This window comes from Sceloporus occidentalis, unplaced genomic scaffold, assembly GCF_023333645.1.
Source record: "Sceloporus occidentalis isolate IW3139 unplaced genomic scaffold, rSceOcc1.0.p SCAF_10, whole genome shotgun sequence".
NCBI lineage: Eukaryota > Metazoa > Chordata > Lepidosauria > Squamata > Phrynosomatidae > Sceloporus > Sceloporus occidentalis.
The window spans coordinates 35,373,560-35,434,507 of NW_028316990.1; the positions used below are offsets into that span (position 1 = coordinate 35,373,560).

At 42.8% G+C, this 60,948-nt stretch overlaps 4 protein-coding genes across 7 annotated transcripts in view; 1 reads left to right on the forward strand and 3 right to left on the reverse strand.

Moving 5' to 3' along the window:
- Nucleotides 1-5,269, forward strand: part of LOC149306461 (cytochrome P450 3A9-like) — a 10,665-nt gene extending 5,396 nt beyond the window's left edge. The window contains exons 9-12 of the mRNA XM_089539946.1: nucleotides 584-744; nucleotides 1,157-1,383; nucleotides 3,166-3,328; nucleotides 3,549-5,269. Of these exons, the coding sequence (XP_089396072.1) occupies nucleotides 584-744; nucleotides 1,157-1,383; nucleotides 3,166-3,328; nucleotides 3,549-3,635 (638 nt within the window). The 3' untranslated portion in view covers nucleotides 3,636-5,269. The remainder of the gene's footprint in view (nucleotides 1-583; nucleotides 745-1,156; nucleotides 1,384-3,165; nucleotides 3,329-3,548) is intronic.
- A 2,504-nt stretch (nucleotides 5,270-7,773) lies between these two features.
- LOC149306462 (cytochrome P450 3A21-like) lies at nucleotides 7,774-23,281 on the reverse strand. The gene is made up of 13 exons (XM_089539676.1): nucleotides 23,067-23,281; nucleotides 20,428-20,521; nucleotides 19,941-19,993; nucleotides 19,471-19,570; nucleotides 18,632-18,745; nucleotides 15,874-15,962; nucleotides 14,496-14,644; nucleotides 14,008-14,135; nucleotides 13,273-13,360; nucleotides 12,589-12,749; nucleotides 12,051-12,277; nucleotides 10,355-10,517; nucleotides 7,774-9,105 (listed from the first exon to the last, which is right to left on the reverse strand). Exons 1-13 carry the CDS (start codon nucleotides 23,135-23,137, stop codon nucleotides 9,016-9,018), a joined length of 1,527 nt encoding a protein of 508 aa, XP_089395802.1. The 5' UTR covers nucleotides 23,138-23,281; the 3' UTR covers nucleotides 7,774-9,015.
- Nucleotides 23,282-25,549: 2,268 nt separating this feature from the next.
- Nucleotides 25,550-39,588, reverse strand: LOC149306463 (cytochrome P450 3A9-like). Of its 3 annotated transcripts, none has more exons than XM_089539821.1 (13): nucleotides 39,453-39,588; nucleotides 39,142-39,235; nucleotides 38,938-38,990; nucleotides 37,918-38,017; nucleotides 37,640-37,753; nucleotides 36,822-36,910; nucleotides 35,569-35,717; nucleotides 34,434-34,561; nucleotides 34,034-34,112; nucleotides 33,196-33,356; nucleotides 32,737-32,963; nucleotides 32,304-32,466; nucleotides 25,550-26,016 (listed from the first exon to the last, which is right to left on the reverse strand). In XM_089539821.1, the coding sequence occupies exons 1-13, from the start codon at nucleotides 39,521-39,523 to the stop codon at nucleotides 26,002-26,004; spliced, it is 1,443 nt and encodes a 480-aa protein (XP_089395947.1). In that variant the 5' UTR covers nucleotides 39,524-39,588; the 3' UTR covers nucleotides 25,550-26,001. The 3 variants fall into 3 exon arrangements, with proteins under 3 accessions (XP_089395947.1, XP_089395946.1, XP_089395945.1); XM_089539820.1 differs by lacking the exon at nucleotides 25,550-26,016 and adding an exon at nucleotides 30,708-31,152; XM_089539819.1 differs by lacking the exon at nucleotides 25,550-26,016 and adding an exon at nucleotides 31,161-31,788 and having other exon boundaries at nucleotides 39,453-39,586.
- Nucleotides 39,589-41,317: 1,729 nt separating this feature from the next.
- Nucleotides 41,318-51,556, reverse strand: LOC149306464 (cytochrome P450 3A24-like). 2 transcript variants are annotated; one of them, XM_089539561.1, is made up of 13 exons: nucleotides 51,066-51,549; nucleotides 49,977-50,070; nucleotides 49,776-49,828; nucleotides 48,868-48,967; nucleotides 48,624-48,737; nucleotides 47,268-47,356; nucleotides 46,470-46,618; nucleotides 46,215-46,342; nucleotides 45,907-45,985; nucleotides 45,316-45,476; nucleotides 44,328-44,554; nucleotides 43,313-43,475; nucleotides 41,318-42,850 (listed from the first exon to the last, which is right to left on the reverse strand). In XM_089539561.1, exons 1-13 carry the CDS (start codon nucleotides 51,494-51,496, stop codon nucleotides 42,758-42,760), a joined length of 1,881 nt encoding a protein of 626 aa, XP_089395687.1. In that variant the 5' UTR covers nucleotides 51,497-51,549; the 3' UTR covers nucleotides 41,318-42,757. The 2 variants fall into 2 exon arrangements, 1 of the variants encoding a protein (XP_089395687.1); XR_016282435.1 differs by lacking the exon at nucleotides 41,318-42,850 and having other exon boundaries at nucleotides 43,395-43,475; nucleotides 44,240-44,554; nucleotides 51,066-51,556.
- Between the last annotated feature and the right edge of the window lie 9,392 nt (nucleotides 51,557-60,948).

Here is a 60,948-nt window from a genome sequence, read left to right on the forward strand (position 1 = left end):
AAAAGGAGCAGAAAAAGTTTGATGACAGGGAGTTAATGGAGATTGTCTCCCAGACTGGAACAGTTGGGGTGACTGGTGTAAGAGAAAAGGTGAAGGCTGTGTGGGATTATAACGTTATTCTTGGTGGAACAGTCTAGCAAGGCTACTACATGTAAATTCTACTTTTAAGATAGATTGTGTCATTCTGCATAAGTCTTGGTTTCCATACATCTGACCATCTCAGTTGTCCTTCCCTGGACATGTTCAAGCTTGTCAATCTAGTTTGTGTACCGTGACATTTATTGTGTATCTCTATGCCAACCAGCTGTGACAGAGGCCAGTGTCTAACCTCCAGTGTAGACACAACCTCTAGAGCCAGTTGAGTCTGTTTCTGTACTTGCAGAGATCATAATGGTGTCATCTTGTCCATTATGTTTGGTTAGACAAAGCTTGGGCCAACCCTGACTTGTTCCAACAGTTCCTCCCCTGCTGTTGTATGGTCTTTTAAAAATGCCGATAGCAACAGTCTCCTCTAGTCTGGAATTTGTGGAGAACCTTGCATTTAGAAAGTGGTTTTCAGCTTCTCTTGTCTTTCCTTGTATAGTTTTGAGTGACGAAGAGATTCTGGCCCAAGCCGTTATCTTTATCTTTGCGGGATACGAGGCCACCAGCAATGCCTTTCTCTACATACTTTATGAGTTAGCCATACACCCCGATGTCCAGAAGAAACTGCAGGATGAAATTGATGCTGCTCTGCCAAATAAGGTACGTCGGAGCAATCCAGCAGGGATAGGGAATATGTGGTCCTCCAGATGTTGCTATACTGCAACTCCCATCAACCGTAGCCAGTCAAGCCTGGGGCAGGGGATATTGGAGGTAGACATCCTTCATCGCTGAAATAGAACCATTTGGCAGTAAATTTTCTTTACCCTTACTATGGTTTTGCTGTGTGACCTTTCCTAATCTCCTTTCTTATTTAGTTATAAACACATTCATATTAATTATTTACATATCGGTGTGACATTTATATGCTGCCTTTTGGCCATTGGGCTCAACTGAGACTCAAGTCTAGATACTAGGCTCCCTGGCTGGATATTCCCAATGTTTCCATGCCAAGAAATCATGTCTGCTTATCTCTAATGAAGCCGAACGTCTCACAATTCTCTCTCTCCTGAAGGCCCCCCTTGCTTACGATGCCATCATGCAAATGGAATACCTTGATATGACGGTCAGTGAAATCCTCCGGATGTATCCAATTGGTGGACGCATTGAAAGGGTCTGCAAGAAGGATGTAGAGATAAATGGAATCACCTTTCCAAAAGGGATGGCAATTACGATTCCTGCCCACGTCTTGCATTTTGACCCAGACCTATGGGAGGAACCTGAAGAGTTTAGACCTGAAAGGTACTGAATGGGATTGTTTCATCTTTCTTTATCGATATCCATTTTCCTCTGGGAAGATATAGTTTGTGGTCCTTTCTGGTGGGATAGCAGTGAGAATGACATCCACATACCAGGAGAAAAATCTTTGCTCAGACATGAAGCTAATCCTGGGTAATCTGGAAGTTAGAAAAATGACTTTTCGGGACAGTTATCATGTTAGCATTCCCAACAAGGTCATGTTTCCCAGCTCCAGGTCAGTCATTCAGTCTAATTCACCTTACTCAGTTGTGATAAGGGTTAACCTGTAGGAGAAAGAGAGTTCTATACAGTATCCTACATTTATTGGAAGAAGAAACAGATGATGAGGGCGATAGTGATGATAATAATAATGATAAACTATGCAATCTCATAGCTAGCTATTTTTTTGTTTTCCACAGAGAGCATGTGAGTTTTGAGTTGCAGATGAGTGGAGAATACTGGGTAAACCCACATAGAATAAAATTTATGCCATTCTACCCCTAACCTGGCGCCTTGGACTATAATTCCCATCAGCCTAAGCCAAGTGGGCCGATGGCCAAGGATAACGGGGTTGTTATCTATGAAGACCTAGCAGCTTGAGAGAGGCTTTTCTTATGACACAAACAACCTCCTGAGACCTGGGTTGCTTCCCTCCACCACGTCCTTAAATGTGATCATAATCCCACCTGATTTAGCTATCTAACAGTTCTGGAGAAATTATAAATGAGCCCGTCCCACACGTTTCCATGCTAAAACATTCAGTACCCTCAGGCTTTAAAAACTGGCCATCCCCGCTTTTAAGAAATCACACACACACAGCTACCTCTTCCCAGGTTGCTTTCCTCATGTCAGCTTTGGCAAGATAACAGCTGGGGAGGCGTGATGCCAGCCTCAGACGGTGCCAGAGGGTTTCCTTCCACACCGCCAGAAGGCAGCTTGCATTAATGAGTGCGCTCCTGTCACAGCAAAGACAGTTTGGACCATTCAGACAAGGTTCTTCTGCTGCTCTCCCACCAAATGTGTTGCAATGAGTCTGGGCTGTGTTTTTATACTTGCTGCTGAAAAGGGAAAGTGAGCATCGTCATAAAATTGGAAGGAATCCCAAGGGCCAACGAGTCCAAGCTCCTGTCATGCAAGAATACACAATGAAAGCATTACTGACAGACACCCATCCAATCTCTGTTTAAAGACCTCAAAAGATGGAGAGTCCACCACCATCTGAGGTAGTCCCTCCGCAGTCAAACAGAGGCCCAGCTTGGTACTTTTTCTCCCTGGTGAGTTGCCATTGAAGCAGTTGCAGTCCCTGGCTGGCATCTTATTAGTGGCATATGCAACCATAATCCCAATCTATGTCTGCATATATCATTTTTCTTATTGGTTATTGCAGAAGTTGGTATTCTCTTCCAACTCCCTCAATGTCCAAAGCCCCTCATGGTTCAGCTGGTGCAGCCTGATGACCATTCCTTGGTTGATGGAGAGGAGGGATAACCTCCTTTTGCTTTCTAGTGAGAATTCAGGACTGGTTTGGTTTTGGACCCATCTGTTTTTCTTTAGGCAGTCTATGGTAGCCCCAGAACTCTCCTCCAGAACCATATTTCAAATGGGTTCATTCTCTTCCTGACAGCTTTCTTCCCTGTCCATCTTTCACATTTGTACATATGAACTGGAAATCCTATGGCATGGACAATCCTGATTTTGGCATTTGATGATTTGTTACTCAGTTATTCTGACTGTACAGAGAGTTGCCATTAACAAATCCTCTTCTGCATCCCTTTCCATCAACAGGTTCAGTAAAGAGAACAAAGAGAGCATAAATCCCTATATTTATCTGCCATTTGGAGCTGGTCCGAGGAACTGCATCGGGATGAGATTTGCACTCCTGACCCTGAAGGCTGGTATTGTGAGCCTCTTGCAGAATTTTACCTTCAGGCCTTGCAAGGAAACACAGGTGAGGCATCAGGAATGATAGCTGATGAACAGAGGCCATTCCTAGGTAGGAGTGACAACGATATAAAGAAAGCTTGTCTGGCATATTCTCAACACTCTAATAACCCGAGATTTGCAATATGTCTAGCTCCTAGAGCTAACAGTCGGGGGGGCTTGTAGTTCTGGTTTCAGTGAGATGGTGGCTCTTTGTTATAATCTCTTTCACCCCTCTTGTGTTGCAGATCCCACTGGAGTTGTCCACAACGGGACTGATGGTACCCAAAAAGCCCATCATCTTGAAAGCAGTCTCCAGAGCCAGCTCTGCATAACAGCAGAGGTTTTTGAGTAAGGTTTCTGAGTTCCTTAGGGAACGTTATATCACCCGTGCCGGGAGATTTGCTGCCACCGTGAACTGTTCTTTTGTATATAATTGTCGTGGCTATATTTGCACAAAGTCCCATGATGGCATGAACATCTCCAGGTTGTTGTTCTTTTTATTTTCAAAAGAAGAAAAGGAAGAAGGGAATCGTGAATGCGTGCCTGTACTCCCCCATTTTTCCATGATAAATATGTAAACAGATGCCACGGTTGAAAGTCCACAGGCAATAGTGTGTTGGCATTATCACACAGGTACACTGAGGCTGGCATTCTGTTAGTGATGTACACAAGGATGAGTTCTACCTAGGGTTAGGTATGTCTATTTTGGGTCATTACATAAGTTGGTATCCTCTTCCTCCCACGAGAAGAACCCTAGCTCCTCAATGGACTTACCATTGCACTATGGTAGTCATCCCTTCATGATCATTCAATGTTCCTCTAACCCAGTGATTCCCAAACTCTGGTCCTCCAGGTGTTTTGGACTTCACTTCCAAGAAGCCTCAGCCATCTCTGCCAAAGGTCTGGGATTCTGGGAGCTGAAGTTGAAAACATCTGGAAGGCCAGAGTTTGGGAACCATTGCGCCGGATGCAGAATGATGGGAACCATTGTGCCAGATGCAGAATGATGGGAACCATTGCACCAGATGCAGAATGATGGGAACCATTGTGCCAGATGCAGAATGATGGGAACCATTGCGCCAGATGCAGAATGATTGCATCATTTCCCAATGCTTTTAATGGACCCTGGTGGATTATGCTGTCGGTCTTCATCTATGGCCAGATGCAGCCATAGGGTTTGGGAAAAGTTTAAAAAGTAATGTACAAATAATATACAAAAGCAGAACTGGAGAAGTGTTGCTTTGTGGGAGGAAGCATAGAAAAATGCTGGAAGTGGTGCACTGTGTGTTCATCTTCACAATCAGGGCAAAGAATAAGGGGAGTGCCATGATAGTGCCATTATATAATTGTGCAATTGCCCAAGTACAACTTCCCTTTTTAGTAAGTAAGTAAGTAAGTAAGTAAATACCAGAGCAAACAGGGTGGTATAAATAGTGTTGATGCATTTCAAGTGTGAGAAAGCATACATGGTTACCATTGCCACCGAAGCACTAATTCAGACATGATGCAAAACAGCGCATTCTCCTTTGTTGATATTTCTAAATTCAGGAGAACCTGTTTTTTTCCAGCAGCAGAATGATGACCCAAAACTACTGACTAGTGTGAATGGTACCAAGCATTCCTCTTGCCAAGTACCTTAATTTCTCATGGCATCCAAGCTTAAATGCAGACCCTTCGCCAAACATTTGGGGGTGGGGAAGCAGGTCTAGGAATGAATGAAGGTGTGTATTTGTGCATAATCATTTATGAGTAAGAAACTGACAGTAGTGTTGTCTGTTTAAAGTGCTTTGATTGTACAAAATATTAATAAAATGTCATTGTGAGATCCTTTTGAAAAAAGATGCCTGTCTCATATTTTTCAGTTGCCTTGGGGTCTTTGCTTTCACTGGCCAGAACATCAAGGATGTTCATTCAGGATGATTTTTGGGTTACTGTGAAGTTATTAAGCAAGACAACTATAGTTACAAAGAGCCTACTATTTAAATTAAAACAACAACAACAACATGCAATAATATCTAATGGAAAATGCATGCATAAATGCCCTGCACCCCTTTCAAGGCAATGGTCTTGCCCCTGAGATTTTCCTCTTCAACCTGCCTTTCTCCCAACAATGAGACTCAACTAACCATATGTTTTAAAACAACAACAACATTGTTTTAAGAAACAGTTCAATTTATAAAGTTAAACACATTAAAGCGTTAAAGGTCATTAAAAGGCAATATGCAAACCTTAAAAACTGCACCGCACAGCATTAAAAGCCTACCCCAGCCATAGCATTGAGCCATGGCACTTACAGTGGTGCCAACCTGCATTATTTCTGCATCCTTAGTAACGCATGTGTAACTAAGAGAGGTGGGAAATGGGGCAATATTTGTGAGAACCTTAATGAGCGATGCATCTCTCAGTCCTCGATTAAAAACCTGTCTATTTCATGTCTTGCATTTTGATTCAAGTTAATTAATTGTTCAAGTATAGGCCAATTAATTTTGAACTTGACTCTGAATAGTCAGTTTACAATCTTTCTTGTCTTTTCTTTTTAAAAAAGCATGCCATAATGCAAAAGATGGTACCATTTGGGGCATCTTTCCTTCTTTTACCCCATCCAGGTTTGAACGCCAAAGCTGCTATAGAGACTGTAAAACAGAAAGAAATAATAAGCACCTGCTAAACCTAGAAGAGGGGGGAAAGCACATTTTTTCCATCCTTAAAAGGATGGAGCAGAGAGAGAGAGAGAGAAAGAAAGAGAGGGAGAGGCTCTTTGGCATTCAGTAAGCAAAACATGCACTTCTAAATGGGATATTTAAAATGAATGATTGTTAATCTAGCCATAATACGTTCAGAACGCCCCATCCGCGGTACGCGAAGTCTTCAGAAATGAAGTCATTAGTGTAACTGCATATGGTGCTCATTCTTTGCAAGATAGGGAAATATGAATAATTCCCTGCCAAAGGGACAATTACAGCCTGCCATTTCCGCTGCACAAGGCCATATGCATCAAGGGGTAACAAGATAACATTAATAAGGATTCTGCAGAGAAAATTAGATCAATAATGGTTTGGCAGCATAACATCTAATTTGAAAATGATATCCACAATGGCACGGCGCTACACAATGGAAATATGCCTCCTGCGCATTGCTGGCGCCTTTCTCGAACGCTCACCTTCATTCCACCTTCTTTTATTTTGGCTCCAAAATGAACCCTGGCAACAGATTCTTTCTCTGAGATGGGTTTGGTTGGATTTATATCAGAGACGTGTGAAATGGTTGCACTAAAAAGGTCTTATAATGTTGCCATTAATAGAGCCTCCATATTCCATGGCAGTATACATCTGTATACCTAATATGGGGGAATGGGGGATATCTGTTGCTTTCCTGGCCTCTTTGTATGGGTCTCCTAGGCCGCATTCCCACTTACAAATAAATCCCTTTGTGATCCAAATCGATGGATCAATTTGACATCGGTTCACACTACATTTGCCCCAACTGCATTTTCTTGCTGCAAAATAAAATAAAACAAAGCACTTGTGGTTCACACTGACGAATGAATCGATTCAAAATGGACCTGCTCCAGCCAGCCAAAGGACAAATTTAAATCGATTCCGATCCGCATCCGGTTCACACTTGCGTGGGATTGATTTATCCAAAAAGACACGGGAAAAATCACTGACAAAAAGATGCGGGTTAAATGGGTTTAGTCCATGGCCCCCCTCTCCGAATTGCTTCAGCGATTCAGTTCAAGTGCGGACCAGTATTTAAAAGGTAGTGGGAATGAAGCCCTAGAAAGTGGCGAGACTCAGTTGGAAGTAGAATGCTAGACTAGATCAGCCTTCCAGAAACTGGCATGTCTCTCCTCCTTTTGGTGGACTGTAGCTACCATCATCCTCAGCTACCAGACAATGTATAGAACTAGACAACATTTTAGAAAATTGTGGAGAAATGATGCATGCATACACTGCAGCTGGTGTAGAGGAGCCAGCATAGTGTTGTGGTTTGAGTGTTGGGAGACCAGGGTCCAAATCCTCACTGTCCATGGAAACCCACCGGGTGACCCTGGGCAAGTCCCACACTTTCAACCTTTGAGGAAGGAATGACAAACCCCTCCGAACAAAGCTTGTCAAGAAAACCCTGGGGATAGGTTTGCCTTGGGGTCACACATCAACAACGACAAAGTGTAGCTTGGAAATGTTACATCTTTGTATTACAGCTCCGGGAAACCCTGAGACAATGTGGGCACTTCAAGTAGATGGCGATAGGTTTGCCACCCAAATAATGTTCCATAAAAATATGGTTTTGTTCTTCATTCTGGCTACTATAATCTCCATGGTTTTGCAATGGACTGTGGAATTGTTCAGTAGGGAAACAAGGTATGGAAAAGTAGAAAGGATAAGCAGTTGCAGCAGCACAAGACCCTGGCTTGGGTGCACTACTGGTTTGGAGAATGAGGCAAGCGAAATGACCACACAGTCCTGATCTTGAGAAAGGTTGTTTTATTGAAGCAAGTAAAATAAAAGAAAGACAAGGCATACATACACACTCTAGCTTCAAACACATTAAAAAGGAGAGAAACAAACCATACATACACATTCACTGGCAATGCAAGGCTGTGAAGCAAAAGCCTTTTGTTTGGCAGCATCTTATATAGCTTTTCTCCTTCTGCAAAAGCTTCTAGAAAAACATCACATCATTCAACCTAAAGGGGTCTGGACCAAGGAAAGGGGGAAATCATTCCCATGCCAATTACAGAGTTGTTCACCAGTTACAAAATGCTGATATGAGATGGAGCGTCTTCTCTTTTGGGATTGGGATATGATTCCTCCATCTCCCTGTACCATCCAGCTGCAGGGAGAACTTTCCTAGACTCAAGGTAAACCAGGTCTACAACGTCAAAGGCAGCCTGAACCATACTTTTGCTAAAGCCATAGATAGGCTCAAGGCCTAGCAATGGTGAAGAGATTTTTTTTTTTTTGGTGCAGTGGTTTGAATGTTGGACTAGGACTCTGGGAGACCAGGGTTCAAATCCCCGCTTAGCTACAGAAACCCACTGAGTGACTTTGGGAACCTCATGCTCTTTCTCAGCTTGAGAAGGAGCCAATGGCAAACCTCCTCTGCAGAAATCTTGCCAAGAAAACCACTGCATAGGATTGCTATAAGTAAGGCTTGACTTGAAGGGACAGAACAACAACAAGGATCTGACTTTTAACATATTACGGTTAGAGGCAGCATAGTGTAGTGGTTTGAGTGCTGGGCTAGAACTTATTATTACAAGGGATATCTCTTTATTTCAGGGCCAGAAATTTTGTTTCCTATTGGACTGGCCTATGCCATTTACTAAGTGGGTTGTCCTCTACTTGATGGTTGGAAGGTTTCCCCATTTATCCAGGCAAGGCAAGATGCCCAAAGAAGACAACAAAAACAACAACAGATAGACAAATAAAAAACAAATATACCTTTTAAAAATCCCTGTATTTACACATTTACCATAGAGAAACGGGGGAATGCAGGCACCCCTTCACTACTTCCTTTCTTCTTTCTTCTTTTTCTTCTTTTGAAAACACAACAACAACCCAAAGATGCCCATGCTATTACATGGCAGGGGATACGGGACTCTGTGCATCACAATTATATACAAAAGATATATATGGCAATATATTTCCCAGAAGAGATGAAATAATGTTCCGCAAAGGACTCAGAAACCTTACCCCAAAGCCTCAACTACTCTGCGGAGCTGGCTCTGGGGATTACTTTCAGGATGATGGGCTTTTTGGGTGCCATCAGTCCTGTTAAAGCCATTTCCATTGGGATCTGAAACATAAGAAGGTTGAAAGAGATTCACGTTGGTTGGATGCTAGCTTATGGCCTATCACTTGGTTCCAAACATTTTCTAACCCAAACCTATCCATCTCTAGAAGTGAATCTCGTTGATTCATGTGGTCTTACTCCATGGAAACTCTTCCAAGACTTTAGTTCTAGTTCATCAATTTGGATGTCATTGAGTCCCATTGAGGGAGAAAAGTGGGATATAAAGCCTTGAAAATAAATACATAAATAAATATGAATCAAAGAGGCCTTTTCCGTCATTTGCCAGTTTTACAAACTGATTGATGAAATCAATTAACAGAGTTCCAGCCCCAATTATTATCAAGAGAATGCTATTAGCAATGTGTCTATTAATCTAGTAATAATTAATCCATGATATTTTCCAGAGAGTGACATAAGCAAACTCAAAACAAAACAAAACAACCCACAAATATCAGAAAATGTCATCACCAAAAGAGACCACTAAACTACCCACCAACTGGCTGTCCCTAAAAACTTTGGGCACTGGATACTGCAGATGGAAAGAATATTAAAGATATTCAAATAATAGAGGGAAAAATGGGTTTCCCAAGTGTCAGAAAATGCTGAGGAAAATAATAATATGCATTTTGGAATCTAAGCAGCACAGGATTTATTCTGCATGAAAAGTGTACAGGATTTTGCACAGAAAATGGCATTTTATGCTCAGAAAGCAAGTTTCCCAGCAGAATTTTCCAGTCATATTTTCTGCACTAAAATGCAATTTTCTGGGCCACAAAAATATATGATTTCGCCACGGAATAAATCCCAAACTGCAAATTCAAGAGGGATGTTGGCTGTTTGTGTAGTTTTTGTATTATTTTTTTTTAAATGGCCAGAATCCTGCTGGGGACTTGCGTCTGTATAAATGGATTTGCATCTGCAGGAATTAGAACTGAGTAGTTCCGTAATGTCCATATCCAGTAAGGGGCTGATGTTATATTACTATGTGGGGGAGCCAACAAAGTGACCCGTACACATTGGGACAATAGGGCCGATGCTAAACAGGACCAATGTGCATCAGTCCCATTGTGCACCAAAACACTGACCAGGGCATGGCAATTGGGAACGTCTTGCTTGTGTCTTGTTACGCATCTCCACAATTCACTAACGGGATTTCTCAGTGTCTCTGCTACATAGCTAAGTATATACATATACTTAGCTATGTAGATAGGACTGATATCTGCACAAGCAGATATCAATCCTAATTCCTCACCTGTGTTTCCTTGCAAGGCCTGAAGGTAAAATTCTGCAAGAGGCTCGCTATACCAGCCTTCAGGATAAGGAGAGCAAATCTCATCCCGATGCAGTTCCTCGGACCAGCTCCGAATGGCAGGTATGTATAGGGGTTTATGCTCTCTTTGTTCTCTTTACTGAACCTGTTGGTAGAAAAGGACGAGGGAGAGGATTTGTCAGTGGCAACTGTCTGCCCAGTTGGAATAACTCAGTACCAGATCATTGAAGGCCAAAGTCAGGATTGTCCATGCCATAGGATTTCCAGTTCATATGTACAGTTCCAAAAGCATGGACAGTGAAGAAAGGTGACAAGAGAAGGAACCCATTTGAAATAAGGTTCTGGAGGAGAGTTCTGGGTTACCATGGACTGCCCAAAGAACAATAAATAAGTGCGAAAGCAAATCAATCCTGAACTCCCATTAGAAAGCAAAAGGATTAAACTGAGGTTATCATACTTGGGCCACATTGTGAGACAACATGACACATCAGAAAAGACAACAATGCTCTGTAAAATGGAGGCATGTCAGAAAATAAAAAGACTGTATGAAGGACTGACTTATCTCTGAGCTTGCAAGACCTTTGGAGGATTATTAATAAAAGGGAGTCTTACCAGTCTCTCCTTTATAGGATTTAAGGATATAGCCATGTTAGTCTATAGAATCAAAGATGCTCCATGATCTCTCTACATACTCTCCTTTATAGAGTCACCACATGTTGAAACCAACTTGATGTCAATTAATAACAACCAACCCAAAGAACTACTTGGTCTGATCAGGGCCAGCCCCTATCTTTAGGCTGAGCGAGATGATAGTCTCAAGCCAAAGATGCTGGCGTTGGCAGCAAGATATCAGAGGAAAGCAAGACATTAGAGAAGAGACTGGTGTGTTGCACACTCTACATCTGTGCCTCTTTGGGTAGCCTACAGCATTCGGATGCCATCTAAAATACTGTCCCATCACCAGCATCAAATGTATTTCCAGCAGCAAGCGTAAAAACACAGCCCAAACTCATTGCAACACATTTGGTGGGAAGGCAGAAGAAGAACCTTGTTTGAATGGCCCTAAGCTGTCTTTGCTGTGACAGGAGCGCACTCATTAATGCAAGCTGCCTTCTGGCGGTGCGGAAGGAAACCCTCTGGCACTGTCTGAGGCTGGCATCACACCTCCCCAGCTGTTATCTTGCCAAAGTTGACATGAGGAAAACAACCTGGGAAGAGGTAGGTATCTGTGTGTCATTTCTCAGAAGCAGGATGACCAGTTTTTAAAGCCTGAGGGCACTGTATGTTTTAGCATGGAAACGTGTGGGACTGGCTCTTTCATCATTTCCCCAGAGTTGTTAGACAGCTAAATCAGGTGAGATTATGATCGCCTTTAAGGACATGGTGGAGGGGAGCAAGCCAGGTCTCAAGAGGCTCTCTGTGTCATAAGACAAAGCTTTCTAGGTGTTGGTAGATAACAACCCCCATTATCCTTGGCCACGGACCTCACTGGTTCAGGATGATGGGAGAAATAGTCCAAGGTGCCAGGAGAGGAATGGTGTAAGATTTATTCTAAATGGGTTTGCCCAATATTCTCTACACAACTACAACTCAAAAATCCATGGGGGAAAAACAGGAAGATGTGAGCACACAAAGAAAAATGGATATCAAAGAAAGATGAAACAATTCCATTCATTACCTTTCAGGTCTAAATTCTTCAGGGTTGTCCCATACTTCTGGGTCAAAATGCAAGACGTGTGGAGGGATCATAACCGAAACCCCTTTCGGAATGTGGATTCCATTTATCTCTATATCCTTCATGCAAAGCCTTTCAATGCGTCCGCCAATTGGATACATCCGGAGGATTTCGCTGACTGCCATATCGAGGTATTCGATTTGCATGAGGGCATCGTAAGCAAGGGGAGCCTTCGGGAGAGAGATGGAAACTATAGGAATATCCAGCCAGAGATCCTAGTATCTGGAATGGGACGTCTGATTCACTGGCGGGGATATGTGGTTAACCAAGGCCACATAGCAAAACTATGGTTATAATGAGGTGAAAGGAAATTTACCACTAAATGGTTCTATTGCAGGGATGGGGATTAGATTGGAAATCCAAGACATTGATAGACTGCAAACCCTAGCACCCCTGGCTGGTTAGGGCTGATGGAAGTTGTAGTCCACCAGCATCTGGAGGGCCACAAATTCCTCATCTCTGTTGGAGAGCTGCAGCATACCTTGTTTGGCAGAACAGCATCAATCTCATCCTGCAGTTTCTGCTGAACATCGGGGTGCGTGGCAAGCTCATAAAGCAGGAAGCAGAGCATGTTGCTGATGGACTCATATCCCCCAAAGATGAAGGCAATCGCTTGGGCGAGGATCTCTTCGTCGGTCAAAGCTGTACCAGGAAAGCCAAGCCAAGATGAAAGCCATGTTCTAAATGTAAAGTTCTACTACAATTCCATACTAGAGAAGACCGTTATCAGAGGACTGTCTTCGGGAATTGGGGATGCTTAGCTTGGACAAGAGAAGACTGAGAAGTGACATGATAGCCATCTTTAAAATATCTCAAGAGATGTCATTTGGAAGATGGAACAAGCTTGCTTTTTGCCGCTCCAGAGACTAGACCACAAACCAGTGGACTCAAATTACAAGAAAGGAAATTCCACTTAAACATTAGGGACAATGGCTCATTTTAAATCACATTGTTTTAAATTGAATTATTAGTCCATGTGTCTGACTCATGTAGGGAGGAAGGGTCTGTCACATACACACCCTTTCCGTGCACCAATTTTTGCCATCCATCTCCATACACATCTCTCTCTTATTATTTCGCCTTTTCCCACATAACAGTCTTGGTTATAGTCTAAGCCCCAGATCAGATTTTATCCAGGTAAATGAGAATGATCCCAAGCAATTACCTTTGTTAGTGTGATCCCCGTCTTTGCTTTTGGTTTTTGCCTCTGGTTTCTGGGTTTCCATCATCACTCCCAAGAAATCCACCCGGCCCTAGGGATATTAAGAAGCAATTGGAGAGCTGAGGATTTCCTACTGCTTGGGAAAAGTGTAGAACTTGGGAAAGATACTTTAGGATTAAAATGCCCAGAATCCCCAAAGCAAGATGAACATTGGCCATTACGACTGGGGGATTCTGGGAGGTGTAGTCCAAAAAGTAACTTTCCTAAACTATGGGAAACAGGAACCTTGAAACAGTATTTATTTGAAAATATCACTGCAGTGTCCTATGCTTCTCTACTTGAAATTATAGTGGACCCTACCAAACCATGGAGGTTTGATTCTGGGGTCCCTGGAGATGGGGGAAAAACATGGCAGCTCAAGCCATTATTAGTCAATGGGTGGCAGTGTGCACCCGTCCGCATCAGCGCATCTGCATTAATGCACTGTCATTGACTAATATGGGAAGGAGTGACTTACATGGGCCCCAATCTCTGGAAGGCTTGATCCTAACAAAGGCATTACTCCCCTTTGGATTTGAGGAGTTCTCTGCTTTTGCTCATGGTCCAACTTAGCCACCTTGTTTTTTAAGTTTCTGGTCTATGCTTTTTTATTTTATTTCATGTGTTAACTTGAAATATATGTCGAAGCTACCCCTATTATTATTATTATTATTATTATTATTATTATTATTATTTTACCTTTTCATGGCCTTGTTCCCGCTTCGCCTTCATTTTTAATATTGCTTTCGAAAGATATTCTACAGCACCGGTGTCAAACATGCTAAAATTCAGCTTGTTCAGAACAGGAGTTAGGCATGGAAAGATAGCTAACGGAAGGGAAAATAAAGCAGCATTAGATGTCTGGAGTACTATCACAGCCACTGGGTCCATGTCCTTTTAGCTATGTCCACAGAGGGAAGCAGTTGCAAAAGACAGAGAAACCTACAGCTTTGGTTTCTCCGGCCTTTGAATATCAACCTTGTCTGCATGGGCCACCCTCCACCCTCAATTCTGGAATTGAAACCCTCCACCACAAAACTGGGATCACTTGTTTGTTAAGGGGCCCTTCTATGCCACTCAGTAGGCATAACTGTCTGCATAGCTCACCAAATCCCCTTAGGGAAGACTGGAAACTAAGCAGTATGGAATTGCAGAGTATTGGTTCTAAAATAGCAGCGTCAACTTACTTATTGTAACCAACAGTGGAGAATTAAAGTTAATTGACACAAGCTTCTTTGCCTCCCTGACAAAGGGATCCTGGGGGTTGTTCATGGAATCCGTGGTCACCCCAAAGGAGCTGCTGGTGGCGACATCCAAGCTGTAGGGTCCGATGACTCTAAACAGAGGCAGAAAATGGGGAAACCATTAGAAAAGGGTCTGGGATGCAACACAACTCTTGTTGCTTCATACGCTGCAAAACGCACCTGCTGTTTTCCTTGCCAAACTGGGGAAGTTGGAGGGTATGCAATTGCTAGCCATTTAGCTTCTGTATATGGACTGGCAGCAAAATGTGTTCAACTGGTCTAAGCCTTTAAGAATTTATTTATTTATTTATTTATTTATTTATTATCCTGCCTTTCTCCCAAGGTGACGGGACCCAAGGCGGCTAACAACATATATATAAAACACATTAAAGCAACAATTAAAATGGTACAATTAAAATGGTAAAAAATATAAAAATTACAAATACAGTGTACCCTTGCCTTACATGGGGGATCCAATCCGGATCCCCCCACGCAAGGCAAATAACGCGTATCCTCAAGCCCCATTGAATATAATGGTGCTTGGGTGCGGCGGTGTGTGAGTGCCACAGGCATGCACACCATTGTTTCTATTGCAGCGTGGCTTCAGCGTAAGCTGAAAGCCACGTATTGTGCGCCCACATATGGCACGGGCCCACTGTATAAAAATTAAAACATACTAAATTAATAATAATAATAATCTAAAACCAATCTACATGCCATCGTAAAGCCTAACTTGTAGGCCATCTGATTGCTTTAACTTTTCTTCAGGGAAGGAAACAAACCAGCGGAGCCTCCTTTTATCATTTGTTGCTGATGCTCAGAGCCTTCAGTCACCTTCAGTTTTCAGCCACTTAACTGGCTCATGGTAAAGGGAACTAGTTTGGTGCCACCTATACTGAAAAAAATATACTATTTGCCAACTGTTCAGCAAACACATTTCAAGGTGGCAGGTGTAGGCAGTGTTGCAGAGTGACACCCACAGCCGTTGTTACTGCTCAGCAGTAGGAGCCAATGGTAATCTATCATTTATAGAGCCAAGACTGGAAAAACCCAGGCAAGAAATGGCCTACGAAGAGGGTCTAGGATACCACATTTTAGCCACCAGAGGGGAATCCTAAACAAACCAGCGGAGCCTCCTTTTATCATTTGTTGCTGATGCTCAGAGCCTTCAGTCACCATCGTCCTAAATTTTCCTTTCTGCTCACAGTCTTCCCAGTGCGCCTATTCATCATCTCAGATAGTGAGTTTCCCCAGAAAACGGTCCCTATTCCTAGTAATGTAGCACAAGTCCAATAGCTGGTTGTCTGAGAGTATTACTCACTCTTTAATCTCCACCGGCTCTCCTTTTTCTGCTTTTTCCAAAAGAAATTTGGTGAGGTTCTTTGCATAGTGCTGGATGATGGGAAGCATCTGTAAAAAGGCAAAACAAATACAGGATGATGGTATTCATTTGATTCCTGCTTCGTCTTTCGCTCAATGCAAAATAAAAGAACCAAACGCCTTGGTCCCTCCAATGTCCTTTCCACCAGCCACAGCTCTTCCATTTGTTACCCTTGCCAGTTTCCCCTGGTGCTGCCCTATCTTGCAAGATCATTGTAGGAATGCAACACCAAAGTAGTGGATGAGTAGGTGCAGAGGATGGGCCTCGAATCCCAAGTTGTGTTGGGCTATTGCCAAATCCGGTTGACTGTTGGTATTGCTAAATATCACTCAACAATTACAATTATTGTCAGTAACATGAAGATTAGGAGTATTTCTAGTCATAATTATTGCAGTTTATATATAGCAAAGGTATTTAAAGTGAGAGTTGTCATAGTGACAGGTGGCTTCAAGTCATTTGTTGGTAAAATGCAGCTTCTTTTTTTGCTTTTCAGAAATATTCATGGGCAGATATAAACAGTGCCTCTTCTCCATCCCTGTATTAAAATCCACCTCCAGAACGTCACTTTTCCAGGGCCTTTCCCCGCTATCTTCCAGTTCTTATTTACATCTGTCAACATGTTAAATGCTTCTAGCTGCATTTTCCTGCACCTTCCTCTCCTCCTTCCTTAGGAGGCAATCATCATTAGGATCATGATCTGAAATGAGCCTCAAAGTCCAATGGAAAGAAATTCCCTTTGCTCTGCAATCTGAAGTCTAAAGGCAAGGTGGAACTTATCATTAGACCAAGTGCACTGTCTGCCCCAGGTGGCAAATGCTGGGGGGCAGAGAGGGATGCTAAGATGTTGGGGTGAATGGATTTAGGTTCCAAACGCAGCCTACCCAAAGCTACTTGGTACCTTCTATGGCCAGGGGAGTCAGTCAGGTCAGGTTCTCTCCATGGGATTGTGGCGCTGGGGAGGGTCATTTTTTGTCCCTTGCCTCAAGCAGACAAATGTGTAAGACAGCGGTTCTCAACCTGTCGGTCACCCCTTGGGACCCTTGCCATGCTTGGATCGGGTGATCCAGACATGGCAGGGGGGAGAAAGATCCCTGTGGGTCCCCTCCGGACCCTTGCCATTCTTGGACCACCTGATCCAGGCATGGCAGGGGGGAAAAAGACCTCCATGGTGGGTTATAGTTACAGTTATGAAGTAGCAACGAAAATAAATATGGTTGGAGAGTCACCACAATGTGAGGAACTGTATTAAAGGGCCGTGGCATTAGGAAGGTTGAGAACCACCGGTCTAAGACAAGCCCTCCCTATAAGAGAATACTAAGGGTTTACGTTGGCAGGAATCCATTTGCTATGGAATCACTGCCAAAAAGCTGAATCCTGACTATTTTCTCATTTAGTGAAAGATTAACCCAGTGTACCACTGCTTCGCTGCCCTTACCCATGTTTGCCAAGATAAAGAAGCAGATCCTCCAACTGTCCCTATTATGGCAGGCAAAGTATTGATTAATCCTCTGCCGTCCCATTTTTCCAGCTGCATTTAAAATGTCTCAGTTTCTCTTTTTTCCTCCCATTTTCCTCCTTCATGTTCAACTCAGTTCAGTTGTTGCAAACTGAAGTCAAAGTGTAAAAGCAGTTTAATGTTATGAATGGTTTAAGTTCATGGTAATGTTCACTATGTATGTTTTCTTTAGCTGCGTTGTTCTTTTTTTAAATTGTAAGCAGCCTTAAATCCTAATTTTGGGACAAAGGCAGCTATCATCATCATCATCATCATCATCATCATCATCATCATCAATCATTATTTCAGCAGGGGGAGAGGAGAAGAGAAGAGAAGAGAAGAGAAGAGAGGATGGATGCAGTCTTTCCAATAGTCTCAAGCAAAAACATCATGCTGTCTAATATAGTACAATACAATATAGTACAACATGGTACAGCTGTTCAATATAGTAAAGCTATATTGTTGAATACCAAGGTCAGGATTGCCCATGCCAACTTGAGATGCCCAAATGACACCTGGATAAGACTCCTAATCCTTTAATAGTTGTTTAGATGAGAATTGCAGCAGCTGTGGTGTGACTCACAACCCGGTAACAGGCAACACCTGCTGAAAATCCCTCTTCTGCAAAACCTTTCAACATGCAAGAGCCCTCTCTTGTTTTTGCTCTAGGACCACTCGATTGCCATCCTATTCCCCATTCCTATGCATGAGCATGAAAGCTGGACGATGAAGGAAGGCGACGGGAAGAAAACCAACTCATTTGAAATATGGTGCTGGGGAAGAGTTTTATAGATACCCTGAACTGCCAAAATAATCTATTAGTCAGTCTTGGAGCAAATGCAAAACCAACAAGCTAAAATGACCAAATTCTGGCTATTGGGGCTATTGTATTGAGATGACACAACATATTAGAAAAGTTGACTGTATTCGCTAAAGCAGGAGGAAGATGTAAAAGAGGAAGGCTGCATTGCAAGTGGACAAACTCACTCAAGGAAGCCAGAGTCTGCAAGAGGTGAGTAAAGCTTTTGATAACAGGGGGACTTGGATGTCCCTTGTTCCTAGCATCGCCAGTATCTCCATAGACTGCAGTTAACAAAATGTGTACAGGATTGTCCTGTTAAAGGCTGAACCAATCTCGCCCAAACAACTGGCCAAACCGACTGGCTCCTGGTGTCTCATTGCAAGCCATCCCCTCGTTCTTACCTCCTTTAGCTTTCCACTGGTGAAGGCTGGGGTTAGCACATTGCGAATCCTCTTCCACTGCTCCCCTTTAGCAAAGAAAACGCCTTTTTCCATCTTGCCAGTTGGGGCAAAGTTCTGAGGGGGATATATTTTTTTTTTGGGGGGGGGGGAAGAAACAATGTGATAACAGTGTAATCACAATATGAGAATAAATGTACTGTATTTGGAAAGGACAAGAATACGGTTCCAGCATTCAAAGATCAGTGTTGCCTGTATCAATGATGTATTGTCCAGGCCTATGTTTGTCATCCAAGTTTTAAATTTCTCTCTGTATACAGATACATCTTTTAAGAAACTCCCAAGTCCTTGCTATAGTACTCTTTTTGCGCTGCAGGAGATGCAGGGCCTGGAAGTAACTAGTTAAAATGAGCAAGTTGCTTGAAATTAGTCTCTTTCCTCCAAATAGAAATGTGGTTTAATGGACAGTGGGTTCGCTGCTCTTACAGTGTACCAAAGTCTTTTTTTGCAAAGACTTTCATTGCAGTACTTTTTTGCTGGGAATACAGGACTAAAACATGGCATGTGATTTCATGGGAATGTATTTGTGGTCTTGTGTAGATTATTATTACTATCCTCATCCTCACTACTGCAAGGGGTGCCCTTTGGAGTACTCTCAGAAATGTTCTACCCGAAAAATCCATTGCTTTTCTTCTCTTTAATTCCGGAAAGATGGGTACGTTATTGTGTTACCGTCCTCTAAGAGATAGAGGATTGGCTTAGATCATGAGTGTCCAGAGAGAAAAACAGAATGATTTTCCTAACACTTTAAGAAAGAGATACAATCAGAGGTGGGAACTTACCCTCCGATTGGTAAAGACCGAGAAGCACTCCTTCACTAATACGGCTTTAATGATATCTGGATCTGTGACACCCAAGAGAGGCACTCGGCCATCATAAAACCTAGGAGAAATAGTTTATTCTGGGAGTTGTGTTTGAAACGCCTTTAAAATGGTATTTGATTCATTGGGAAGGGGGGAAATTTTAGCCATTGGGGTGCAATGGGCTTGAATTTGATTAAATTCATCTAACAATCAATTCAATTCAACATGCAAGGAAATAATATTTTTAAGTTTTGTACGTTGATGCAATTTTATATTGTGTCTAGCTAGATTATAATTGTCTTTTACATTTTTATTGTAAAGTTTTTACATTGTTTTATTTGTGTGCCATCTTGGGTTCCTTTCTGGGAGAAAGTCAGCATGGAAATAAATAAGTAAATAAATAAGTAAACGAAGTAAGGAAGTAAATAAAGAGCTAAATATATGCTCACCCCCAGATTTTTCCATATTCTTTAAAGCAGGCTTTGTCAAATTCAAATATTCCCTGTAACGAAATGTTTTAATACTGAATCAAAAATGCAGCACAGCAATCTATTATGATCAGTTGCTACAAAATCCAACAAAAAGCAAACTAGGTCCTAAAAAATTTCAGGCAGAACATGAAACCAGACATCTCCATGACATTCAAACGTGGTGAAAGAGTTGTGGTTGGTTTACACTGTGGGTTGAGAACAAGGCATTATCTGGAACCAAGGTGTAATCCTAGATCGTAGACTAGTTTTCAACAAACCATAGCTGTTTGCATTCAAGCATCACAAGTAACTGTGTTTAGTTTCCAACACAAAGTTCGATCATCTTTGTGTATCACATATGAAAGTGAAGCAAAAGAGAGGAAAGGCCCATGAACTGAGGTTCTGGCAGCCCTAGAAGTCATCCACATTCCTGCATGAATAAACATGAATGGTTTTGTGAGCTTACGATGCGATAGGCCCGGGTAGTCCCAAGGAAAGGGTATGGCGTAGGTCCTGGGATGCCCAACTTTTTGAAGACACCATAAGGCCAGATCCCATATCTATAAAGCAAAACAACACCTTTTATACAACTTCTGGAATATCTGACTGGTAGAGTATAACGATGGTCATGGTGCATGTAGGAAGAAAGACTATTACATGGTCAGGCTTTGGTACAACCTGTAGATCTGTCCTAAGGCAGACAAGTCCTACAGAATTAGATGGGTCCATTCCTGTCCGAACATCATTTGGAAACTGTGGCATCAAATGACAAAGTGCATGCGTGAAAGAGCCACCTCAGATGAAACACTGCTTAGGTTTCCCACATTGGTTCTGTCAGAGATGCTTCTTCCATCTCAACAGGGTTAGGTGATACACTGTCAAACATCTCTGTCTGAATGGTACCCTGAGGAGCAAAGATCTTCTAGGACCACCTAAGACTAGTTTGATTCCATTCTTCTTAGCTCAGGAGGTACCTCGCCACTAATACTTTTATCCTATTTCCAATGTTACTTCTTGTTGCTGTGTGCCTTCACGTTGTTTCTGACTTATGGCGACCCTAAGGCAAACCTATCATGGGAATTTCTTGGCAATATTTGTTCAGAGGAGACTGGCCATTACTTTCCTCTGAGGCTGAGAGCATACGATTTGCCCAAGTTCACCCAGCAGGTTTTATGGCGAAGCTGGGAATCGAACCCTGGTCTCCTTGAGTCAAAGTCCAACACTTAAACCATTATGTTGGCCCCCATTTCCACCCCTTTACCACTATTTTTATATGTATAAGGGTACAGCTCATGTGTGTTCCTTTGAATCCAATTGATGTCATTTTGGTAGCTTGTTCTTTCTTTGGCCTAGTGACTAAAAGCAATTGAGAGTCAGCTGCTATAAGTAAACAGTAACTTTTATTGATGAAACAACCGCCATAAGGTATCTTATATAAGTTCAACTCAAGTTCAGAACTTTTACATAACAACGTATCCCATGACAAACGATTGTTAACTCTTCATCATAACACAACATTTCTGTGTCTCCTTCTCAGCGATCTGAATCTGAACTCTCTTTCTCATGCTAGGTCTCAGTCACACTCAGAATGGAATCTCACCGAAGGCTAAGTGCCAACATTTTATCTCTGTTTTCCCCTTCTCGCCAGGCCTCTCTCATCACACACCATTGGGTTGGGTTTCTCCCTTTGTTTGCTGAGCTTTCCACTTAGCAACCCGCGATCAGGCTGCAACTCCACCCAAAATAGCCAGAACAACCTTGTCACACCTCCCTCCTTAGAGGTCATTGCTCTATTGAGGCCAAAATGGGTCTCAGTAAAGAGCAATGAGATCCAAGGACATCGCACATACTACCATACTTTTTTCCTGGTACTCTCTCTTCGGTTTCCTCATAGGCCCGGTATAGACTTGCACTTTGCATTGGTCTTGGCCCGAAATTAGGGTTTTGTAGGGCTGAGTCTTTAGGACTGGAGCATGGCTTTGGTGTGGCTTCCAGCTTCTTAGGACACATGCATCATTTAAACAGCATACCTCCAAAGTGACCTGAAGCAGCTTTATTTTGGCCTGCCTTTTTGGGCTCATAGACTCCAAAATATGTGAAGGACTCGGGTAATGCTATATGGGTTGCTGATCACTCTGTCCTCCTGCAAGGTTCTCTGCAGACCATCTTGCATCAGAAACAAAGGCATAGATGAGTAAGCCAACACTTCCTACCTACCCGCTGCTCTGTTTCCAGCCAACTTCCCTATCCATCCATTTTGGAGTTGTCTGAAACCCAATCCATGTTTTGGTTACTCCAAACTTAAAGCCACCAAGTTGTTCTTGAATCCCATTGTGGATTCCCAGGAAGCCCTTCAAGTCTTTGCTACACTGCAAGATAGCACTTAGTACTTAAGTCTATGATCTGAGGTATAAATCTCAGCCTCAGCTCTAGCTTTGTTTGTGCTCAAAGAGACTCTTCTTCTCACTGTGTCACTCTCACACACCATCTGAGCCACATGCCACTTTCCATGGTCTCCTATGCAGAACAGGTAAATATCACCTCCTCTGCAACCCTAAACCTCTGCTATGGTGTGTCTGAATGCAGTGGGAGAAGGGCCCAACTGGGTATCACCTCTCTTCCAAAGTGTTACCTGGTTCAGGATGCACCCAGACAAGCCTCTTAATGTTGCCACTGCCAACATGATTTAGATACAGACTGTGTATCGGTGAAGGAAATATTCTTTGGCTTACTCTAAGAACAAGCACCCACACGGCACATAATTTGGTGATGCGTATGATCTCAGCCCAGAAAAGTACAATTCTAAGTACATCTTTGCACTTAATGCACTTCTCTTTCACTTTTAAACATTATAAATACCAACTAGAACTGCATCAGAGGCTATGGTTTGTAACTTCAAAGTGATAGGGATGCTCCCCTTTGATGCAGAGTAATGCACTGTTTTGACTATGCATTGCACTTTGTTTTTGTGACTTGTCATGTTTTTCCAGTCCCTCGCATGCTCTTTTTTCCCCCTGTCTTGATGTGTCTATTAAATAAACAAAATACTTTATTTTTTAAAAAAGACTGCAAAAGAGCTTGAACGAAACATGAAATATTACTTACAGCACCAAGAGACCTATGGATATGATTAGAAGAGCCCAAGTCTCAATGGAGAAGTAAGTAAGGAAGTCCATCCTAAGCAATTCTCTGTCTCTGGATGTCTCTCAACTGGCGTCTCCCTTTTTAAAAAGAGGGTTGTTAGCACTCTGGAAGGCAACAGGGAGAGGAAATGTCAGGAGAAACGCAGCCGTCCTCGCTGCTGAAAATAATCTCTGCTTCAACTCATTTAGTTCAACGAGGAAGCAAGATTTGTCGGAATATTTATTACATGCCAGAGGAGGTGGAGCAAAGGCCCTACATGGGATGGAAATTGGCAGGCCAGTCAATGTTTACACAATTTCAGGAACTAAAAAGGGCTTTGAAAAGCAGCAATGAAGAACCAGCGGTTCTTTTAACTGTTTCTCCGCATTTTACCCAACCATGCAGGTCTAACCTTATATAAGTCTCTTATGGGCCCAAACAGACACACCAAAATAAAGCTGCTTTGGGTCACTTTGGAGGTATGCTGTTTAAACGACACATGCATCTTAAGAGGACGGAAGTTGTGCTAAAGCTGCACTCTAATCCTTAGTACTGGAGCATGGCTTTGGTGTGGCTTTGGGGCTTTTAGGGTGCATGCATCGTTTAAACAGCATAGCTCCAAAGTGACCCGAAGCAGCTTTATTTTGGCCTGTCTGTTTGGGCCCTTATGACAGAGGATTAATTGGGACTATCCCTACCAAATCTGGACAGTTGAGCTGAGCGATCCCCCTCCGTATTTCAAAGATCTTTAAACAGAGGCTGGATGACTATCTGTTGTGGATGCTTTGATTGTGAGTTCTGCATGGCAAAATGGGTTTGGACTGGATAGCCCTTATGGTCTTTTCCAACTCTATGAGTCTGTACAAACCTCAGGATTCTGTTGGTTGCAGCCATGGCAGTTAAGGGGGAATCATAGTGCTATAATTCTGTAGTGTAGTATGAATGGAGCCCTGCTCTGAGAAACTCCTTGAAGCAGTGTGAAGTCGAAGGCTTTCATGGCCGGCATCCATAGCTTTTTGTGGGTTTTTCGGGCTATGTGGCCATGTTCTAGAAGAGCAGCTCCCTGGAGCAGCTTTTTGACTGCAAGGAAGGCTACATCTCCTCTGGCCTTGAATAAATCAGCTCATAACAGTAACTATACTCATCCCTCCACATTTGCGGCTTTGATATTTGCGGATTTTATTATTCACGGATTTGATTAATATGTTCTCTCTAGGAATATCTAGTTCCTCCAGTGCAACTCTACAGTCAACTTTAACTAAGAAGTTTATCGCATGGGGCATAAACCGTTCCCCAGCGCGTTCTAACGGGGACGAGCGTGGGCGCGCATGGAGCGCGATGGGCACCGGATGGGGCCCAAAACGCGACTTTATCGCACGGGGGAATGCCGCCGCCGCCACCGCGCATTCCCATTGCGTCCCAATTCTGTTCCAGAGGGCGCCATTTCTGGGGACGCTTTGAAACAGTCCCCAGAAATGGCGCCCTCTGGAACAGAATTGGGACGCAATGGGAACGCGCGGTGGCAGCGTTCCCCCATGCGATAAAGTCGCGTTTTGGGCCCCATCCGGTGCCCATCGTGCTCCATGCGCGCCCACGCTCGTCCCCGTTAGAACGCGCTGGGGAACGGTTTATGCCCCATGCGATAAACTTATAAATGTTGCACTGAAAGACTTAGGGATTCCTAGAGAGAATACTCCACTAGGCCTTTGTAGCTCCTCCAGCACAGTTCTATGGTCAGTGTCTGTCGGATGTTGACCACAGAGTTGCGCCAGAGGACCTAGAGATTCCTAGTTTGAAGAATTCTATTACTCATGTTTAGGACTGTCATTTCTCACCCAGAATTGACGACAATATCTTTGTCCAGGGTCTGTGGAACTTTGTCTTGTTCCTCTTCCTCTCGCTCTGCGCTCTGCCCTCTGCCCACCTTGTTTCTTGCCTTCTTTGGGCATCAGGCATATACTTTCACTCCAAAATAAGAAGAAGCATGTGATATATTGATGTGGCATTGGGCATCTCCTTTAGGCACATCCCATCAGACCATGTTGCACAATAGCCATGCTATTGGCTGTGTTTGACCAATGGTCCTGACCTGATGCTTTAGTAACAGCTCCCCTCCCCTCCTGAGAATCCAAATGTTGCGCAACGGTGCAGTTTACCTTTATGCAATCATAGGTTGGTTTATGGTTGCCAGACTTAATCATTATCTTGCCTTTCTTCTGGTACAAAATCCATGGTGGGTTGTTGCTACTCTGTTCCTTCACCTTGTTCCTGATAACAACCCTGTCATGGGGTTTTCTTGGAAAGGTTTATTCAAAGGAGGTTTGACATTGCCTTTGGTTGAGGGAATGCCAGTTGCACTCTACATCATCCATGGATTTCCATGACCAAGCAAGGATTCGAACCCTGGTCTGTTGTCCTGAGAGAGGTACTGTATTGTCCTCCAAAACATTGTGTAATGACATGCCTTTGGATGCCTTGTTCTTCTGTATTGGCCAGGAAGATCTTGTTTCTTTAAGCCAAAGAAGGATGTCTCCACGAAGGATTTCTGCAAAAGGACCTTATATGTTCATTTAAAAGACAGCTTTATTACCAAGCGCTATTTTATCCGACACCTGTTACCGCTATTGCATTCATATAAAAGATTACATTGTAATAAAGAAAAGGTTCCCTCCAAAAGGGTTTATCTGATAAAAAGCCATGCCACGGCAAGATAAGGTTCAGCAGCAATAACCTGAGCTGGCGGTTTGCTGTGTTGAAACAGAGCAGTTTCTGCTTACAATGAAGGTAGACTTTGATCTGGATTCAGGGAGAGCGCGACAGACGGTTTTCTCTTTGTGCCCATTTGTATGCAATTGGAACCTGTGGGAGTTGTGCAGCTCAACATCAAGACAACCCAGAAGAATCCATGTTCAAATATTCAGGTGTGCTGATTCTAGGATTAAATACAGTGATTTCAGAAGGATCCTCAGAAAAAGACACTGAACTATCCAGTCATTTATACGGACAGACAGCCTTCTTGGTGGCTTCTCCTGGGCTTTGCAAGTCTATTCCACAAGAAGTCCAGTTAGCTCCCCTTTTCTCCTTTTTCTCTCAGTAGCAATGGCCTTTCTACTAGGCTGGGCCATAGACTTTTAATCGCATGGCAGAACAAGGTTTGAAAATGGTGTGCTATGTTTTTATCTTGAAATTTGCAAAGCCAAATCCCCTCTGAACAAATCCTACCAAGAAAACTGCATAATAGAGTTGCCTTAGGGTCACCAAAAATGACTTGAAAGCATGCAACAACAGTTAGTAGCATGTTGTAGAGCACAGTGTGCTGTAGTGCTTTGAGCATTGGACTAGGACCTTGGGAGACCAGGGCTCAAATCCTTGCTTGGCCATGCAAATCTACTGGGTGACCTTAGGTGAGTCACAGTCTCTCAGCCTCAGAGGACGGCAATGGCAAACTCCCTCTTAGGAAACTTGCCAAGAAAACTCTATGGTAGGTTTGCCTTAGGGTTGCCATAAGTTAGAAACAACATGAAGGCAAACAACAATAACAACAATACAGTTGTGTATCCAGCACTCAAACCACTATGCCACACTGGCTCTCAAATCTTCCCAGCTGGAATCTTAGGCATTCTGGGAGGGATAGTCTAAAAATGACACTTCCAAGCCCTGTTTTAGAGGAGAGGAAACCATTTCACAAAGACATTTGCACCTTCTGTAAAGGTATATAGATCTGCCTTGAGGCCAGAAAGAGATCTACTGTGGTCTGATGGGGTTTTAAGTACCATGGAAAACCATCTCCGTTTCCTTGCCAAACCAAATGAGAATACCCTCTCCATAAACCCGCCTGCTGATTCAGCTGGTCCAAGTTAAAGGTCTGTGCAGCATTGTCAATGAAGCTGAGCAGAGAAACAATTGCAATGTTGGCAGGCCTCCATAAGAGCTCAGGAGGCATTTGGATTGCAATTTGCGTGATGCATTGGCTAAATAAATGCTTCTAGCCGGGGGTGACCTTCAAGAGTTTATCTGCACCAGACCTTTTTATCTCCCAACCCTGCTCCTGTTGCAGTAAGTGCTCAGCAAAGCTGGTGCTCTTTGTACTGCATCGCAGGTGGAATTGGCCATTAGGGCTTCTGTTAAGGGTTTGCTTGTGGCACAGAGAGGCATTTTGAAGATAAGCAACATACTGGGCTGAACATATGTAAGAAAGCATCTGCCCTGTTCACCCTCTGAAGGAGGAGACTCTCCAAATATTGGCTGGCACATACCTTCCAACTTTCCCCATTTGGCAGGACTGTCCCTATTACTCTTCTCCTTTCCTGCTTTCTCAGCTGCTTTTAAAATGTTCCCATTTCTTTCTCCTCCTTTCACTTTCCCCCCTTGTCCTCAGCTTACTTCACCCACTGCAAAATGAATTCAAAATGCAAAAGTATTCTTCATTAATAAAACACATTTTCCATACAGAAAGGCTGCAGTTCAGTATGGCTCAGCATAGCATAGTCGTTCTGGGTGCAAACTCATCTTCTTTGAATCCCTGGACTCTGACTCTCCATCCCTGCCAGCACAGTCATCCTATGCTGCAACGTAGGTGGCAGGTATCATTGGAGAAGCGTCTGACTGAGGCCCGTTACAGACGGGCCTTTAAGTACGGACTCAGTCCGTACTAGGGTTAAAAAGGGGCATCACTTCCGGACGCCCCTAACCCTAATACGGACTGAGTCCGTACAAAATGGCGGCGCCCCTTCCACATGGGGGCCGCCATGACAATGTCACGACCGCGCTGCCTCTATACAGGATGGCACGGATGTGACGTTGTCGCTCCGTGCCAGGGCGCTTAGTGCACCCTTTCCACGGAGCAAGAAGGAGCTCCGTTTCGGAGCTCCTTCCTGGTTTGCGTCGCTGGGCGCAGCCTTTAGATGGCTGCGTCCAGCAACGCAAGGGAGAAAGTGGCCAAGTGGCCCCTTTCTCCTCCTCCCCGCCGCCGTGGGGTTCCTTGGGGCTTGAAGTCCCAAGGACACCCCCTTCCAGGCTGTGGGGAAGCGGCCTTTTGCCGCTTCCCCGCAGCCTGGAAAGCGGCGGATCGGGGCCTCGGAGACTGCTGGTCTGGCAGCTGAGGCCCCGATACAGCGGGGAAAGCAGCGCCTACAGGCCGCCTCAAGGGGGCAGTCTGTAACGCGCATATGTTCCTGTATCCAGGCACAAAATGGTTACATCTGTGCTGAGATCCACCAGCGTCCTCCAGAGAGCTCAACGCTCCTGGGTTCATTTTGCATCTGGCTATTTCAATCCTGCCCATGCCCTGCAAGGCCTGGTTATATGGGGAGAGTGCTTCAGATGCTGTACAATAACCTGGGTAAAGGTAATTAGCAATGCAGATAGAGAAAGCATCCAGAAAAGGGCAGCAGAAAAGGACCTACACAAGCATAAGGGAAAATGGTGCACCTGTTCCTAACAGGATACCAGCTAAAATGTATTTCCCGTGCACGAAACCGCATTTTCTGCAAGGGAAATATCATCACCTTTATCCTGTTTTCTCATACCTCGGTCCAAGTTTTGTAAAAGGGGGGTTCTTCTCAAATTGAATTCCCGGAAGATTAAATTTAATTTCCTGCAAGCCTCTTTATACCCTCCTGCCATGTATTTACGTGGCGCAGTGCCAGTTGCCCTATGGCTCTCCTTTTTTACTAGTCAGACATCAAAACCAGGCCAATGTTTCGGCTGCTAAACCCATTTTAGGTGTCACTTTTCTCACACACAGTTAATTAAATTCCATGCCTTGTTTATGGACGTACATAATAAGAATAAAAAGAGATTCCACACGGCGTTGCAGACAGAGGATGCAGAACAACGATAATGCATTATTTAGGCATCATCACCATCATACTCCTTCTCCTGTATTTGGGAAAGGTATTTGTTAGTTTCAAGGCAAGAAGAGCTATTCTGTTTGCAATGTTCCTCTTGGGTCTGGATTTTTATGCATCTGGTCAATATTCAGGGTCACATTGTAGGATGCAAGTCGAGGACATGTTCACAGTTCTTCCCACACTCTTACTCTCTTGACTTCCATGGCACTTTAGCATCCTCTTCCAATCTGTCCTCTCAGATGATCATTTGTCATGCTGCTAAATCCAACAAAAGGCACACCACAAAGTTGGGAAATCACTGCACATGGGAAGCAATGCATATTTAGATCTGGGCCATGAACTGCATGCCATTCCAATGCATGGAAATCATGGAATATGGTCTTTCGGTCAAGTTTCACAAATTACCAAAAAGCACCATATGTACCCATGTCCTGAGAAGAAGGAAAATATTTCCAGGAGCGGTGGAAGCAATCTAGACAAAATATGTATTATTGGCCATCAAGTGGCCCCCATCGAATTGAAACCCTATGAATGAGAGACCTCCAAGAACCTCAGTCATTAACTATTCTGCTCAGGTCTTGCAAACTCATGGCCGTGGGTCCCTTGGTGGAATCGATCCACGTTTAGTGTGGCCTCCCTCTTTTTTCTTAATGCTTTCTACTTTAACTGTGAAATTCTGCGGATGACGGAGGGCGATGGTACAATAGATTCCAGGAAGAACTCTTTTGACACCTACTTAAAGCAGATGTTATTAGCAGCAAACCAGATTGATCGGTTTGTAATTGGATGTAGAATAAATAGTCCCATCCTGAAGCGGAGGCAATTAGAACCAAATCGTTGGACCTTTTAATTGCTGCAAGTCAATCAGAAACCCAATGGACTGTATTCCCTGGAATATGGAACTGAACCTCCTGAATTTCTGCCCAGGTCATGCAGAAGGAGTCCTCTGGATAAGGCACTGGGTTTGCCAAATTCAAATGAGATACTTGGGAACCCATGGGGTGACTTTGAAGGAGTCGCACACTCTCAGCCCCAGAAAACCCCATAATAGGGTTGCCATAGGGTTGCTGTAAATTGGAAATGACTTGAAGGCACACAACAACGACAAAAGGGATTCTGTGCCTTTAAAGAGATTTGTAACCCAGCTTTACACAGCTATTAAAAGCTATGGGAAGAAATCTTATATCTAGTCCAATCTTTGGTATGTCCACTTTCACGTTGACCAAAGTAGGCATAATGTTTTCCATGCCAATGGGGCAGTGAATGTTCTCCTGGTTCTAGATCGGTGATGCCCAAACCTTGGTCTTCCAGATGTTTTGGACTTCAGCTCCCAGAAGCCTCAGCCATCTTGGCCCAGTCTGGGATTCTGGGACCTCAAATCCAAAACACCTGGGAAGCCAGAGTTTGAGCATCGCTGTTCGAAAGCACATGTTAACAGAGCTATGCAAGGTGTTGAAATCAATCCCACAAATAGTTTCAGCACTATAGCTTTTTGTGGATTTTTCGAGCAATGTGGCCATGTTCCAGAAGAGTTTCTTCCTGACGTTTCACCAGCATCTGTGGATGGCATCTGCAGAGGAACGTCAGGAATAAACTCATCTGGAACATGGCCACAGAGCCCGAAAAACCCACAAAAAACTACAGATGCTGGCCATGAAAGTCTTCGGCTTCGCCGTTTAAATAAATTATAGTTCAAAACTGTAAAAACAGATATAGTAACATCTTAGTTATAAAACAATATTAAACTAGAGTTTCAAATGCTTCCAAGAACAAGAAAGCCTTTAATCCAGAGTTAAAACTAGATAGAGAAGAAGAGATAGTCCATAGATGGAGCCATGGCAGCTAAAGCGGTGTCAAACTGCATTAATTCTGCTTTGGGCCAGGTTTAGATCGTTTGAATGATGCAAAGTGTCCTCCTTTCTCGACCCCTCTGTGATATAGATGGAGACTCTTAGGCTTATTTTTCTTCCTCTTTTCTTCACGTCAATTCTCTTTTCCTTAGACTGAAAACTAGATTCTAACCTTTCCTGCCTCAAATGGAGTTCCTATAATAACGCCTTTAGTTTGCTTCTCGGAGCCCTTGGTGTCTTTACTCCTTAATCTCTATCCATTGAACATGCGTTCTAGCATCCAGAAAATATGAAGTCTGATGTTTTACGGCTTTAACAGACTGGTAGGCAAACATCCTCTTTTATTGCAAAGGGATTGTGCAGCACCTTTGAGAGTAATGGAGAGAAAGAAAGAAAGAGGTAGCATTGGCTTTTGTAGACTTAAGTCTATTTCCTCAAATGCATTCCCTTTTATTCTCATATTGTTTCTCATGTACACTGTTTTTTGGGGCCTTTAAGCAAAAAAAGCAGCATAGGCAAATGATATATCTTCTCTTATACACAGACATCGATTTAAGAAAGTTAAAGAAAGTCTTACTGCTTTACTTTTGCTTTCTCTATCCGCTTAAATTAAGCAAATTAAGGATGTAATTCTATACATATTTTGCAGAGAGTAGTATATGAATGCGACTGGGCTTATTCTGAGTAGATGCATATAGGATTGTACTATCTCAGTATTAATTCAGTAAAGCTCCTGAAATGAAAAACAACAATTTGCTCCATTCTTGACTCCAGTCACAGGTTCGGTAGGATGAATTCATAAATCTGGTCTCCCAGATACAGTTTTCAGTCCAGTCCAGTTCGCTAAATTTCCTAACCACAGTATCGGTCAATTCTGTGATGCAGAAGGTGCCATTTCGGATTTCTCTATTCCTCAGGTCCAGAAACAGCCCTGGGCACCAACTTCAGCTTGATGGGCCTTTTGGGTTCCAGGAAGACAGTGCCGGCCACTTCCAAGGGGATCTTTCCCATTAAAAAAGAAATAATAATAATAATAATAATAATAATAATAATAATAATATTTATTTATATATCCTGCCCTTCTCCGAAGGCTGGGACTCAGGGCGGCTCTGGTTGCCACACTGAAGATGATAGCCATGTCATGCTTTTGTGCATATCTATGACTGGGAATGGTGGTTTGCTTTTACTTCATTGAATCTATTATAATTCACAGATATAGCTGTGTTAGTCTGTAGAATCAGTATGTAGAGAGATTTTTGAAACTAACTAAAGAAAGAAGTTGGCCACATGAGCTTTCGTAGACTTAAGTCTACTTCCAAATGCACCCGAGGAAGTAGACTTTAGTCTACGAAAGCTCATGCTGCCAACTTCTTTCTTTAGTTAGTTTCAATGGTGCTGCAAGATCTTTCTACATACTGATTTATTATAAATTTAGTTTAGCTGAAGATATGCAAAGGATTCTGGACTAGTAGAAAGAACAGTCTAGATTGCATTTTTCTTTAAAATATCCTGCTTACCGGTGTCTCTTTGCAGGTTCGGAAGGAAAACTTTTGCAGCAGGACCACAACGGCCACTTTCAAGACCAGCAGAGCAAAACGCATTCCAATACAGTTCCTGGGACCCGCTCCAAAAGGCAAGTAGACGTACGGGTTTAGGCTTTCCTTGTTCTCTTTACTGAACCTATTTGCAAAGAGAAGCAAGAAATGCATGAGTGAAGCTTCTAACCCCAAATGCAAGTGCCCAGAGCCAGGAAGCAATGTACATCTTTGATCCTTTGTGGCGGAAAAGCAAGCAGGTGTTTGTGGTCCCTAGGCAATACGCATTTTGATCTTTTGCTGTCCGGATTTGCACAAAGAGATCCTCAAGAGTCATTAGTTGTGGAAGGAATTCATTTTGGTCAAATGACTGATCTAAGGGCAGACCCTGTTATAGCCTTAAGATCCTTCCTACCTCTCTGGTCTGTATTCTTCTGGGTCTGGCCAATATTCCGGGTTACGATGCAGGACAAAAGCAGGGATTATAACCACTGTTCCTTCCGGGATGGTCACTCCATTGATTTCCACTGTGTTTTTGCAAGCTCTTTCAATCCGTCCTCCTGGAGGATAGAGCCTGAGAGTTTCATTTACCACCATGTCCAGATATTCCATCTGAAGGACCGCATCATAGCTGGGAGTAGCCTAAGAATGAGAAAAAGTAACTCTCCTAGTCACCTGTCAATTTACGGCGACCCCATGAATTTCATAGGGTTTGCTTAGACGCACCACCACCAGGCTTTCAAAAATGATCTCACTAGCCACGAGGACTAGATGCATTTCTTAAAGTCCTCTTGAACATCATCTTCCATATGTCACAGATCATTTGACCCGTTCCCAATAAATGTGGCCAATGGTGACCATAAGAGACTCTTACCTGGTTGGGAAGTGCTTTATCAATCTCTTCCTGCAGCTTCTGCTGGACATCTGGGTGGATGGCCAGGGAATAAGATAGGAAGCTGAGGGCACTGCTGGTGGTCTCATAGCCCCCAAAAATAAAGATTATGGCCTGTGTCAAGATCTCTTTGTCAGTTAGAGCTGAAAATAGATGAGGAAGGAAAACAACTGTAAATCAATTCTTTGGAGAATGCAGCCAGTAATAATCAGGGTGGGATTAAACTGTTGCACTATGTATACTAGGGAATAAATCTTAAAATCATTTTTGGCCTGTATTGTGCTGAGATTAATCTCTATGATGAGAACTCCTTTAAAAGGTTTTACTATGTGACAAAAAGCGGTGGCCAAATGTCCAGCTGACGAGAAAGATGAAACATCAAAAACTAGGTGCAGGCAATGGATCTGTTTTTCAGGTTATTTGAGACTGTGGCTGCATTATACCATGGGAAATGTTGTATTTTTTGGACTGTAACTCCCAGAATCAGCTAGCTAGCATGGTCACCCACTGTCTTAAAGGATTCTGGTTGTTTCAGTAAGAAAGGTAAGGGGCAGTACAGACCGGCACTTTGTGGAGTAGGTTGAACTAGGGCTGAGCGTCCACATGTCCCCAGCGCAGGTTCTGCCACTTGCCTGCCATGATGGCCGGAAGGGGCGTTATTATGGCGCGTGAGCATACCAATGATGCCCCTTCCAGGAAGCCGCTCACAGCAGTGTCGTCTGGGGTGTGGATCGGTGCTGTAGTGTGCGGCTGCTTCAGCACCAATCTGGGCATGCAGGGGTGGCGTTTAGCCACCCATCTGTATAGCTCCTAAGTTTACCTTTATATGACTTTGCCTCTTCTGAAGTGTTCTCTGAAATTTGGGAGTCCATCATTAGCTGCAGAAAGTCAACTCGGCCCTACAGAGGAGTAGAATCACAGATGCTGATAATTGGTACCCAGTAATAGCCAAAAGTAGATCCAGTTCACCATTCAGCCCAATGTAGTGTCCCAGGATCATGAGGCTGCCATATGGCTTTTGCTTTGAATGGTATATATTATGTCATTGTAGCTATTCCTTAACCTACTATGCGTAGCGGCATCACCAGGGGCTACCCTTTGTAACGTCACACAGGGTTGTCCCTAGGTCCTGGGATAGCCCTCTCCCACCAGCCCTATACAAACACAGGCTTGCCCATAGAATAAAAGCAGAAGAGACCCCACAAATGAGTCTAACTGACCTTATGGTTACTCTCTTGCCGATCCTTCTTGATTTTTTTGAGCACATCCATGAAGAAATTGGTGAGCGACGCTGGCGTCAGGCTGAATTTTAGAGCCTCGAAAAGGGGTCTAAGGCATGGGAAAATAACTGGGAAAGGAGATGAAAATGGTGTTTTGTGAAGATGCCATAAAACTGCAACCTGGTTAGGAAAACGCAGGGCCATTTTATACTATGCAGCTATTGCATAATGGTGCCATTTTAAAAACTGCTATGGCTATATTTTACAGACTTTTGTAGTTTATAATCTTGTAAGCACTCTGGCTGAGAAATCTAAATTCCTGTCCCTAAACTACAGATCCCAGGATCCCATTGAATGGAGCCAGTAGGGAGGGAGGATGGATGGTTGGATGGATGGATAGGTAGGTAGGTAGGTAGGTAGGTAGGTAGGTAGATATTGTATGATCCTGGGTGTGTGTATATATATACCCCACTCTCTTCCATGCCAGCATTCTCTGAAGATCCCAGCAATAGATGCTGGAGAAACATCAGGAATAAACTCTTCTAGAACATGGCCACATATCCCCCAAAACTATGGATGCCGGCCATGAAAGCCTTCGACTTCAGCTTGCCCTAAATTTACTTTTGGCTTCTCATCCTGAGATAGAGTGCTTTTGCATAGAGACAGAGAAGACAAAACTGAAATTTTAAGCCAGGCCCAAAGAGCGTATGGCAACCATATGGCAAATTTATCTGTCGGAAGAGATAGCCTCTCAAGAGATCCCCTTGAGAGATACTGTCACAAAATTTCACTTTGAGTGCAACCGCTTCACTCATTTTCTTTGTGTGTTAGGCAAATAGCACCATACCCTCCAACATTTTGTAAATGAAAACTACAGCCTAACAACATTATAGTGTGACCGAGATGTCAAAAGTTATCGAGGAGCAAAAGACACACAATCTAGAAGAGGCTGCAGCAGTTTGCTTTTGTCTGAGTCTCCAGGGAAGGGCAATAGTAAAAGCTATGAAGGAGCGGTTCTACCGTCCGTCCTGGTACATTACCAATCTGTCAAAACAGATTCACCACTTTTAAATCAAACCTTAAAAAAGAAAGAGAGGAAAATGTCGACATGCCGTAACCCACGGGGGCTTCATACCAAGCAAGAATATCACTGGGTTGAAAACGCTGAGCTTCAAAAAATCCTTGATATGCCTGACGAAAGGATCATTGGGATTGTTGATGGAGTCCACATTGATGCTGAATGAAGTGCTGGCGACTACATCCATGCTGTAGGCTCCAAAGAGGCTAAAAGGAGGGAAAGAGATGAAGAAAAGACAAATCCATCAGATGTGATGGGACTCTATGGCAAGAATTTGTCTTCCAGAGAAGCCCCTCAACAGGTATGTATTGCTCCCTTCCAACAAACCTCTTCAACACAGTCTTGTGATGGGGACTTTTGACACTATAGGAAAGCTCAAACAGGCAATAAAAAGATTCAGATTAATCTCCCCCATTTATCTGATATGTCTGCAGCCTGTATGACATCTCATTAGAGAGCAGCGAATTTATTTAAACAATGACATTTTAAGAACCTATTATAACTAATTGTAAAAAAAAATCATGCATCATTAAACTCGGTTACCCTGTATCTAGTCTGTATCTATATTACACATCACTGTTACCTTTAAAATCAATACACTTCTATCATTTAATAATGGATATGGTTCCATACCTAGAAACCATGGATTTTATATCTGAAAATGCAATTACAAAACGTGGCAAAGTAAACACTAATATCTTGTTTGGACTGTAATATCCTTCAAGGAATAGAAAGTGGACACACATGCACTTTATTTTATTAGGCATCAAGCACAGGGTCACAAAATGGCAGCAAGTCCCACCTGGAAATCATTTCTATAACTTGTTTCTGTTTTAAAATCAGACAGTTGTAGCCACCTGAGAATTTGGTGGTTGCTGCTTACCTTCAAGTTATTTCTGACTTATAGGCCTGTTGCAGACTGCCAAAATAAAGCTGCTTCGGGTCTCTTTGGAGGTATGCTATTTAAATGATGCATGTGTCCTAAGAGTCCGGAGGTCGCGCCAAAGCCACACTCCATTCCTAAGCACTGGAGGGCAGCTTTGGTGCAGCTTCCGGATTCTTAGGATGCAGCATCATTTAAACAGCATACCTCCAAAGAGACCCGAAGCAGCTTTATTTTGGCAGTCTGTAACAGGCCTTAGTCACCTTAAGTTTGCCTCCTCTTATTCTGAAAGAGCATGGCTTGCTGAAACATCACCCAGTGGGTTTCCATGGCTGAACAAGGATTTGAATTTCTGGTTTCCCAGAGCCATAGTCCAATGCTCAATCAAACCACTACACCACATTAGCTCTGCCTGGGAATTACTCACACTTTCATGTCTATGGATTCATCGTTTCCCACGTTCTTCTGGACATTTTCTACCAACTTTTCCCCATAATGGTTGATGATGGGCAACATCTAAAACACAGACCAAAGCTTGAGATGTTAAGACTGGATTCTGGGTGTCCATTTCAATGGAGTTATGATACTAGCAAGCATTTTAGAACAGCCTCACATTGCCAGGTGACCTGCACACATTGTTATAGACTTGGACGTATCAGTTCCAAGAAACTGGAATGACTTTCTTCCAAGGGAACAATTTTGTCTATATATAGGGGGCATATTTTTTATTATGTGTTAGGTGTTCAGTTAGTTTAGCATCAGTAAGAATAGAGTCAAAGCAGCAGATAAAATATTAATTAGTAAGCAAGAAGTCCAGGGCTGGAGAGCAAGGAAAAGAAACGAATCCATTCATTTGAAGTGTGTTGCTGGAGGACAGTTCTATGTATTCCATAGATTCCATAGAGAGACAAATAAATGGACCAGAGAGCAAATCAAGCCTGAACGTTCCCTGGATGCCAAAATGATTAAACTAAGGCTGTTGTACTTTGGCCATATAATGAGATGAGATGATCCACTGGGAAAGATGATAATGCTCAGTAAAATGGAAGATATTAGGAAGAACAGAAGACCATATTTTAAGTGGAGGAAGTCATGGCTGCCCTGAGCTAGCAAGATTTGAGTAGGGCTGTTGATGACTAAGGCTCATCGAAGTTTCCATTCATAGGACTTGCCATAAGTCAAAACAAACCTGATGACGAAGGACAATAACAATGATGTCCAAGATGGACAGCCTTCATGACTTACATCCTTCAGTCTCCCACTGGTGAAGTTTGGAGACAGGACTGTGCGGATCCTCTTCCATTGTTCATCTCTGACTGTAATTATTGATGTGTCCAGCTCTCCATTCAACCCAAAGTCCTGCATAAACCAAGACATAAAAGAAGACAAAAATGGGCGTGAGTCCAATCTCTAATTCTTTTTAAATGCAGGCCTAGAGCATCATTTTTGCCTAGTTAGTATAGAAATTAACTTATTCTAAAACTGATACTATTTTTGTATTCAAATTCTTGGTCGACACATACCCGACGGTTGGTGAAACTGGTGTAGAATTCTTTTATTAGGATTGTTTTAATGATGGTAGGATCCAAAATAGCCATCACCGGCTGGCGGCCATCAAATAGTCTTGTTGCCAAGAGAAAGAAGAAAACAGTATCTTTACAATTCTTATTTGAATGTAATGTCTCAGTATCAGTTTGTGGGAAGAGTCAGGTCCAGAGTCCCCTGTCTTCAGCTGCAACATCAACAGTAATGCTCAAAAGCTGGCCTTCCAGGTGTTTTGGACTGCAGCTCCACGAAACCCCAAGCCATTTGCCCAATGAGTTGGGAGCTGAAGTCCAAAAGACCTTGAAGACCAGTGTTTGAGAACCAATGATACTGTATATGGATGAGCTATGAATATGCTACTATGAAGTGTAGAAAGTGCATGCAATTTTTTATATTTTGATTCCTTACAACTAAATAACAGTGGTTGGAAGTTTGGAAGCTACGAATGAAATCTAGACTCAGTCATGCCTAGAGCAGACCTAGTTTACAAGCAAACCACAACTTGAGGCCCATTGATTTTGACAGGTCTTCTCTAAGCATGCCTCATTTGACCCAATATCTGTTCAAGTCTAAGATCCAAGAGATCCGACTGAATAAGACTTCCAACTTTAGGAAGTTTGTGCAAGGAGAGAAATCAGAATAGATTCCACAAAGACAAAGCGTTGCAGAAGAAATCAAACAAGGCTACCATCTACATCTCTTCTAAAATGTCTCATTTATATTATAGTCTGGATTTCTTGAGTGCTCTAGCATGGAGCACATTCCCCTCTCCCTGCTCTTTCCAGAGAAAAGGGACTAGAATTGTAGGACTTAATTTATTTTGTTCTGTCTTGCTCTGAGATGACGATACATTCACAAACCAAACCGGAGCAGCATACAGACACCTTGGCACATTTGTTTTGGAAACAAGTTGCAGTGGGAGAGGTATGCTCCCACAATGTTAGCGGGGAGCATTAAATCCCATTCCTTGAAGGAGCTCCATTTTGTGGGAGACTCACCCCCAGATCTTGCCATACTTCTCATAGCAGCTCTGGTCAAAGTTGTTAATGCCCTGCCAAAACAAAAAGAGAAAAGCAAGGAGAGAGACAATATTCTGCAAGGGAGACTTACATCCCGTCTCTAAACAGCTTTGCTTCCACTGCCCAGTTGCATATGGCTTTTCCTAAGGGTAACCCTCATATTTAATATCCCCGGATACTTACGTTCCGGTATTCGAGAAAAGTGCCAACGAAAGGCAAAGGCCTTGGTCCAGGAATGCCCAGCTTCTTAAAGAAATTGTAGGGCCAGATGCCATAGCTGGAAAGACAAGCAGTGCAAGAGAGATCAGTGAGAGGCTCTCAAGTTAAGAGGCATCAGCACTTGCAATGTTTTAAAACTCTCTGCATCTGAAATAGGCCCTTCCCAGAAGTACAAACTAAACAAACAAAACAGTATCTTTCACCTCCTTTCACTGGTTTTTTGTTTGTGCAAATGCACTGTCTGCCCCAACAACAGCCACTTCACTTATACTTACAGCATAAATAGGGCCAAGAAGATACTGAGGAGCATCCAAATTTCTGGGGAATAGCTGGGAAGGAATTCCATTTTGTGCCGGACTCAGTAAAAAGCAAGTTCCTTCTCTCTCCACCTCCTTTCCCTGCCCTTTTCTTTTAGTTTTGTTTAGCAATTTGAGAGGTCACATGGAACAGGCTGGAGAGTTTTCTTTCAGTCTCTTTTTTGTGCAAGAATTGGCAAATGCCAGCAGTCCTAAGCCTAGAAGTACAGTTGGTGGTGCTTTTGGTTTTGTGCTCAGCTTGGAAGCAAACGCATGCAGGAGGCAAGGCGAGGTGTGCTGCTGTCCAGGACTAAAGAGACTTTGCAAAAAGGAAATTATCAGAGGCTTTATTAACCAAAATATGCCTGTAGAAGAAATGAGATCCTACCTAAACATTAGGAAGAACATCTTGACTGTAAGAGCTGTTCAAGCAAGTGCCTCGGAGGGTGGTAGACTCTCCATCTTTTGAGGTTTTACACAAGTTGGATGGGCATCTTTCAGGAGTACTTTAGTTGTGTGTTCCTGCATGGCAGGCGTTGGACTGGATATCCCTTATGTTCCCTTCCTAATGTAAGAACCTATGATCCTGTACTTCCATAGCACCATAGGATTTAATGTGGGGAGGGTATTAATAGAATGTATTTTAATACATATTGTATTTTATATTGTATTTTATGTGATATTGTAAGGCACCTCAATCCTGCGGGAGAGGCAGCATATAAATAATAATAATAATAATTTGTTATCCTTCCGCCGGCAGGCTAAGACCTACTTGTTTAGATGGGCTTTGAAAACCGAAAGGTTTTAAGGCATGTGACAAGGTGCTGCTATATTGTTTTAATGCATTTTAAGCATTTTCAGATTTTTAAACTTGATTTTAGCATTGAATTTGTTTTAATTATTGTAGTAATTAAATTCTATTTTTGTATGTTTTTAACCGAATGGTGTTTTTGTTTTTTTAATGTTGTAAGAAGCCCTGAGTCCCAGCCTTGGGAGAAGGGCAAGATGATGATGATGATGATGATGATGATGATGTGTGGATAGTACCCGTTATCTAGCAAACAAGGGTAGAGGCGAACAGCAGTTTACTATTTCAGTCAGCTTCATGGTTCAGCTGCACTGCTTAACAACAACAACAAAACACCATTCATCAAAACCAGTACTAGACTTCCAGACACTCATGTGCTGTTTTTCCTCTTCTTCTTTTGCCCTTTTGGATATCCTTGTGGCCTATGGACAAAAAAAGGTTGACCCTTGGACATACAACAGTTGCCCATCTCTGCTCCTCCCTGCAGTACTTTCTATTAAGGCCAACTGCAGTTCCATCTTCCATAGTCTTCTCTAGCAGAGATCACTTCTATTCATTCTCTCTCAAGTCTTCTACTCTCCTTTGACTGTCACCAAAATTTCCCTCCCAGAGCTTCAGTAAAGAGAGACTCTATGGCTAAAGGTGGCCTCCAAGATTGCTTCTGTGGCCTCCAATTTCTTCAGACTCCCCAAGAGGTCTCTAGGCTTAGAAAATGGAGTACGTATATCAGATTTGGACTTCTTGCCACTCCTGGGTTTGTTTGTTTGTTTGTTTTGGAGGGGGAAAGTTGCACTTTTGATCATCCATGTCACCTCTCAAAGGACTGTGGTGCAGAAATGTCATCCCCATACCTAGTACAGTTGTCCATCTCTGCTCTCCCATAAAATACGGAGGGGTAGAACGTAAACTAAGAAGCCATCCCCGTTCGTGCAAGTCACCCACAAAGAATAAATCCAATGCAAATCTGCTGCAGGTACAGAATGCCAACGCTTCAGTGATGCAAGCATTCAGTGGAACTTCAATCCATTCACTGATTTATTTAGATCGTTTATATCTTTTGAATACAAAGATGGCCAATAACAGAATAAAAGATCATGATACACATTACAGTCTCACAGAAGTCCACATTCAAGATAAGTTGCCAAACAGGAATCAGCATAGGGATGTGACAGAAATATGTTATAGAAATCAGCATAGGTGTATGGCGTGAATATACTTTGGATTGTATTTCATTTTTATTCTTCTTTTGCTGAAAAAAATCCAATTAAAATAATTAAAAAGAAAGGTTTGACTAGGGCATATAAATACCAATAGTGAATACCAATAGACCGAATAAACTATTGATACCAATAGTGAAGATGTATGATGGAGAGAAAGGAGGGATTAGGTCTGTGCCTGAGATCCCACCATCAAGAAAGAGCCCTGCTCCAGATTTGGCACCCAAATGCCTTCCTTCCCTAAAGATGTAATAACAGAAATTCAATAAAGATCCTTCTTTTTTCCCATCTTGGCAATTTATGACTATCAAGGACAGACTATTATAGAGGTAGATGCTGTTTTCACATGTTTGTGGTGAGAATGTAGATTAAGATATTAAGTAGGTGAGATTTGGATAAGTGGATAAAGAGTATGCCTGGTTGAGACAGCTGCATTTGGAACACCAAAATACCATAAAGGCACCAGATTTGGTCCGATCTTGGAAGCTAGGCAAGGTCAGCCCTGGTTAGTACTTGGATGGGAGACCGCCAATGAATACCAGGTGCTGTAGGCTATATTTCAGAGGAAGAAACTGGCAAAGCCACCTGTGAGTATTCCTTACCCAAGAAAACCCTATGAAATTCATGGGGTTGCCATAAGTCCAAAGGCAACCTGAAGGCACATAAACACACAGATGAGGTCTAAACATTTGCTGTTAGATACTGGTGAATCATTATGGCCTGCACTGCTCACCTGTACCTGAAATCATCATTTCCTATCATTGTAATTGCATACTATTTATTTCATATATTAATTTTCTTGTAAACGGTAGCGAGGAGAAAATCATTTCCCCAAAAAGCAGCATAAAAATATAATGTTCTCTTTTCTGGAAACAATTTTATTCAAAACCTAGGCGTGGACTTTTCCGTTTTCTTACATCAATGTTGATCCCATCTAAGCTTATTTTAAGGAAATTAAAATTGCGGTCTTATACATAGTAAACTGGAAACGGGCTACTGAACTCAATGCAGCTTATTTAGAAATAGTTTGGTTTAGGACTGAATCGTAGAAGTACTATTTCATTGAAGCTCTTGGGGGGAGAAAAGACCTACAAACTCCTTCCTTTTGGTTTTCTTCATCCAAGTCACCAGTCCTGCATGACGTGATGGAAACCATTTATACATCTCACAAGAAATCTTCAGTCCACTTCCTTCAAGGTATTAATTCGATATGATGCAGAAGAGAGAAATTAGCAACAGTCTCTTGGTTACATCCAATTTTATCCAGATCCAACCACGATTCTGGGAACCAGCTTCAGCTTGATGGGCTTTTTGGGCTGCAGGAAGCCCTTGCTGTCCAATTCCAAGGGGATCTTTCCCATTAAGACAAGGAAAGAAGGGAAGAAAAAAAGAAGAAACGGTTAGTTAATAGGACAAAGGAAAGATTCCAAGAACATTGGAAACAACTGGAAAGTCCACAGAGAGCTCTGGTGTTCCGCATTTCTATTGTTTTCAATTCACCTCGAGCTCTTTCCACACACCTGCCGATGCATTTAATAAGAGTACAAAGAAGTGTCAAAGAGTGTGTTTGCACTTCCGTCTCACTACTGAGCCAGTAAGCTCACACTTTGAAGTGTCGGCACAGTTATCCAGGGGCGATGAATGCTTGAACTTTGAAAACAACGGAGATTATTGAACAAGAGATAAAGCATGGGATGAAGGGGCACACGTGTATGATTGAAATGGGCTATTCACTTTCGGTGACTGGATATATGCAAACCGTTCTCCTGCAGCAGGACAGCTGCATCTGTCTAAGAGCAAATCTCTTTGCTTACCGGTGTCTCTTTGCAAGTCCGAAAGGAAAATCTTTGCAGCAGGACCACAGCGGCCACTTTCAAGGAGAGCAGAGCAAAGCGCATCCCGATGCAGTTCCTGGGACCTGCTCCGAAAGGCAAATAGACGTACGGATCCAGGGTTTGCCTGTTCTCTTTACTGAACCTGTTTGCAAAGTGAAAGAGAGGGAAATGGTGAGTGAAGCTTCTATTCCCAAAGAAAAGTGCCGCGAGACAAGAAGCAATGCACACCATTGATCCTTTGCTCTGGGGGAGACCTGAGACCCAGACCCAGGAGCTATTAGTTGTGGAAGGAACTCATTTTAGTGAAATGACTGCTCTAAGGGAAGACTCAAAGGGCAAGTTCTTTAGGAGAATAAATGTGAGTATGTGGCTTAGTACTTAGATGGGAGACGGCTAATGAATACCAGGCTCTGGATCCTATATTTCAGAGGAGGGAACTGGCAAAAATCACCTTTGAATATATTCCTTTTTAATTGCTCTTTATTAGTATTATAACAACTTACAATAATAAGTCTTTTACATAATATTCCACATATACTGTATATGATATATCACATTATATCCCGATATATTCCTTGCCTAAGAAAACTCCTTGAAATTCATAGAATTGTCATGAGGCGACTTGAGGGCATATGTATTGCACACGTTTGCACACATATGCACACATGTTCTTGCCATGGCCATCATTGTCCAGTTGGGGCTCTGCTAGGAGAAATGTAGCCAAGGATTCTTAATCCTACATCCTAAAATGGATGGAGCCTGTCCAATTTACACAGCGCCATTGACTCTCTTTGGCTTTTCATCTTCGGAATTAAATTCCATTATTATGTTATAGATTGGACACAGATCATAAAGGACCTTTCTGGCAAGCATAGCATTGCAAAGAAAATTTTTTCAAACACATGCCCTTTTTCTTCTCCTTTTCTTTCTTTCTTTCTTTCTTTTGTGGAGATGCTGGAACACTTGCACCAAGTACCAAGGGACTTTCTCCTACCTCTCCGGCCTGAATTCTTCTGGTTCTGGCCAATGTTCTGGGTCACGTTGGAGGACGAAGGCAGGGATCATAGTCACAGTTCCTTTTGGGATTGTCACACCATTGATCTCCACTGTGTTTTTGGAAACCCTTTCAATCCGTCCTCCTAGAGGGTAGAGCCGGAGAGTTTCACTGACCACCATGTCAAGATACTCCATCTTAAGGAGTGTGTCATAGACTGGAGTAGCCTGTGCAAAGAAGAAGAAAAGAAGAAGGAATTGCTGGACTCTGAAAGGAATGTAGAAAAACCATTGTGTAGGAATTCTGTGGCCTAAATACCCTAAAAGCACCCGATCCCATCTGATCTTGGAAGCTAAGCATGGTCAGCTCTGTTTAGTACTCCAACAACAACAAAAAGGAGTCTTTGTTTGAGAAAATAAGACCGTCCCACAATTTTGTAGCATTTGTTTTGCAGAATTTTAACTAGTCCTTGGTCAAGGATTCTTGGCCAGTTTATTTTCCTTAGATGGGTGTGTTAAAGCCAGGGCTATATATGGTTTTTCTTGGCAAGCTTTGTTCAGAAGGGATTTGCCATCACCTTCTTCTGCGGCTGAGAGCGTGACTTGTCCAAGGGAGTTTCCATGGCCCAGCCGAGATTCGAACCCTGGTCTTCTGGATTCTTAGTCCGGCATTTAAACTGCTGCACCACATTGGCTTTTCAGAGTTTCATACACTCAGAATTTTGGACAAGTGGCCAAGGTAGTTGAGCGATTTTGGAAACTCTAATGTGCCCAAAATCTGAGTTTGCCACTTGGTCTCTCCTCTTCTAGTTACCTTCTGGCAATTCAGATTTCTGGACGCACCACTAGAAGGTTTTCAAGATGATCTGACTAAACCATATAGATGAAATCCTTAACCCTTTATCCTCCTGCAAACTCCATAAGCTGGAGATCAGTGGATCTGTTCCTGATAAACATGAGCCATGGTGAGCCTGATAGAGATCTTTTACCTGGTTGGGAAGTTCCTCGTCGATCTCCTCCTGAAGCCTTTGCTGGACATCTGGATGGGTGGCCAAGCAGTAAGCCATGTAGCTGAGGGTGCTGCTGGTGGGTTCGTAGCCAGCAAAAACAAAGACGATGGCTTGGGTCAAAATCTCTTTATCATTTAGAGCTGGAAAGAAACGAGGAAGGAAAACACAGCTGTAAATCAGTTTCTGTACAGAAGCAGGCAGGAAGAATCGGGACGTTATCAGACAAGGGAAATTGGAAGTATAATCCAGTGGCAATCCGAATGCAATCATGGGGTTTCACATTATTGTGTGATAGACTACCACATGCAATTTCAGGCAATGGGAAGTCAGTCCGAACGCAATCATGGGGTTTCACGTCATTGCGTGATAAACTACCACATGCAATTTTGGGCAATGGCAAGCTATTTTTGGGCAATGGGAAGTCAGTTGGAACGCAATTCAAATTCACATAAATTCGCTGAACTAGCAAATTCACGTGAATGCGTTCTATCCCCACTTTCCTTTCATTCGAAATTAAGAGAAATTCCTCCTGTGTGATAAACTCCAAAGTATCCAATTTAATCTCTTTACCTTTATATGACTTTGCCTCTTCAGAAATGTCACCTGAACTTTGGGAGTCCAACATCATCTGCAGAAAGTCAACCCGGTCCTACAGAAGAACAGAGACACAACAGCTGGCAGCTGGCAGGAGAAAACGGGCAAACGTAAGCCCACTTCTCCCTGCATCCAAAGAAGCATCCCAAAGACGACAAGTTGCTCCACGGGTTTAGAGGCAGCTGATCTCGGTGCAGACCATTAATTTAATCTCAGAGCAATGGTTCCAAGCGGACACAGATTCACAGAAGTGGAAAGAAGCCACAACTATGGCTCAGCCTGACCTTATAACCATTCTTTTGCCGGTCCTTCTTGATCTTTTTGAAGGCACCCGTGAAGAACTCTGTGATGGATCTGGGCGTTAGGCTGAACTTGAGTGTCTCCAGCAGTGGTCTGAGAAATGGAAAGATGACTGGGAAAGAGAAGAGGCCTTTTGTAAAGGAAGCGGATCTATAAACCAGTAAGGAAATGCCATCAACTCACATTTCTCCCTGTGAAGGAATAAGGAGTCCAAAGGCTCATACAAAACAGAGACATACCAATGGCGATTAGGAGTGGATTTACAAAGTTGAACTTGATGATCTTCTTGATGTTTATGACAAACGGGTCGTTGGGGTTGTTTATGGAGTCAATGTTGATGCTGAACGAAGTGCTGGTGATCACATCCATGCTGTAGGCTCCAAAGATGCTGGAATAAAGAGAATATATGAAGGGAATATATGCATTTATCTAAATACCATGCCATAAAACAAACTATTTCAACCCTGAAAACAAAATCACCATTGCATTTTGTTATCTTATTTCTAGTCTATATCTTGGAAGCCACCTTAAAATATGCCATTATCTTCAATGCGATAGGTTTATATCCTCTAATAGTAAAATCAAGGATATGGTCAAAAACATACTTAGAATCACGCGGTTCATATTTCGGAACACAATTAGAGAATCAAATAAAGTAAACGGCATTTTGGGCATATTGTGATTCATTCTCTTAGAAAAGAAAACAGCACAATCATGTGATTTTATACACACACACACACACACACACACACACACACACACTAATTTAAAATCATATATCTGCAAAATACAACTCACACCAGCCAAGGATAGCCAATTATAAGAGATTGTGAGAACTGTAGCCTAAAACATCTGAACAGCCAGAACATTGCAGCCTGTGCATTAAACCACTGGCTCCTGAAATGCCCCTTCTGATTTTGCAAAATGTGCCAGTCGATGGATACATCAAACAGAGAAATACAAAATGGGCAGCACACCTTGCTGTCAGTTGCTTCAATCAAACACTGGCAATACTTGCCACACAAAGAGTTACTCACTCTTTCATGTTTATGGATTCGTCATTTTCCACTCTCTTCTGGACATTCTTCACCAGCATCTTCCCATAATGGTTGATGATGGGAAACATCTGAAACGCAGATCAAAACCTGAGATGGTCTTTGGGTGTCCATTAAGTGAAATCAACACCAACAAACAGTTTGGAACAGACACTTGCAATCTCTCTGTGTGTTGCATCCCTTTGCACATCATTGATAAGGAGCTGGACCAATTTTTCCTTCTATGGCGGTGCTGCCAAGCCACTTGTGATGGATTTGCTCCGTTAGGAGTTCAGTTTAATCATTAATTGCATGTAGATTAGCAGAATAGCTCAATCTTCTGAAAGAGGTCATTTTCTCATTCTCCTAGAAGTTTCCAGCCTCCTTGGATTCACTGCTAGCCCAAACACATTCATTTTCTTGGTTGTGTTATTGTTGCAACACATGTTAAGCCAAGAGTAGATCTTGACTCACCAGTTGAAGATGTGTGAATTCAAGAATTTCACAGCAATTCTCAGTACTATACTTACAATATGGAGAAGGAAAGAAATTGGGATGGGGGATGAAATCAAACCCTGTCTGTGAGAAAGAGGTTGTTTGAATATCACCAGGTCGTAACTTTGGTGACTTTATAAATCAATAGTTTTTGAAGGATCTCCTACTGGGAAGCCTTGAGTTCCTATCACAGTTTTGTGAAGGCCCTCAATGAAACAATCAGTAAGAGGGACACAATGATTCATATTGTGTTAGTCAAATTGGACATTCATATTGTGTTAGACATTTAGACATCTCATTCGGATGTATCATAGCTTTACTCCATCTGGCTTAGTATTGTTGATACTCACTGGCAGAGACTCCAGGGTTTCAGACAGGGACCACTCCCAGGTCTATTTGGAGATGCTAAGGACTGAACCTTCAAAGGTTCTTCTCTTTAAATTATGCAGTCTGCCTTCTAAATTACTGCAATTTCCAAAGGTGTTCAGGCACTACTGAAGAACGGGTCCATTATTCCTGATTTTCATGTTCATGTGTTCTTGGTTGCAGTCACTTTATAGAGGGTAGTGCGCAATACCCATAGGCCTAGCTAGTGGCTGCATGAATCAAGTATGTACCCCAGAATATGGCCCCGAATCCTTTGGAATAAGTGGAAGAGGTTTTGTTTTTGCACAGAGGCTGATTTTCCTGAAAAGTCTGAATACCACTGTGTTTTTCGGTTTAGAAACAGAACACTTTTCGTGAATGCTCAATAAAGGCAGCAATGGCAGATGTAATTTACTCTTCCAATGGTAAGACGCTTAAGGCAGCAGTTAGAAATATTCATTAAGGAGCATTATACCCAAAGAAGCCTCCTTGACTTACTTCTTTCAGTCTCCCGCTGGTGAAGTTGGGAGAGAGAACTGTGCGAATTCTCTTCCATTGTTCGTCCGCAACTATCACTATTGATGAATCTAGGTCTCCGTTCAGGCCAAAGTCCTAAGTCACCCAAGGTAGGAAGAAAACAGTAATGAGTGTGACTTGTACCTAGTCTTCTTAGTATTCTTATCTTATCTGCTTAGCTATACAGTACATGTTATTGGAGGAAGCCTTGCCAATAGATACCTACCCGGCGGTTGGTGAAATGGGTGTAGCATTCTTTCACCAGGATGGCTTTGATGATGGTGGGGTCCAGAATAGCCATCACCGGTTGACGCCCATCAAAAATTCTAGTCGCCGAAGAGGGAGAAAAATTAATGTCTTAGCAATTGTTGCTTGAATGCTGTTATCAGTTTGTGAGGAGGAATCGAGTATCAAAGTCATGGCTGTCTGCTATCAGGAACAAAGTAATGGACAACTCAAAGGTCAAGGGAGGTACTGTGTGTGTGCTGGAGTTCTGAAATGGGTAGAGAAATTACCTAGGAAGCTACTATTCCTTATGGCTAAATGGCTATGGCTGGAAGCTACATGGGTTGATTCGCACATAGGGCCCATACAGACAGGCCAAAATAAAGCTGCTTTGGGTCACTTTGGAGGTATGCTGTTTAAATGATGCATGCGTCCTAAGAGTCCTGAAGCCACACCAAAACCACACTCCAGTCCTTATGCCATGGGGCCTCCAAACGATCCTATTGCTTGAATTGTGGTGTAAAACATTCAGCTATGAGAAAGCCAAATAGGATGGCGTCTATCTTGGCTTCTGCTTCAAGTAACGGCAAGTCTTGGGCCATCTTTATTCAAGACTATCTGGATGGGCACGAGGGGGCATCCTGTGCCAACCTGCACCCCTCCTCTTTCTCTTCCATGACTTTGTTTTAACCTCTCCCATTGATAGCAATAAATTCCCAGGCTACCTACACACCTTACCCAGGTAAGGCACAAAGGCCAGAATGTGGGTTTGCTGGGTCGGGCTTGGCATGCATTTGCATGTCTGTATTAAAAATAGATTTTGTGGGATTATGAATTAGCAACAGCCAGCCAATTCTCCCTCTCAATCTACTGTCCTTCCCATGAGGTTTCACTCTGTAGCAAACTCACCCCCAGATTTTGCCATACTTCTGATAACACTTCTGGTCGAAATCAAGAACCCCCTGCCGAGAGAAAAGAGACATCAGAAAATCATGAATGCTCTGCAAGGGAGACTTACAATCCATCTCTAAACAGCTTTGCTTCCACCACTCAGTTGCATTTGGCTTCTCCCTAAAGGTGACCCTCACATTGCCATCCCCAGATACTCACTTTGCGGTATTCGAGAAAAGTGCCAATGAAAGGCAAAGGCTTTGGTCCAGGAATGCCCAGCTTCTTAAAGAAATTGTAGGGCCAGATGCCATAGCTGGAAAGACAACCAGTGCAAGAGAGATCAGTCAAGACACTTGAGTTTAGAAGGGTTGGAAGAACATTTGCAAGAAGACACAAAGTGGGCTAAAACCAAGATATTTGATCAGTGCTAAGCTGGAAAGACAGGCAAGAAGGGTGAGAGACATCAGTGAGATGTTCCATTTGAGAGGCACCAGAAGAACTAGGAGCGAAGAAGCAATCTGGGTTAGTACTGACATACTCCAGCAATGCTAACTTTTGATCTAATAAATATCCCCCATAGTGGCAGAATTCAGAATTCAAAGACATAGCTGTGTTAGTCTGTAGAATCAGTATGTAGCATCTTTAATTGAAAGAAGTTGGCAGCATGAGCTTTCATAGACTTCAATCTACTTCTCCTTCCTGTGATGCAAATGCAAAGACTTGGCAGGTTCCCTTTATTATTATTAAATGTTCCTTGTTGGAAGGCCGGAAAGCTTTTCCCTTTATATAGACTGAACAAGATGCCAAAAAACATCCCATGTTTGGCGTGTTGGCCCTTGCGAAAGACAGAAATGTGTCACCATGTAATTTATGAATGTGGACCATATGTTCATTTTTACGAGAAACACATGGCTAGGTTAACCAAAATCATTTGCTATTTGGATTAAACAGAAACTTTTTAATTGCGCCTTCCCAATTGTCAGCCCTTCGCGTCATGGATTTATACTCATTTGCAAATTTGTAAACCTGATATCAAAGCTTAGTGGTTAGACTCCAGAGGCCAGAGTTTGATTCTCTGCTCAGCCATGAAACCATCTGGGTGCCCTTGGGTAAGTCACATACTCTCAGCCTCGGGGGAGGTAAAGGCAAACCTCCTCTGGATAAACCTTGCCAAGAAAATCCCAGGATAGGGTTGCCATAAGTCGGAACAACAACAACAACAACAACAACAACAACTGGCAAAATCTATTCCAAAAGCACTCCATTTCAGCGACTGCCACACACACATATACATCTGGTTATACTTACAGGAGAAAGAGGGCCAAGAAGACCACAAGGAGTACCCAAGTTTGTAGGGAAAAGCTGGGAAGGAAATCCATTTTGCACCCTCCACGCAGTAAAAACCTTTCTTTCTTCCTTTCTTCTCTTTCTCTTCTGGGAGTTTTCAAAGAGAAGAAAATATTTTCTGCTCGGCTCTGCCAGCCGGTGCCCTTATAGGGGCCAGTCTCTCTTTCAAGGGGCACAGAGATTTTCTTGTTGACTTTGACAGAATAAACCCAGCCCAGCTGGCTTCGCCTTTGCCCTCCTCCTGACTCTCTCCACCCTCCAGAAGTCAGATTTTTTTTATTATTATTATTGTCGTTGTTCTTGCAACTTGCAAGCAGAGCCCTCCTTGGCATAGCTGTCTGCCAACCAAAGCGATGGACTTGTCTGGAGAAGAGCCCTTGGCATCTCACCATCACCTTTTAACATTTGTTTGTGGGACAGCTTGTAACTACTGCAAACCACTGTCACACTGATGCAGAAATAATGCAGGTCTCCAAAGCAGTAGTGCAATGCTCAAACCACGCTGGCTCTCCACTGTGTTCCTCCACTGCCTCCTCCTCCTGTCAACTGTTACATATACTCATATTACTCTTTCCCCAGCCTGACATTTATTGAATATGGATGTGTATGTGTGTGTGTCAAGATCATGATTTTCAGTTCTGACGTGGTACATTTCACAATTGTTTGTTGTTGTTGTAGTGTGCCTCCAAGTCATTTCTGACTTATGCAGCCCCTAAGGTGAACCTATCATTGGGTTTTCTTGGCAAGATTTGTTAAGAGGAGGTTTGCCATTGCCTTCCCCTGAGGCTGAGAGAGTATGACTTGCTCACGGTCTCTCACTGGATTTTATGGATGAGTCAGGAATTGAACCCTGTTGTCCAGAGCTGTAGTCCAAGACTCAAACCACTACGCCACATGGCTCTATTTCACAACCATATACAACATAAAGTCCTGTTTCGTACTCATACCCACCAACATTTAGCAGATGAAAAGTGGAATGTGTGGCCAAACAACATCAGAGTGTGGTCAGGATGGCATATGCTATTAAAGAGCAAAGAGAGGCTGTGCCAGTTTACTTTTGTCTGACTCTACTGGGAAGGGCGAGACTCTGCCTCCTGGTTTGCTTTCCCTCTTACTGACTTAATTAGATACAACTTACTTTTGCACTTTGAATTCATTTGGCAACAATTAATGTAGAATAAAGACAGAAAGTCGGGTGGGGAGGGAAAAGCAGCTGAGAAAGTGGAATGGCAAGGGATTAACTGGGATTTTCCCTTCCAGATCAGGACTGTTGAAGGGTGGGTCATACCTGTGCCAAATGCATGCCCAGTCTAGAGCAAAGGATGCACAGACTGGGTATGTTACTGTACCATAGTTAGCTGGCATAGTGTTGACCTCCCCACATGCTCTGACTGGCGGCATCCATGGAGAAGTAGTATCTGAGTCTTTAAGGCAGTGGTTCTCAAACTCTCATCCTTCGGCTCCCAGGAGTCCCAGCCAATATGAGAAATGTTTAGGAATTTTGGGAGTTGAAGTCCCAACCATCTGGAAGAAAAAAGATTGAGAGCCATTGCTTTAAGGCCTTGGGATGCCTCCCAGTGGTTCCCAAACTTTGGTCCTCCAGGCGTTTTGGACTTCAGCTTCCAGAATTCCTGACTGTTGGCTGGGGCTTCTGGGAGATGAAGTTCCAAAACTTGGAGGACCAAAGTTTGCAAATCATTGCTCTAGACAGGCATGGAGAAAGCAACCACAGGTAGCTTTGCTCACCCTGATTTCTGACTCATTACAAGCTGCACCTGTTTCATTTCAACCACATTGAAAAAGCTGGGATAGAGATAAGCCATTAGAGTTTTGGATGTGCTTCTTATTATTCTTATTTTATATAATCAATCCCCAATTTTCCTCTTCTGGGCACAGGAGCCCTGTTTTCTTTTGCACGTGGATACACTTTACCCTTTCCCAATGCACACGAACCAAGCTGTTGAACCGTTGGGAAAGACTTTGGGTAATCCCCAGGTCACTGGGGCTGTTTTGCAATCTCACAAAGGAGTAGATTTGGACGTGACATATCCGTTCCAGTCAACTCAGCCACCTCCTGACTTGCTACGGGAAAAACCTCTCCAATGATGTAACCTCATCGTAATGAGGGCTTTGCCTCCTTTCTTCCCTTAAAAGGTGAGTAGCCAAAATGTTGCTTGGAATTGAAGAATTACAAGAGGCCAACAGTGGCCTCTGTGTGGCAAGCAAGAAAGTACACTTCTAATTGAGCTGCCTGGCATTTGAGTTTCTTGCAATTGACCGGGTTACCTGCCACCATTTGTAGACTTTTGGTGTAGCAAAATCCTGTACGAAATTGAGGGAAAACCTTGGGTTTTTAAAAAAACCCTTAGGACATAGTTGGTGGTTTAATAAGGCCCAAGAAAACACGGCTTGCTGTGACATTTGATTGAAGTGGAGACAATTCTCATGATATTTTCGCACACATTTATATGCAGGAAATGGAATTGCATGACAAGTTATATCTCTTTTAGGTGCAGTAGTTCTCTCTTGTTTTGTAATTGCCTCTCCTTAGTTTACCTGAAATGCTTATGGGATGCAATGCATTCGGTCCAAACTGTTGCAGCTGGGAACAAAGAGCTATAAACTTCACTTTACCTTTTGTAAGACAGTATTTGCTCATGCGAGGAAGTGTCTTTGCCATAAAGCTGCAATTTCCAGCCAAGTCAGGCACCTCCTGACTGGCTATATAAACACACAAAGATCTTCTTAATGATGCAACCCCAGAGACATGAAATGTGAGTAATCCTATTGCACCATGAAACAAATGTTTTGCAAGAAACATGGGAGTGTTCCTTTCTGTGTCACTTCTAAGAGGTTTCACGGATTATTGTATAGTTTGTAGTTCCTAGTATTTGTCGATTGAGAGAAAGTAGAGGAAATGTTACTTGAAAGGCATGGCAAAACTGAATCTTTTTTCATTGATTTAAAAAAACAACAACAACGAGAACAGCTGGCGGCTTTGTCACATTCAAGCTAGTGGCACTTCTGTCCCTGCGTCCCCATAGGCTACAGCCTATAGAGATTTAAATTATACACTTCATTTTGCCATATGTCTTTTCTTGCTTCATACCCCTCCTTTCTTCAACGGAGCTGGAGGTGAAAGAGAATGCTCTCCCTACACTCTTTTTAATCCAGTTTTGCAGCAACGTTACTAGATGATACTCAATTGCATCTGAACGTGCAATAGTCTTCTTTGACCCTTTGGGTGAATTGGGATGAAAGAGAAAACTAATATGGGAATAGGCTGGCTACTTATATTTGCTGGCATTTGGGTAGTGACCTACGCATGTGTTAGTCGTCCTATGCTTGTGGGGCAAATTATTCGCCATAGATGTATTCTGGTGGCGGAGGTGGTGTTTCACATAGAGCATTGCTGTGCATTGTGGTTGCACAGTGTGCATTGTGGTTGTGCATTGACCTGTGTTGTGCAATATGGCTCTTATGTATGGCGGTTGTGCAGCGCTGGTGTAACATACCTCTGCATGGGGATATTTATGCTCTGGGAATCACTGAGCTACAGCATCCCCATGTGTCCAGCCCCTTTTTGAAAACATCCAGAGGCCTCATTCACACTACCTTTGAAATTGGGTCATGAATCAGTCTGAATCAGTTCAAATGACCCTGGTTCCCACTTAAATCGATTTGCTGAAGCGATTCGGTGAGGAGGGGGAGCATGCACCAGACCCGTATAACCTGCATCTTTTTGATGCTGATTTTTTCCGCGTCTTTTTCACCAAATTGATTCAACGCAAGTGTGAACCACAAAGGGATCAGAATCAATTCAAATTTGCCCTTGGGCAGGCTGGAGCTGAATCATTTTGAATTGATTCATTTGTGAAGGCGAACCACAAGTGGATTATTTTGATGCCAGAAAGTGACAGAGAATGTGATCGGGGCAAGTATAGTGTAAACCGCAATCTGATGTCGCATCGATCCATCGATTCAGATCGCACACCAATTTATGTGTAAGTGGGAATGAGGCCCTGGAAGACCAAAGTTTGGGAACCACTGAGCTAGAGCCTCCCCAGCAGGGAGCTGTCGAGCCTCTTTTTGAAGACATCCAGAGAAGGAGACGCTGCCACCTCTCTAGGCATTTGGTTGCATTGCTGAAGCCCTCTTAACCATCAAGAAAAATCGACCCTCCTGGAATTTCAGACCATTAGACCTGGTCCTACCCTTTTCAATAGCAGAACACAGGCTCATCCCTTCCTCTCTGGACATATTTAAAGATCATGTCTTTTCTTCACCATGCCCTCTCCTTTCAAATAAGAGCAACAAGGACGATAAGAAGCATGGAGAACAAAACCCATATTGTCCTTGTTGCTCTTCTCTCAATCTGCTCCGACTTGTCTATATGCCTATATGCCCAGACCCAAAATCAAGTCGTCTTGTTTTCTTTTGTTTTCATGACAGAGGTGGCAGCCTTTCTCCTTAAACTACTGCCTTGCAGTTTTAACATTATTGATTATTCTCTGACTCCACTTTTTTGTCCTTTTAAACTGAATGGCGAACATAATTGCTTTCCCCATGCCCTCTCATTATTTGCCATTCCCTGCTCCCAGTGGCTTATTATCCAGAGAATGAATGAATGAATGAATGAATGAATGAATGCACTTTTCTTTAGGAAAGTCTAGACTACAAGTTCCATGTCTTAAAATTAGAGCTGATAAAAATGTTAAAGACAGGGACTTGTGCCATATTTGTGCCACCTGGGCACTCTCTAGCCACCAGCAGCTGATGGTTCATGGACCAGCACCGTTCCATGGACTCTGTCACTTTGAATAGCACTACCATAGATGACATAATGGCATATTCACTGTGCAATGAATATTCTCAAATAGATAGAGAGGTTTGTCCAAGGGCTGCTGACTGAATATCTCTGAAACCTACCTTTGTTATGAATGCTTATTATTTTTATTACCTCCGTAATGGATTTCACAATGTTGGTGCACAATGTTGCATGCAGAATTTATGCCATAAGACAATAAATGAGCAATGCTTGGCTTGGTTAAATCTGTAGTACGTGATGCCAACTGTTTGCATTGTTTTAAGCTGCTGAGCAGGTGCTTTGGGTGTAAAATTTGAGTCCATATGCAGGGAAAAAGGATGATCATTATCATCATCATCTGGTGAGGGTTTTTGGATCTCAGCAACTGGACTGTCTTCTCAATTTCTCAGGGGAGTTTATCACACGAAGGAGATTGGGAGTTTATCCCGTGAATATCCAGGAAAAATCACGTTCTTATGCAAAACAATTTCACACGCCGTCACACAAAACCCATCATTACTTTTGGGATTTCAGTGACAGTGCCTTCCCGATATCGCTTTATTTGCACAATTGCATGTGATGATCATTGGTGCAATGACTCGCCATTTCCCCTTTATTTGTGGGATGCTTTAAATGCACTTTAATCTTTCTTTCATGCTGAAATGAGCCTCGGTGTGATAAACTCCAGGGCGAGAAATCTCAGGGCTTGAGAAGGAAGCAAGTCTGTCTCTGTATATATTTTACTCATTATGTAGATGTGTTGTTCTTTTTAATCTGAATATTACATTCTGTGCAATGCTTAATGACATGTTCCCCTCTTACATCACAAGGATTTCTCCCCAAGTCTCAGGTTTTGGCCCCGAAATCACAGGTCTTTGTATACTCTTGACCTGGCAATAGTTGGGCATTGCCCTTTTGTTCTTCCCTCATTCATTTGGACACTGCTGTATAAATGCCAAGAATGATTGCTTCAGTCCATAACACAGAGAAGGACGGACTAATCCGTTTTCAAGAGGGACAGTTGTTGTCATAACAGCAAGTTTAAAGCTGAATTTGCTTCGGGAAGCATGGCAGGATGACTTGAATGGGAAAGCAGTGGGTGGTGATAAGACTTTATGGTCCAGAAATAAGAGCTTGGGATTTCTGCCTGCCTTTCCTTTTCACTGTCCTAAGCTGGCTGATCAAGAGCGCACTTGGCCAGGTTTAAAACAAATAAGCATAAAGCAAACGGCGCATGCACATTCCTGGAAAAAAATGTGTTCTTTGTTAGAAGCAAACCTTGGGAATGGTGCGTTGGGGAAGAGAAGGATATGTGGGATTTCCCATTAAAAAATAATGGGAGCAGGTTGAGTTCTCCAGGACTGTCCCAGCCAAGCGCTAAAAGTAAGGGCTCCTATGCAGCGATAGGGTTAAAGTGAGATTAGTTTTTCAAAGTGGCACACTGCTTTGGTTCTGTATTCTAAGCTGACAGCAGTCATGTTTGGGAGATTAAACTGAGTGGCGCACAATGCGCTTTCCTTGCTGTTTCCTCTCCCTCTTCTGTTTCTTTTGGCTACCAGAGAATTCATATTTGATGCAAGGAAGAAGGCTTTATCTGTCAGGTTTTGTTGGTATCAGGGTTATAACATTATCCTTTTTCCTTTCCCAATGCCCCTTTAATGCCATGCCTCATTTTTGACCGTTCTTTCTCTTTTGACCACCACCTCTTTAGACTAAATTAAGGACTATTCTATTCAGGGGAGCCTTCCAACTTTTGTCTTGATATTATGACCATATTATTTGTATTAATTTACACTTTTATAGTATTGCCTTTATATTATAATCTTGTTTGTAGTTTTAGATTGTGCGCCATAAAGCACTATGTAAAGCCTATGGCATTATTCAAATAAAGGTAATAATAATAATTTAAAAGAAAGGCTAAATTAATATATCTTTTAATACTCATTTCATGGTTTTTCCAGGATATTCACAGGATAAACTCTTGATCTCCTTCATGTGATAAATTCCAGAATCGATGCACACATATCATGGTCTACCTTTTTCCTTTCCACTTTACTAAGCGCTATCCTTTTTTCCAATGAGTCACATCATCTCATGATATGTCCATAGTAAAACAGCCTCATTTAGTCATCCTTTTTTCTAGGCTTGATCTGCTCTAATACACTTCCATTTGTCTTTTTAGCAGTCTATAGTGATTGGTAGAATTCTCCTCCAGAACCGTATTTCAAATGAGTTTCTTCCTGTCAGCTTTTTTCACTGTCCTATTTTCACAGTCCTGCATAGAAATCTGAAGTCCTATAGTCTCAATGATTCTGGCTTTGGCATTTAATGCTTTGAGAGGAAGGTTATGAGACTAAATTTACAGGACCTAAACGGAGCAGTGGAAAACAAGGACTCTTGGAGAGGTTTGATCCAGAGGGTCACCTTGAGTTGGGATCAACTCCAAGACAGTTTACACAGAGACACACAGAACAATAACATGACTGAAAGTTCTCCTGTCATGTTAATGCTCTATTAGTAGGGAAAGTATTTATATGGGAGCATTCCAAATTTCCGATTCCTGCGCCTGCTTCCGAACGCAGCACAGTCTAGCAAAAACTACGGAGTTTATAAACTCACCCTCGGATCTCTTCCTTCCGAGAGCGGAGCCTGCCGAGCAGATTATGGTTCTATGAGTACAAACCACTCTGTGCCTTGCATCGACCATCACCACCTTCCTCCCCCAAACCATCGTTTTCATCATTTATTCTGCAAAGTGTTTCCAAATGGCTGGGGAGAGGAGTCTGGCAATGCACAGTCTATTAAATGGTGGAAGCAAAGCAATGCCCTCTGCCGTTCCTTCCTCAGCAGTGCATCGGGAGTCCAGGGTTTTTGCTGTTTGGAGTGCAGTGCTCACAGCAGAGGTGTCAAATTAACAGAGGTTGCCTGGGGGAAATGCGCCGGTGTCTGCGGAGAGAATGAACGCACGGCGCATGGTAGAAACAGGCGGCCTGTTGGGAAGCAGAACCTTGAGGGCAGATGGAATATCCTAGGGTTACCATCCTTTGGAAAATAAGAGAAGATCTATTTTCTGGTTACTTCAAACCACCGATATGATGACTCCCATTTTAAATACTGCTGCTACAATAGCTACTAGAAATATTCTTAACCCTCACTGTATTGAAATGATAACACTTCTCCGGCAGCTGCCTCATCTGCTCCAACAAGCCATTCTGTCCCACCATCCCCATTTCAGATCTGAGGAAGTAGACTGAAGTCTAGGAAAGCTGATGCTGCCAATTTCTTTCTTTCAGTAAGGGCCTGAACAGAGGCCAAAATAAAGCTGCTTTGGGTCACTTTGGAGGTATGCTGTTTAAATGATGCATGCGTCCTAAGAGGCCAGAAGCTGCGCCAAAGCTGCGCTCTAGTCCTTAGGTCTGGAGCGTGGAATTGGCGCAGCTTGTGAACTCTTAGGACGTATGGATCATTTAAACAGCATGCCTCCAAAGTGACCTGAAGCAGCATTATTTTGGCCTCTCTGTTCAGGCCCTTAGTCTCAAAGGTGCTACAAGATCCCTCCATATACTGATTCTACAAACTAACGTGGCTCCATCTTTGAATTCGACCACAGAAGGTGCATGGCTTTTATCTGGGCTTGATTCCACCAAAATTATGATTCTTAAGGTTTTTAGTTACAGAGGGAAATGTTCTTGACAGAACCAGTAATCTCTGATCCAGGTCTGATAAATAATAATAATAATAAAAACCTTCGCAATTAATCCTATTGTTAGAGCTACTGGATATCAATGCCCAGCCTTGTCAAGTCTCTGATATATGAAAATGAGGGGAGGAAAGAATAATTCAGTTTCTGTGTCTGGAGGATATCCTGCTCTCTGTCTTTCAATTGCCCAACCTCTCCAGATTCAGTTGTAACGGACTAAACGCAGCCAATAACAACACGATTACAGAGATAGATGGGGATTGGGAGAGCAGGAATTACTCGGTTAGTGTCATCAAGTCTTAAAAGAATCACCCTTGATACCTTCCATTAGAAAGGCAAATGGAAGGAGGGAGCGTGTCATAAAGCCAATAGCCCTTACTTTTGGAAAACTCTCTCCGGAAAGAGGAGCAGCCGTTTCCATTATAAGTGCTGGTTTACAGGGACGGTGGTGGTTAAATGTCCATTTACTTTTATGCATCATTCTTCCCCAGCTATTTATCTAAAGAAGCATAGTGAGAGGCAATCCGACAGGAGTGCTAGTTTTCGCATCTCTTGGTGTAACCCTTTCTCCTAAATAACTCTATTGAGAAATGGAACCAGGAAACGCATTTTGGGAACTAGCATGGTGTAGCGGTATGCGCACTGGACTATGACTCTGGATACCAGGGTTTGAATCACCACTGAAGCATGGAAACCCACCATGGGCAAGTCTTAGTCTTAGGAGGGCAAAGGCATATTTGCTTTGAATAAACCCTCCTTAGAAAAACCCCAAAGTTCTGTTGTTATAGATGTTAATGTCTGTAAGTTTCAGGGTGCAGAGTGGGTTTCTTGGTGCAATCTCCTTGTAGGTAGATGGTCCTGTCTGGGCTCCATAAACTATACTGTTGCTCCTGGAAATAAGGGAATGACAGCCCTGTCAATAGTTTGGTCTTTATAGCTCAATAGGACCTCAGTATTCAGGAACAGTATACATCAAGGCCAGAAGCTAAAGTCAAATGACAGGGCCTAGCCATTATTTTTATGGGTGCTTTTAAGCTTCAAGTGGCACATTGCTAGCCATTGCTAGGAGATAAAATGGAGAATTATCTATCTGGTGACACGGAGAAAGAGTAATTCTGCATGGAAGTTCAATCCGCTTGCTCAGGTGAAGTCGAAGGCTTTCATGGCCGGCATCTATATTTTTTGTGGGGTTTCCAAACTATGTGGCTACGTTCTAGAAGAGTTTCTTCCTGACCTTTTGCCGGCATCTGTGGCTGGCATCTTCAGAGAAAGACACCTGGCTTCGCATTAGAGAAACATCCGCATTATTTTGCATCTGACTCCGAAGGAAGCTGGGC

What these genes read in the sequence shown, in the direction of transcription:
- LOC149306462 (XM_089539676.1), bottom strand. Translation starts at nt 23,137, where the DNA reads ATGGACTTCCTTACTTACTTCTCCATTGAGACTTGGGCTCTTCTAATC. An exon ending in CCAGTGGAAAGCTAAAGGAG is followed by an intron (nt 15,963 to 18,631) that starts GTAAGAACGAGG and finishes GCCTTTTTACAG; the next exon opens with ATGCTTCCCATCATCCAGCA. An exon ending in GGCCTTGCAAGGAAACACAG is followed by an intron (nt 9,106 to 10,354) that starts GTGAGGAATTAG and finishes CTTATGTTTCAG; the next exon opens with ATCCCAATGGAAATGGCTTT.
- LOC149306463 (XM_089539819.1), bottom strand. Translation starts at nt 39,523, where the DNA reads ATGGAATTCCTTCCCAGCTATTCCCCAGAAATTTGGATGCTCCTCAGT. An exon ending in AAGTATGGCAAGATCTGGGG is followed by an intron (nt 38,018 to 38,937) that starts GTGAGTCTCCCA and finishes CTTGGCAACAAG; the next exon opens with ACTATTTGATGGCCGCCAGC. An exon ending in CCAGTTTCACCAACCGTCGG is followed by an intron (nt 37,754 to 37,917) that starts GTATGTGTCGAC and finishes TGGTTTATGCAG; the next exon opens with GACTTTGGGTTGAATGGAGA.
- LOC149306464 (XM_089539561.1), bottom strand. Translation starts at nt 51,496, where the DNA reads ATGGTGAGATGCCAAGGGCTCTTCTCCAGACAAGTCCATCGCTTTGGT. An exon ending in TTCTTGGCCCTCTTTCTCCT is followed by an intron (nt 50,071 to 51,065) that starts GTAAGTATAACC and finishes TTGTCTTTCCAG; the next exon opens with CTATGGCATCTGGCCCTACA. An exon ending in AAGTATGGCAAAATCTGGGG is followed by an intron (nt 48,968 to 49,775) that starts GTGAGTTTGCTA and finishes TTCGGCGACTAG; the next exon opens with AATTTTTGATGGGCGTCAAC.